Source organism: Bos indicus, chromosome X, assembly GCF_029378745.1.
Source record: "Bos indicus isolate NIAB-ARS_2022 breed Sahiwal x Tharparkar chromosome X, NIAB-ARS_B.indTharparkar_mat_pri_1.0, whole genome shotgun sequence".
Taxonomy (NCBI): Eukaryota; Metazoa; Chordata; class Mammalia; order Artiodactyla; family Bovidae; genus Bos; species Bos indicus.
The window spans coordinates 58,887,955-58,953,553 of NC_091789.1; the positions used below are offsets into that span (position 1 = coordinate 58,887,955).

Sequence of the window (65,599 nt, forward strand, 5' to 3'; positions counted from 1 at the left end):
GCTAGCGGCCTACCCTCAGAATTTCCAACTCAGTAGGTCTGGAGCAGGGTCTGAGAATGTGCATTGCAAACAAGTTTCCAGCTGATGCTGATGCTGCTGTTCCAGGGAAGCTAGGTCATCCATCAGTTCCTTTCAATAAAATATAGTAGAGGCTAGGGCACCATCCCACAAATTATTTACAATCTTATATTTTAATTTATTTGGGGCTGCAATAAAAGGATTTAAAACAGGCTTGACAAATAGCAGAAAGAAATCCCTTTCAGTGACAGTAAGGTGGGCCAAAATAAATTGAACAATGATAGATTTGAATCAGTGGTATTTATGTGAAAAAAAAAAAAAAAAACAACTACGGCTTATTACTTTCAAACAAGCTTTTATTTCCAATGTGAACAATACTATCAAAGTATCTGTAAAAGATAAGAGTAAAGTCAGATGTCAGTAGTTAGTATCACTTTGGGGCATTGAAACTTTGAAACAAAATTAGTATTTCAGGCTAATGTAAACAAGAATATCCATGAAGAACAGATTCATCTTTTCTTTTGCTGTCTGCTTTTTCTATGCCTTCCCACTGTAGGATGAAATAAGAGCCAGTTAACAATTGTACCTCAATAACATGCAGTGACTTTCTAAATATGAGTCAAAACTATGTACATCTATTTTCTTAATGTTTTCTTCTTGTAACCCAGACCCTTGGTGATCAGGGTGCACATCATTGCTCATGCAATACTTATCTCCCTCTTGCACACCACTATAAATGCTTGCTGATTCCTTGAAAGGCCACACTGTGATTTAAATAAGTCATTCCCCCTAAAAAACTAGTGTTCCCTTGCACAAATCATCAATCCCTTATATTTCCAGACCTTCAGTTTCCACATGTGTAAAACGAGGATGAGGCTTTATCAAACATCCACATGCATGAAAACTAAGAAAGAGTGAGAGAGTGAGTGAGAGAGACTAAAAGATGAATGAATAGAGGAAAGAGAAACAAAGATATAATTACCACTTCAGTGACAACCAAAAATAATACTGAGACTAGTTTTCTTTTCTCTTGAATAAAAAATGTAAATTGAACTAATATTTGTGAATTAATCCTGAAATGCACTTCTCTTGAAACCCTTAACATCTTACTACTTTGTAAGGAATCGCTTTCTCAAAGTCATTGTCAGTACAAGAGACTACAATTCTGTGGCCAGGTGATGATGACACAGCTAATGCATGGCCTAGTCACTTTAGCTGCTGCTTCTGGTGACTCTTCTCTAAACAAGCACTGGTCTCCATTTCCAGGTCTGATAAATTCCCCAACTATAGTAGACTTAAAGCTACAGGACAAAGGACTTGTGGCTATAAATGAAATACATTTCAGAACATACTGCCTCCTACATTATCTAGAAAACATTATTAACAATAAACTGTTTTTCCAAAATTAAATTTCAACAATTTTCTTATTTATTTTACAGAAGAAAAATTAAAAATATAAAGCTGTTAGTAACAGGTATGTGTCAGGAATGGTTATGTCGTACTAAAGCCTATACAACAATACCTGTATTATCCAGAGCTGCTCTTTGCTGAGACCACATCCATTTAGAGTCCTTCAGGTTTTTCATTTCCATCCTCTTCCTCTTCATCAGTGTTTTCATACTGATCCTCACCCTCATCATTAGGGCAGAATGATGCAGACATTGGGGTCAAAAGTTGGCAGGGAAAATATCCCAACTTAAAACCAGCAGCAGAGTCTAGGCCTGAGAGAAGAGAAATAGGTTTAATGAAAGAAACAACAAATAATACCTGGATACATTTCTAGCCCCCCATCATGTCTGCTGCTTGACAATGTTCACAAACGTTTTTCCCCTCTTTCCAGTAGATCGGTACACAGATCTCTCTGATTATTTCTGGCCCCTGTGGAGAAGGGATCCGAAGCATTTGATACTGATACCATTTTGTACGTGTGTGTCGGAATTTCAATGGAAAAAAATGTTTGTTTGACTTAAAGACAAATTCTATGGGGATGCTCAGATTCCTCAATCCCTGAAAAGTGCCCCTGTGCTATGTCATCATTTTCTCAGATCCTCCTACCAAAAATATTCACATTTGTTAAAGCCGTTGACCAACAGGGAGGGATGCCACTTGTTTGCCTCTAGGTTGGGAGAAGGCAGCATGCTGTTTCTCGAGACCATGAAGGTCTCCAGAACTGGGCTTCCACTTGTGTAAATTGTGCCCGGAGGTTTTTGAGAGTTCTGACCCACTGTGTGACTGCTAGAGACCTACCTGCCTTTGAGCTCAATGGCCCCACAAGGGCCTGAAGGCTCAGCCACCACTTGCCCGCCTCAGCCCCTCCGGGATCACAGGCCTCAGCCTCCCAGTCTCAGAGGCAGCAGTCAGGGCTTCCTCGCCCAGAACTCGGCCTCCACTGCTGGTTCCTTTGTCTTCTAGGATGCAACCCCCTCCGCAGGATCCCACAGCTCCCAGGGTGTATCGCCCTCCAGTGGGTACTCACCCTGCAAGACTCTGCCTCCCTCTCCCAGGTCTTCCTGCTCCTGAGGAGGCACCGGACCTTCTCCAGCGTCCGAGGGTGGCTGGGAGCAGCCCCTGGCCATCAGGCGGTCAGCGTGAGGCCAGAACAGGACATGTCTGTTGTTACGGAAATTGCGTAGAAAGGAGTCGAGGTGACCCTGGAACAGGGGCCCAAACGTATCCATGCAGAATCCAAGGCCTGCAACCACTGCCGCACCCTCCTGCTCATTCTCGTCCTCCTCTTCCTCGCCCTCTCCAGACAGGTGCTCCTCCTCTTCCACGTCCTCCAACTCGAAATCGATCTCACTCTCTTCCTTGTCCTCCTGCATCTCTACATCTTCCTCCATCTCCTCCTCCTCTAACGGCTCTCTACCACATTCCTCTTCCACTGCGGCCTGTGGCCAACCCTGCTCCCCGGGAAGGGCTCTGGAGACCTCCAAGGAAGCCAGAAGAGCCGTGGCCTCCTCGACTCCTTCCGTCCCCTCGCAAGCAGATGCTTGGACCCCAAGGAGACTGGGGTCGCGGCCCGCCCAACCACCAGCTCTCTCCTTGCCACCTGGGATCCAGTCGTGCTCCTCTGTGGCAGACATGGCAGGAGAGACGTGCCAGACAGTGATCGTCCTGCAGTGATGTCTGTGGGGAAGATGGCGGCCGCCGGGCTGAGCGTTGCGCTGAGGAGACGCTGTTGGCAGTGGAACCGCAGGGTGGGGGTGGGAAAGCAGAGACGTCGGCTGCACAGGGAACAGGAGTCTGCGAGTTGCTGGTGTAGGCCCCACAACAGGAATGGTGAGGGGGTGGCCCACAGACCGGCCCACCAAGACTGAAGCTGAGCTGACCGCAGTCAAGGCGGGAAAGACCCTGATGGGCTGGCGATGGTAGGTGGAGCTGGAAGGGTCAACCGCGACCACTTCCTCCAGCGCCAGCTCTAAGCTCATTTGCCAGGAGGCAAAGATTGGCATGACCGCCGTCCAATGAGTGATCAAGGCTTTCAGATTGCATGCAAGCCTTCCAGCACCAGGTCATACTTTGAGCCCACAGGAGTCCCTTCCTTTCCATTGCTGCTGCTGCTGCTGCTAAGTCGCTTCAGTCATGTCCGACTCTGTGCGACCCCATAGATGGCAGCCCACGAGGCTCCCCCATCCCTGGGATCCTCCAGGCAAGAGTACTGGAGTGGGTTGCCATTTCCTCCTTCAATGCATGAGAGTGAAAAGTGAGTGAAGTCGCTCAGTCGTGTCCCACTCCTAGCAACCCCATGGACTGCAGCCTACCAGGCTCCTCCGTCCATGGGATTTTCCAGGCAAGAGTAGTGGAGTGGGGTGCCATTGCCTTCTCTGTCCTTTACATTGTACCCTTGCAAAAGCAAAATGGCAATGTCCCTATAGGCAGCAGCACCCTGGGGTATGGGAAGCTGGGTGTGATCCCCAGTTGCCACCTTGTGTCAGCTCAGGTCATCAGAGATACACTTATTTTAAAAACTTCATAAAGGCTTGAGAAAGAACATCAAAGGTAAGAGATGGAGAAATTGGAAAACATAAACTGAAATAAACGGGAGCACTGAACATGAAATAGAAAACAATGAAACAAACTAGATAAAACTAAAAGATTATCATTATGGTCCAGTTGATTTTAAGCATGGCTGCTCATTAGCAACATATCTATAGCTTTGGAGAATAAAAGCAATACCTTGGCATTTTTCAAAAAATTCTAAGATAATTCTGATATGTGTCAGGTTTTTCTCTTAAATGGTAGCTTTGGTGATATAGAATTCTACTACTTTTGTGTTGACCACTCATGGTACAATGGTATTAAGTGAATAATAGTTACTCAGTAGTACATATAATATATATTTTAGAAAACGTATTAATGTTTGCCTAACTAAAAAATTTATGACATTTTGATTCCACTTGTTTGACTTAGTATGAATAGAATGCTAGATTTCTAATTTAAAAAAAAGATGAGCAACAACCAACAAAGTTTTACTATATAACACTGGGAACTGTAGTCCCTTTGTCAATCTCTTGAAATACCTATAATAGAAAATAAACTGAAAAATAATATATGTGTATATGTATAACTGAATCACCTTGCTGTGCACCTGGAACTTTGTAAGGCAACTATACATCAATAATATATATGCTATGCTAAGTCACTTCAGTCGTGTCTGACTCTGTGAAACCCCATAGACAGCAGCCTACCAGGCTCTCCGGTCCCTGGGATTCTCCAGGCAAGAACACTGGAGTGGGTTGCCATTTCCTTCTCCAATGCATGAAAGTGAAAAGTGAAAGTGAAGTCGCTCAGTCGTGTCTGACTCTTAGCGACCCCATGGATTGCCCCTAACAGGCACCTCCATCCATGGGATTTTCAAAGCAAGAGTACTGGAGTGGGGTGCCATTGCCTTCTCTGATAATGTGTGTATATATATATACACACACACACATATATATATATGTGTGTGTGTGTGTGTAATATATATATGTATATATTATATATATATATATTATATTTATTTTCTTTATATATATTTAAATATAAAGAAAAAAAGATTAAGTGTATAGATCACATATGAGCAACTGTTTCAACCTCCTGTGAGAGACAGAAGGAGAATTTGGAGGTTTTAATGTTGCTAAAATTACTTAGAGAAGAACATAGAAGTTGACATAGATGCCTCGAGAATGGAGACTGGAGAGTGGAAGGAGTAAAAATAGGAGCTGAAAAGGGATTCATCAGGGCTCCCCAATTCACTTCAAGGCTCCGAGAAATGAAGAGAGACTTCTTTTCAGGACTGTGCTAATCACCTGCTCTATGCTAAACAGTGACACCCCCTCCCAAATGCATATATTTAAATGTTTACCCACTCCATCCCCCAGGTGACGGTATTTGGGAGTTATGGCCTTTAGTAGGAGACACAGTGAAGATAATCAACCTTGCCCTATATAGAACTTATGCATTATAGATTTCACCCCTTATACCGGCCTTGTTTTGTTTTACCTAACTCATACTCAGTATTTTCAATGGGGATAGTCCATTGGGTCCCAAGCTGTCAAGCCCATTTCTAAGTGTCAAAGACTCAATTTAACTTTATGAGCCATATGTCCGAGTGCCTATGCCCACTAGGGGCTATTTTAGGAGAATGGCTGCTATGATCTGGAGCACTGAAACATCACAATCATAAAATTCTTGAGGCAAATACATCTATTGGGTCTCTTCAGTAGCTCCCTTAACACTATAGGGGCATCTTTTAAAAATTTAGGGATATCTTCAAGTATTCCTCTATTTCGTTCCCCGGTATTATGTTCAAAGAGTTTTCCTAAAGCATGCATTTCAGCATTTGCTGAAAAGTGAAAGTGAAAGTCACTCAGTCATGTCATGTCCGACTGTTTGCGACCCCATGGACTACACAGTCCATGGAATTCTCTGGGCTAGAGTACTGGAGTGGGTAGCCATTCCCTTCTCCAGTGGATCTTCCAAATCCAGGGGTCAGACCCAGGCCTCCCACATTGCAGGAGGATTCTTGACCAGCTGAGCCACAAAGGAAGCCCAGCATTTGTTGAAGTCAATTCCCAATCTATTTGCAGAAGTCTTAAGCCAATAAGCACTTTTTGTGTTTAAAAATATTATTGCACTATTGTGGTGAATGTCACAGGCATTTAGTACGTTCACAATGCTTCTCAGCCATTCTCTCTGTTGTGCCTAAATAAATCATCACTCCTAAAGGAAACCCCATGCCAGTAATCACTCCTTTTCCATTTCCCCCTCACTGCTCTGATAACTACTCTGATAACCAGGCTCTGGTAACTACTAATCTTCTGTTTCCCTCTATGAACTTACATTTTCTAGATAGCTGAGAGAAATAAAATCCTACAATATGTGACCTTTTGTGTCTGGCCTCTCTCATTCCTTTTTGCTGCTGAATGCTATGCCTGTGTACAGAGGGTCACTTTTGTTTATGAATGTGAAACAAGTTGAGGACAAGTTGGTGGATCCTTGGGATGTTTCCCATTTGGGTTCCCATTTCGGTTAGGGCTGCTATGAACGTGGGGATAGAACTTTTTGTTACCTTTTGTTTGAACAAATACTTCTAATTCTTTGGCTTATATAGATAATAGTGGAATTGATGAGACAACCATAAGGCTTTTACCTTTTTCAGGAACTTTCAGTCTCTTTTTTACAGCTACTTGCTGTTGTTCAGTTGTTCTGCCCCTCAGTTGTGTCTGACTTTTTGCAATCCCATGGACTGCAGCATGCCAGGCTTCCCTTTCCTTCACCATCTCTCAGAGTTTGCTCAAACTCATGTCCATGGAGCTGGTGATGCCATCCAACCGTGTCGTCCTCCGTTGTCCCCTTCTCCTCCTGCCTTCTATCTTTCCCAGCATCAAAGTCTATTCCAATGAGTTGGCTCTTCGCATCAGGTGGCCAAAGTATTGGAGCTTCAGTTTCAGCATCAGTCCTTCCAGTGAACATTCAGGGTTGATTTCCTTTAGCATTGACTGGTTTGTTTTCCTTGCAGTCCAGGGGACTCTCAAGAGTGTTCTCCAACACCGCAGTTTGAATGCATCAATTCTTCAGTGCTCAGCCTCCGTTATGGTCCAACTCTCACGTCCATACATGACTACAGGAAAAACTTTGTCTATATGGACTTTTGTCATCAAAGTAATGTCTCAGCTTTTTAATTCACTGTCTAGGTTTGTCATAGCTTTTCTTCCAAGTAGCAAGCGTCTTTTAATTTCATGGCTGTAGTCACCATCTGCAGTGATTTTGGAGCCCAAGAAAATAAATCTGTCACCGTTTCTATTGTTTCCCCATCTATTTGTCATTAAGTGATGGGACCAAATGCCATGATCTTAGTTTTTTGAGTGTTGAGTTCTAAGCCAACTTTTTCACTCTCCTCTTTCACTTTCATCAAGAGGCTCTTCAGTTCCACTTTGCATTCTGCCATAAGTGTGGTGTCTTCTGCATATCTCAGGTTATTGGTATTTCTCTTGGTAGTCTTGATTCCAGCTTGTCCTTCATCCAGTCCAGCATTTCCCATGATGTATTCTGCATATAAGTTAAATAAACACGGTGACATTATACAGCCTTTATGTACTCCTTTCCCAATTTAGAACCAGTCAGTTATTCCATGTCTGCTTCTAACTGTTGCTTCTTGACCTACATATAGGTTTTTCAGGAGGCAAGTAAGATGGTCTGATATTTCTGTCTCTTTAAGTTTTTCTATAGTTTCTTGTGATCCACATAAGGAAAGGCTTTAGCATAGTCAAAGAAACATAAGTAGACGTTTTTCTGGAATTCTTTCTATGATCCAATGGATGTTGGCAGCTTAATCTCCGATTCCTCTGCCTTTTGTAAATCCAGCTTGTAAATCTGGAAGTTTTTGGTTCACATACTGTTGAAACCTAGCTTGAAGGATTTTGACCATTACCTTGCTAGCATGTGAAATGAGTGTATTTGTGTGGTAGTTTGAACAGTCTTTGGCATTTCCCAACAGTAATGTACAGGGATCCCAATGCCTCTACATCTTCATAAATATGTTTTATTTTTCACTTAAAAAAAAAATCTACTTACGAATCTCTTTTTTGTGACATCATGTGGTGGCTTTTCCTTGTATTTCCTTAATGACTAATTATGTTAAGCTTATTTTGACGTCCTTATGGCACATTTGTATATCTTGTTTGGAAAAATTTGTATTCACATTCTATGCTCATTTCTCACTCAGATTCCTTGGCTACTTGTTGAGTTGTAAATGTTTTTCATGTGTTCTGGATACTAGACCTTTATTAGATATATGCATACCACAAGATTCTTATCCTATTTTCTAGGTTGTGCTTTCACTGTCTTATTAATGTTCTTTGATATAGAAATATTTTTGATTTTTATGAAATTCAATATATTGTAAAGTAATTAACCTCCAATTAAAATAAATAGATTAAAAAATACATAAATATATATGTGTATAAATAAATTTAAAAAAGAAAAAAAATTCAATGTATCTGTTTCTTCTTTTGTTACTTATGCTTTTATCATCATATTTACGAATCCATTGCCAAATGAAGGTTATGAAGATTTAGCCCTTCTGCTGCTGCTAACTCACTTCAGTCGTGTCCGACTCTGTGAGACCCCATAGACAGTAGCCCACCAGGCTCCCCGGTCCCTGGGATTCTCCAGGCAAGAACACTGGAGTGGGTTGCCATTTCCTTCTCCAGTGCATGCAAGTGAAAAGTGAAAGGGAAGTCACTCAGTCGTGTCCAACTCTTAGCGACCCCATGGACTGTAGCCCACCAGACTTCTCCATCCATGGGATTTTTGAAGCAAGAGTACTGGAGTGAGGTGCCATTGCCTTCCCCGGAACATGCTCATAGATGTATTCAAATACGTAGACATAACTAGTCACACTATAATAAATTCACTGTGTGCAAACTTGCACAAGAATTCACTCAATCACATGAATATTCCTACAAGTTCAGTCACACAGGTTCATGAATACATAAACTCAGGTGCTCCCAGACATTCACTTTCACATGCACACTAGCACTCTCATAGTCAGGAACATGCTCACATGGATGCTCTCCTACAAACATCCATGCTCACATGGATGCTCTCCTACAAACATCCATGCTCACATGGATGCTCTCCGGAACATGCTCATAGATGTATTCAAATACGTAGACATAACTAGTCACACCATAATAAATTCACTCTGTGCAAACTTGCACAAGAATTCACTCAATCACATGAATATTCCTACAAGTTCAGTCACACAGGTTCATGAATACATAAACTCAGGTGCTCCCAGATATTCACTTTCACATGCACATTAGCACTCTCATAATCAGGAACATGCTCACATGGATGCTCTCCACAAAGAAGAAATATTCCCTCATAAAGAAAATACACCCATATGTATTTACATTCAGATGATCACATTTCACTCATACAAGAATACTCCACATGTTACCTAGTTTGCAGCATGAAACATGATACACATTCACTGACTCACAGGAAAGTGCTAATAACATCCATACACATGGCTTCAAATTCAGGTATACACTTGGACACACACAAACATGCATTTCAACACTCAAACATTACTTTAACCTACTCTGACATGTACAAGTTCATAGTTCACTCTCTTGAATAGTATTACTCACACGTGCAGACACTGACACATTCACTCACATAAACATACTCAGATCTCACTCACATGAAAATTATCACACATTCACTCACTGCATACATGATCAAAAATTCACTCACACTCATGAGGTTAGTGTACCCACAATGACACACTCATTTACACATGCAGGCCAACATTGACATAAAGAAGAACATGCCCAGGTATTCATCTGCACACAAACAGTAAAGCTCACTAGGAAGCTCACAAATTCAGTCACATAAATACACTTACATTCACTGACACACATATATGTGCCTTTACACAAATACAACCATATATTAATAAGATTACACAAAAACACATAAACACGCTAACATGTGTGTTCATGCTCACAAATACCTTCGTACAATCGAGCACACACATGTTCACTAAAGCAAAAATTTACTCACAATGGACCGCTCTTACCTATGAACAGGCTCAAATACACACTGACACTGTCACATTTATGCTCACGTGCAAAAGTGCTCAAACAAAAAAATCCAAATAACAAATATGCTAAAAAAATGCTCAAAACATTTACTTACCAAAAACGCTCACTCATTGGCTCCCACCAATGTGATGAAAATCTCACTCACATGCCAGCACACATTCAGAGTGTTGATTTTTTTTTAATTTTATTTTATTTTTAAACTTTACAAATTGTATTAGTTTTGCCAAATATCAAAATGAATCCGCCACAGGTATACATGTGTTCCCCATCCTGAACCCTCCTCCCTCCTCCCTCCCCATACCATCCCTCTGGGTAGTCCCAGTGCACTAGCCCCAAGCATCCAGTATCGTGCATAGAACCTGGACTGGCATTGGAGTATTACTCAGCCATTAAAAAGAATACATTTGAATCAGTTCTAATGAGGTGGATGAAACTGCAGCCTATTATACAGAGTGAAGTAAGCCAGAAAGAAAAACACCAATACAGTATACTAACGCATATGTATGGAATTTAGAAAGATGCTAACAATAACCCTGTGTACAAGACAGCAAAAGAGACACTGATGTATAGAACAATCTTATGGACTCTGTTGCAGAGGGAGAGGGTGGGAAGATTTTGGAGAATGGCATTGAAACGTGTATAATATCATGTATGAAACGAGTTGCTAGTCCAGGTTCGATGCACGATACAGATTGTTGATTTGAAACCTCGTGAGTTCCCTGGATGAAATTTGAAACTCACTCCCATATATGAAGGGCAAGAAGATACCAGAGCAAGAGGCAGAGCACTCCAAGTGGGTGGGTGGCAATTTTTTTTTTTTTTAGCTCTAGAAGGGAAATTTCTTTATATATATATACATATATATATATATATATGTATATATATATATAATTTTTTAATTGGAGACTTTACAATATTGTAGTGGTTTTTGCCATACATTCACATGAATCAGCCATGGATGTACATGTGTTATTAGCAAGAGAACTTACATATAAGGCTTGTGTTGAGTGGCCACAAGAGGTTCAATATGAATCTTTCCTCTGTATTGATTTGATTATATAAGCCTTTAATGGAATATCATATTTGAAAACAATACATATAATCAGACATGATCAGATAGTTAAAGAAATTAAAGGTGATTTTATGAAGCCAATGCTTACCAAGTCCTCTTGGGCAAATGGGCCTCCTACCTGGATTACAGCTTTCTCAGTCTTAGAGCTGAGTAGGAGAGGTCACCACCTGGCAGGCCTAGCAAACTTAGGATACTGTGAGGACTTCAAGAAGAGATTAATTTACCTAAATCTGCATATGAATTCTGGTGGTGAGTTCTTGGCATGGCTTCCTAGCCTTGAGAGGCTTTTCAAAGTCCAATCTAAGACTCCTTATGAAAAGTTCCAGCAATGCAAACTAAAAAGGCCTCTGTGGTCAATTATCATTCTTGCTGAAATTGTCCAAATAAGCAAGCCAAATCTAGTGATATCAGACATTTTATAAATATAAGAATGATCTTATTCTTACTCCTAATGGCATTGCTTAAACAACTTTGAGACCACACCACTAGACCGAGTCAGGATTTCTTGAATTTCTGGAGAAGCTGATAAGTTCATGAGATGGCTAATCCCAGATCAAACAGAACAAGAATTACAAAGAATTACACATAATAATCTTACTTTGAGTATCTTTGGCCAAAAAGGAAGTGACTGTTGAAATTTTGTTTTTAAAAAGAAAACACAGCGTTGTAAGTTATGGGATTCTGGTCTTTGAGCTATTTTGCACGTCGTTGTAAACTACGTGGTTATGTGACCTACATCTAAATCGGACTGGCTTCTGCTATCTCATACATTTTGTCAGTCCTTACCAAATTCTCACCTCTTCCAGTTTGCTTCAATATCTGGCGGCAACTCCTCAAACTACTGTTTCCAAATTTTTGCCAACCCTCCTGATTTGACATCACTGAGAACACAATGCTGACTGCCCAGATTCTTATTGGAAGTCTATGCTTTGTCTTCATAGGATCAAAAGAAGTCCTATGAGCTGAAGCTAGACAACTTGATATAAATTTCAAAGGACTCATCATTGCAGCAGATTATGTATGATCTTCATGCCTGAAACTGCTGCCATGTGGGTCACTCAGGAAATTACACTTTATCTCCATGCTCTGCTCCAGGAAATAATCATGATTGTGGATGAGCTTACCAAAACCTATCTGATGTCTGTGCTTCATAGAAAACATTCACTGCAAACTAGGAAATCTATTAGATTACCACTGCCATGCCCTCACTCCACCATCTAAACATGCTTCACGCCCAACGGCTAGAAATGCTTTCAATTGGTTATCCTTCTGGACTCAGAAACTGTGTCTAAATATTAATAGTCCACTATAAATCTTAATCTTTCTTTTTTGCCTCCTTAGAAACCTCCCTCATTAAGTGATTGATTCCTTGCAGGATCCAGCAGATATCTTCTACTACCAAATATCAGCAGACGCTTCAGCTGTTGCTTAGTGAACAAAAAGTGACTGAGTGAGAAATGGAGTTATATTGTTCACAGGAAAAAGAATGCCTCTTCTTCCCTTGAAGAAGGGGAGGAACTGAAAATAACTCCCTCCTTAACCAAACCATAGGCCGTTCTGAGTCCTCTTCTTCACTCTACCTGAAGCTTGATCCTACCTGCCAAGCTGCCGAGCCCAGTTTTAGCAAAGATCCTCCCTAATCAGAATCAGTTTAATCAGAATCCCCCCATACTTCATACCTGAGTTTTTCATCCCTCCTCTTGATATCTAATCAAGTCCCACTCCCAGCCTCCCTTGATATTTGTGTTAGTCAGGGTTCTCTACAGTAGTAGAATCAACAAGAAACAGATAGATATACACATATCTTATATATCAAGTATCTATACCTATAGGTATAGATAACTAGATCAGATACCTAATATCTATACATTTATATATGTGTATATATATTTTTATATTATATATATATATATATTAGTTATATTTCTCTACTATATATCAATGTTGCTATAGATATAAGATAGATATAGATATGGCTTCCCAGGTGGCTCAGTGGTAAAGAATCTGCCTGCCAATGCAGGAGAAGCAGGAGACATGGGTTCAATCCCTCAGTTGGGAAGTTCCCCTGGAGGAGGTAATGGCAATGCACTCCAGTATTCTTGTCTGGGAAATCCCATGGACAGAGGATTCTGGACGGTTACAGGTCCACAGGGTTGCAGAGTCAGGCACGACTTAGCAACTGAGCATGAGCACGGGCATACATATACATGAAGAGATTTATTAGAGAAATTGGCTCATGCAACTGTGGAGGATGAGAAATCATGCAATCTGCTGTCTGCAAGCTGGAAAAAACAATAAAGTCGGTGGTATAATTCAGTCTAAGTCAGAAGGCCTGACAAATCCTGAACCCAGTTCAAGGCTAAAAGTCTGAGAATCAGAGGGCAGACGGTGCAAATCCTGGTCTAAGTGCAAAGGCCTAAGACAAGGAATGCCGATGTCTTAGAACAGAGTCATATGGATGTCTCAGTTCAGGCAAAGAGCAAACTCATCCTTCTTCTGCCTTTCTGTTCTATTCAGGCCCTCAAGGGATTGGGTGATACCCACTTGCATTGGTGAGGGCAATTTTCTTTACTCAGTCTACCAATTCATATGCTAATCTCTTCCAGAATCCTGCTTACAGACACACCAGGAAATGCTGTACAAGTAAGTTGACATCTGAAATTAGCCAACACAATACCTAAGTTCCTGTTAGTAATTTCCCAGTCACTACCTCCTTCAACCACCCTGTTGGCGATAAATTTTCATCTGTCTCTCGTGTAGATGGAGTTGAGTTTATTTTCCTTGTTGCAACAGTCTCTGTCCCCTTTTACAGTAGTCTTAAACAAAGCCTTCCTTGCCTTAAACTCCATGTGGCATAATTATCTATTGACAATATTAAAGTTATGTTCATGTGAATGAGAGAATGTGTGTCAGGTTCTCAGCTGTGAGCTAGTATGTGCATATTTATGTGAGATAAAATGAGAATGTGAGTACATGTGAGCAAATTTCTTCTGTGAGCTAATGTCTGAGCTTTATGGTGGATGGAAACATGTTTGTGTATACATGTATATAAGCATGTTCTGGATTTTAAGAATGTGTAAGTGAAAGTGTGAGTGGGAACATCTGGAAGCATCTGACTGTTTATATCTGAGTCCCTTTGTGAGTAAACTTGTGAGTAAGGTCCTGAAATTGAGTGACTATATCAGCATGTTTTGGCTTCCCTGGTAGCTCACCTGGTAAAGAATCTGCCTGCAATGCAGAAGATCCTGGTTCGATTCCTGGGTTGGGAAGATGCCCTGGAGAAGGGATAGGCTACCCACTCCAGGATTCTTGGGCTTCCCTGGTGGCTCAGACGGTAAAGAATCCACCTGCAATGTGGCAGATCTGGGTTCGATACCTGGGTCAGGAAGATCCCCTGGAGGGGGGCCTAGCAACCCACTCCAGCATTCTGGCCTGGCGAATCCCCACGGACAGAAGAACCTGGCAGCTACAGTTACAGTCCATGGGGTCACAAAGAGTTGGACACGACTGAGCGACTAACACAGACACACACACACAGACACACACACACACATCAGCATGTTTATGTGAAACAATGAATGTGTTGGTGCATGCACGTGAATGTATGTGTTTTTGAACTTGCATTTGAGGGCAAATCAGTGTGTGTTTAGTTAGTGTGCAAGAATGTGTATGTATGTCAACATATCTCTGTGTGACATTATATGTGTGAGCATGTTTATGGGTGAGAGTGTTTTCTTAGGTGTAAATGTGTATGCTTAAAGTGAATATTTAAGTGTCTTCACCTGTATAAATGAATTTGTAGGCATGTGAATGCATATTAGCATAATACTGAGTAGTTGGGGTAAATGTGTTTTTTGTGTGATCTTGTTTATGTGTGAATACATTTGAGTAAGGTTATTTGTGAGCATATATGTGGGAGTACACTCAATGGTTTTTTTATTTTTTAAATTAGTTACTTGGAGGATAATTATTTACAATATCGTGATGGATTTTGCCATACATCAACATGAATCAGCCATTCATATATGTGTCACCCCTCTTCCCAAATCTCCCTCCCACCTCCCTCCCCACTGCTGGAAAAACCATAGTTTTGACTAGAGGGACCTTTGTCGCTAAAGTAATGTCTCTTCTTTTTAATACACTGTCTAGATTTGCCATAGCTTTTCTTCCAAGGAGCAAGCATCTTTTAATCATGGCTGCAGTCACCATCTGCAGTGATTCTGGAGACCAAGAAAATAAAGTCTGTCACTGTTTCCATTGTTTCCCCATCAATTTGCCATGAAGTGATGGGGCAAGATGTCATGGTCTTCGTTTTTCAGTGTTGAGTTTTAAGCCAGCTTTTTCACTCTCCTGTTTCACTTTCATCAAGAGGCTTTTTCGTTCCTCTTTGCTTTCTGCCATAAGGGTACTGTCACCTGCATATCTGAGGCTAGTTACTGATATTTCTCCCGAGAATCTTGATTCCAGCTTGTGCTTCATCCAGCCTGGCATTTCACATGATGTAATCTGCATATAAATTAAATAAGTAAAGTGACTATATACAGCCTTGACATACCCCTTTCCCAATTTGGAACCAGTCTGTTGTTCCATGTCTGGTTCTAACTTGTGCTTCTTGACCTGCATACAGATTTGTTAGGAGGCAAGTAAGGTGGGCTGGTATTCCCATCTCACTAAGTGTGTTGCAGTGTTTGTTGTGATCCACACAGTCAAAGCCTTTAGCATAGTCGTCGAAGCAGGAGATGTTTTTCTGGAGCTCTCTTGCTTTTTCGATGATATAAAGGATGTGGACAATTGGATCTCTGATTCCTCTGCCTTTTCTAAATCCAGCTTGAACTTCTGGAAGTTCTCAGTTTACATACTGTTGAAGCCTAGCTTGGAGAATTTTGAGCATTCCTTTGCTAGTCTGTGAGATGAGTGCATTTGTGCAGTAGTTTGAACATTCTTTGGCATTGCCTTTCTTTGGGACTGGAATGAAAACTGACCTTTTCCAGTCCTGTGGCCACTGCTGAGTTTTCCAAATTTGCTGGCATATTAAGTGCAGCATTTTCACAGCATTATCTTTTAGGATTTGAAATAGCTCAGCTGGAATGCCATCCCCTCCACTAGCTTTATTAATAGTGATGCTTCCTGAGACCCACTGGACTTCACATTCCAAGATGTCTGGCTGTATGTGAGTGATCACATCATCGTAGTTATCTGGGTCATGAAGATCATTTTTTTAGGTCTTTTGTGTATTCTTGCCATCCCTTCTTAATATCTTCTGTTTCTGTTAGATCCATACCATTTCTTTCCTTTATTGAGCCCATCTTTGCATGAAATATTCCCTTGGTATCTCTAATTTTCTTGAGGAGATCGCTAGTCTTTCCCATTCTATTGTTTTCCTCTATTTCTTTGCCTTGAACACCGAGGAAGGCTTTCTTATCTCTCCGTGCTATTCTTTGGTACTCTGGATTCAGATGGATATATCTTTCCTTTTCTCCTTTGCCTTTCACTTCTCTTCTTTTCTCTGCTATTTGTAAGGCCTCCTCAGACAACCATTTTGCCTGCTTGCATGTCTTCTTCTTGGGGATGCTTTTGATCACCGTCTCTTGCACAATGTTAGGAACCTCCATCCACAGTTCTTCAGGCACTCTTTCTATAAGATTGAATCCCTTGAATCTATTGGTCACTTCCACTGTATAATCATAAGGGAGTTTATTTAGGTCACACCTGAATAGTCTAGTGGTTTTCCCTTCTTTCTTCAACTTAAGTCTGAATTTGGCAATAAGGAGTTCATGATCTGAGTCACAGTCAGCTCCTGGTCTTGGTTTTGCTGACTGTATAGAACTTCTCCATCTTCGGTTGCCAAGAATATAATCAATATGATTTCAGTGTTGACCATCTGGTGATGTCCATGTGTAGTCATCTAGTGTTGTTGGAAGAGGGTGTTTGCTATGAGTAGTGTGGTCTCTTGGCAAAACTCTGTTAGCCTTTGCCCTGCTTCATTTTGTACTCCAAGACCAAACTTGCTTGTTCCTTCAGGTATGTCTTGACTTCCTACTTTTGCTTTCTAGTCCCCTATGATGAAAAGGATATCTTCTTTTGGTGTTAGTTCTAGAAGGTCTTGCATGTCTTCATCAAACCAGTCAATTCAGCGTCTTTGACATTAGTGGTTGGGGCATAGACTTGGATTACTGTGATATTAAACGGTTTGCCTTGGAAACGAACAGAGATCTTTCTGTCTTTTTTGAGATTGCACCCAAGTACTGCATTTCAGACTCTTTTGTCGACTGTGAGGGCTAGTCCATTTCTTCTAAGGGATTTTTGTCCACAGCAGTAGATATAATGGCCAACTGAATTAAATTTGCCCATTCTGGTCCATTTTAGTTCACTGATTCCTAAAGTGTTGATGTGCACTCTTGCAGTCTCCTGTTTGACCACTTCCAATTTACCTTGATTCATGGACCTAGCATTCCAGGTTCCTATACAATATTGTTCTCTACAGCATCAGACTTTACTTCCATCACTAGTCACATCCACAGGTGAGCACTGTTTACGCTTTGCCTCAGCCTCTTCATTCTTCCTGGAGTTATTTCTCCACTCTTCTCCAGTAGCATATTGGGCATCTACTGACCTGAGGAGTTCATCTTTCAGTGTCATATATTTTTGCCTTTTCATACTCTTAATGGGATTCTTAAGGCAAGAATACTGAAGTGGTTTGCCATTCGCTCTCCAGTGAACCACGTTTTGTCAGAACTCTCCACCATGACCCATCTGTCTTGGGTGGCCCTACATGGAATGGCTCAACGTTTCATTGAGTTAGACAAGGCTGTGATCCAAGTGATCACTTTGGTTAGTTTTCTGTAACTGTGGTTTCCATTCTGTCTGTTCTTCCATGAATAAGCACACGAGGCTTGTGGAAGCTTCCTGATGGGAAGGACTGGCTGTGGGGGCATCTGGGTCTTGCTCTGATGGGCAGGGCCATGCTCAGTAAATCTTTAATCCAATTTTCTGTGGATTGGAGGGGCTGTGTTCCCTCCCTGTCGTCTGGCCTGAGGCTAAACTATGATAGGGGTAATGGAGGTCCTTCAAAAGAACTTATGCCAGGACTGTTAGATTCAGTGCCCCTGACTCCACAGTAAGCCACTGTCGACCCATGCCTCCACTGGAATCTCCTGGATACTCACAGGCAAGTCTGGCTCATTCTCTTGTGGGGTCACTGCTCCTTTCTCCTGGGTCCTGGTGCACACAAGGTTTTGTTGTGCCCTCCAAGAGTCTGTTTCCCTAGTCCTGTGTAAGTTCTGTAATCAAAGCCCACTGGCCTTCAAAATCAAATTCCCTGGGGGTTCTCAGTCTCTTTGCTGGATTCCCAGGTTGGGAAATCTGTTGTGGGCCCCAGAACTTTCACAACAGTGTGAGAACTTCTTTGGTATAATTGTTTGATTGTCCTCCAGTTTGTGAGTTGTCTACTTGGTGGCTCTATCGTGGGGCTTACACACCACACCTCCCAGGTCTGCTGCAGCCAGAGCCCCTGTTCCCATGGCAGGACACTGCTGACGTATGCAGCCATAGAGGAGACTCAAACACTGAAAGGCAGGTGTGGTTCAGTCTCTTGTGGGGTCCCTGGATCCTGGTGCACACAAGGTTTTGTTGGAGCCCTCTGAGCTTCTCTGTTGTGTATGAGGTTTGATTCTAAACACGATTTTGCCTCATTACTGTCTCGTTGGGGCTTCTCCTTTCCCCTCCAACAAGGGGTATCATTTTTCAGTGGGATTCAATATTCTCCTGTCAATGGTTGTTCAACAGTTGTTTACAATTTTGGAGTTGTCATGGGAGAAGATGAATGCACATCCTTTTACTCCACAGTCTTGTTGGACCTGTCTGTTCACTGAGTCTTGATGGTGGGGTAAAGTTTGCAGCTGAAGTGCTGTCCAGCAAGGAAAGGATGCAGCCCAAAGGTGCTGGTGCTCCAGTGCTGGTTCCACCTCTGGAGAAGTGCACTCCTCCCTCCATGCCTCATAATCCTATACATCATAAGAGTCTGTTAGTGTGATAATATTTGAGTATTAAAGTACATGTTTATGTTCAAGGGGTATGACTGAAACTCGTGAACACATGAGAGAACACCAGTATGTTCATGTGAGGCAGTGAATGTGTACTAGGTTCCCACAAGTTAAAGTGAGCTTAACTTGCAAGAATTGTATGAGTGTAACATAATCATGAATGGAAGTGTGAGTTTATTTACATATGAGTGAATGGTTTAGCTTCATGGTAGACGTGAGTTTGCTTGTGTGTGAGTGTGTATGTTAGCAGATTCCTTATTCTGAGGTTAATGTGCATGTGTAAATGAAGGGGTATATGGGAAGATCAGAGTGTACATAATGGACCCACCTAGATAGCATATTAAAAAGCAGAGATGTTACTTTGCCAACAAAGGTCCATCTAGTCAAGGCTATTGTTTTTCCAGTAGTCATGTATGGCTGTGAGAGTTGGATCATAAAGAAAGCTGAGCGCCGAAGAATTGGTGCTTTTGAACTGTGATGTTGACAAAGACTCTTGAGGTTCCTTGGACTGCAAGGAGATCCAACCAGTCCATTTTAAAGGAGATCTGTCCTGGGTGTTCTTTGGAAGGACTGATGCTAAAGCTGAAACTCCAATACTTTGGCCACCTCATGCAAAGAGTTGACGCATTGGCAAAGACTCTGATGCTGGGAGGGATTGGGGGCAGGAGGAGAAGGGGACAACAGAGGATGAGATGGCTGGATGGCATCACCGACTTGATGCACATGAGTTTGGGTGAACTCTGGGAGTTGGTGATGGACGTGAATTGCATGCTGCAGTTCATGGGGCCACAAAGAGTCAGACATGACTGAGCGACTGAACTAAACTGAACTGAACTGAGTGAATTTATGAGCATTTGTGTGAAGGAGTCAATGTGTCAGGGTCCAGGTGAGTGTATCTGTGTTAGAGCTTACTGAGAGGATGCAACCACTGGTTGACAGGTGAGCTGGACTCAGGCAATGAGAGGCTCCTCGCTACCTCCCCTGTCCTTGGAATGTAGATGTGGCCCACAATTCCCATACTAGGAGCCATGTCAAAAATGCAGCCTTGAGAGAGTAGTGTTGCTTATATGATCTAGATTGGATACATTATTGAACTTCATTAGGCTTCTATACGAAAGAAAAACAGGCTTTAATATCTATAGTGTACTTATGTAAATCTAAAACTTAATTTTACCTCATCAGTTACAAGGGGCAGTTTTTTTGTTTGTTTGTTTGTTTGTTTTCTTTTTTTACTGTTTGTCTTTTTCCATAAATTTCATGGGACTGAGTGAAATAATGAGGATGATTATAATTTTGATTTTCTGTTTGAAACATTGTTAGTTCTTTTGTGTTTTGGTTTTCCAGATTTAAGAAAACTTTTTCTCTTTTCTCTTAAGCTATGAGCAATTTGCTAACATATACATTTGTGAGTAAAGATGAAACATTTACTTTTTTCTCCCTATCTGATCCCTCCAGGTTTTGGAGTGTTCCGTGAGTATTCTGATTTTTATGGTCATATATTTATTTGTATAAATACAATAATAATCTGTTCTCCTTGTAACAGGACACAATTGGAAACATTGGTTATATTACCAAGGCTCTGACTGGAATATCTGAGAATGCACACAAATTAGATATGACCAGACAGTTTTAAGAAACAGCATTTTATAGTAAGAATTTGCCTTCCTATCAAGGGGAGATTGAGAACATGTTCTATTGACCCACATCTGCCATAGCTTAACCCCCCACTTTGACTAAATGGTTGCCTATTTGCAGCAGAGGCGCATCCCGTATGCCAGCCCACTGTCTCTAAAAATGCAGGTGCTACTAGGCCTTATGAGGTGAAGTGAAGTGAAGTGAAGTGAAGTGAAGTGAAGTCGCGCAGTCATGTCCGACTCTTTGCAACCCCATAGACTGAAGCCCACCAGGCTCCTCCATCCATGGGATTTCCCAGGCATGAATACTGGAGTGGGTTGCCATTTCCTTCCCCACTAGGCCTTATAGAATGTGTCAGTGCTCCAAATTCCCCCACTCGTATTCCTCTGTCAGCCCATGAGGACATCAGGTACAGATCGGTTTAATCCAGGTGTCTGGGAATTTGGTCTTGGTCTTAGGAACACTGACATCACCTGGATAGAAACAGGAATGAACTGCGGCAGCCATGAGGATGAACGCAGAAGATTTCACTGGTAATCACTCATAGTTCCTGACTGTTAACACTTTGCACTGACAATTCTGCTGTTCTAAAGGGATTAACCCTATGGCTTGGACAGTGGGAAGCATATGGGTGGATAATTATAAATAAGCCCTTTGGGGGTAGAATATATAGAAAGACATTTGGGTTTGCTTGCCAGAACCTGAGTCAGTTGTCACTGATTTCCATATACCAGATCATGAGGCACTGATACCCTCTGGCAGCATGAAGCTGACACCCTAGCCCGGGTACAAGCCTTAGCAATCTGCCCTTCAGTAGATACAGCATACAAAGAGTGGCCACCATAGTGTTTGAAGGGGATGGCATATGGCCAAGATTGCTAGAATGCCCTTGAAACAAAATGACTTGGTTAATGCAGTTGCTGTGTGTTCTAAACAAGGCCCAAGGCAACTGCCAAAGGAGCGTGAGTCCATTCACTGGAGCTCCCCACTGGTGAGTCAATGAGAGTAAAATGATTATATCGGCCCCCTTCCTCCGAGTGAGGGTTCTAAATGTCTTTGTTTGGGTGGACACTGCGTCTGGCCTAATTTAGACTTTCTCCAGTCACCACACACAAAAAGGAGGTCATCATTAGGGAATTACCAGAGTAGAGTACTATGTATAGATACACTAGTCAAATGGACAGTGACCAAGGATGACATTTCAAATATCGTGATAGACAAGCTTGCACAAAAGAACATGATAGTAAATGGAGGTTCTGTCTCCCCTAAGGAGCATGGGTGATGGAAAAGAAAAGGAGAATATTGAAGCAGCAGATTAAATTACTAACAGGTAAAACCACTTTAGCCAGGTAGACTAAAGTACTATCTCAAGCTTTAATACATTTGAATGATGCTGACTGCCCCATAATCCAGACTGAGGCCCTCTATCAAGACACCCAGTATCATGAAGGTACAGAAGTCATGGAATATGACTTAGATTGCACTCTTTTCACTGTGGACTGTAGGAAAATACAGTCTTTTCTACCAAAAGGGAAGACATGAGAAATAGAGAAATGATCCATATTCATTTTAAGCACACATTATTTAGATATATATATCTATACACACAGCTTGCGAATAATGTTTCTAAAAATGGCAGCTTGTTGCCAGTCCTTTGTTCTCTCCCCTTTCTCATAAAAACAGTTTGGTAGGGTAATTTCACCGGTTTTTACCCAGCATATGTTCAGAGAACTAAAGGGGTGGGTAAAACAGTCCTCCACTCAAGAGCTTGCAAGTATTACTCATGACCCCATTGACCAATAAAAATCTTAGGTGACATCCTGGGAAGATTGTGACTCTGGTCCTCAGCCTATGAGGAGCCAGGGGCGGGAACCTGGGTCTTAGGGATAAAACCTGGTCAGACCTCCCACTCAGTGTGCTTGCTCCCAGACCTTTTGTCTGCAAAGCGCCCTTCTGCAGAAGTAAAGAATACCTTGCTGAGCCATTTTTGATTGTCTGTTCTATTCCCGTGACACCATTTTGAGAGCATTTCCAACAGGATCAACATACTATGATGCTGGGAACACCAAGCCACATCACACCTGGGAAAGGCATTATCTACTGGAATTTGCAATAAGACATTGTACCAGGATGGATGAGTTACTCTGCAACCCTGGGTGAGGAGGAACTGCTCACATCTCCACTGGGAGCCAGACCTGAGGAAATGCACTATGCTTGGAATCGAATACACACCACTGAAAGAGGGGAGAAGGTGGGAGTCCTGGCCTAGCATATCCCACCCACAGTTCATCTCCATATGCCTGACAGTGCTGCCTTCCCCAGCCAATATATATGGTATAAACAACCAGGTCAAGCTCCTAATGCAACAGCCACATTAACCATTAACATCTAAGGATTAGGCCAGAAGTGTAATTTTTATGTGAGGGGAAGACTTTCCATACAAGTCCCTACTAAATATCTGTCTTTTCATCTTTAGACTACTACTGCTCCAGTGTCTGGTCACACAATGAACTCTGATGGAAATACCTTCCTTCAGTAGGTCTGCTCAAGGGCCTGCCGAAGGAATCAACACAACCGTTGGGTAACAGAATGTTATACGTTCATACCTGATGAGTCTACTAATGTATCATCCTTATTCAGTCACACAAGTGAACACCTTGAGTGATCCAACTCCCTGCCTAGGGGACTTATTTTCAGTGGTTCAGATCATGGAGCTCTTGGTGGGGAGAACAAAAAAGATTATTCATCAGGAATCATAATCTGTCTTTTCTCTTGCATATGCTTATATTATTATTGGGGTATCTGCCTCCAATGCAGCTAGACAGCCACCAAATGAACTATTTCCATGCTAATAAAATGCCTTGTTAATGGCTCAGGGCACATGGCAGAAGAGGGGGATGTATAAGAGTGTAAGAATCAGTCATGAGGGATGGAATGTTGGAGAAGATCAAGAAGATATGACAGGGACTTCTCTGGTGGTCCAGCGGCTAAGATGCCACATTCCCAATGCAGGGGGCCCAGGCTCAATCTCTGGTCAAGGAACTAGATCCCACATGCCGCAACTAAGGGATTACATGCCACAGCTAAAGGTCCCTCATGCTGTAACTAAAAAGATCCTGCATGCCGCGATGAAGATTGAAGATCCCGTGTGTCAAAACAAAGACCTGGCATAGCCAAATAGAAATACTTAAAAATTTTTAAAAAGAAGACATGACTACTGGTTGACCCAAGAGCTGAATCTTGGCAATCAGAGTTTCCTCACGCCCTCCTCATCCTTGGACTGTATGTTCTGCCCACAGTTCCCATACTAGGTCCTGTTTTAAAGACACAGCCTTGAAAGAGGAATATTGCTGTTGAGATAATATGGACAAGACATTTGGCTGAGCCCCATTAAATTCGCCATATAAACTTAAGATTCTGACAGGCAGGTATGGAGAACTACTTGTCGTGTGGCCACTCAACACAAGCCTTGTATGTAAGTTCTCTTGCTAATAACACATGTACATCCATGGCTGATTCAATTGAATGTATGGCAAAAACCACCACAATATTGTAAAGTCTCCAATTAGAAGCCTCCAATTAAAAAAATATATATATATATACATATATATACATAAATATATATATGTGAGTGTGTGTGTGTGTGTATATATATAAAGAAATTTCCCTTCTAGAGCTAAGAAAAAAAAAAAATTGCCACCCACCCACTTGGAGTGCTCTGCCTCTTGCTCTGGTATCTCCTTGCCCTTCATACATGGGAGTGAGTTTCAAATTTCATCCAGGGAACTCATGAGGTTTCAAATCAACAATCTGAATGTGTGCTGGCATGTGAGTGAGATTTTCATCACATTGGTGGGAGCTAATGAGTGAGCGTTTTTGGTAAGTAAATGTTTTGAGTATTTTTTTAGTGTATTTGTTATTTGGATATTTTTGTTTGAGCATTTTTGCACGTGAGCATAAATGTGACAGTGTCAGTGTGTATTTGAGCCTGTTCATAGGTAAGAGCAGTCCATTGTGAGTAAATTTTTGCTTTAGTGAACATGTGTGTGCTCGATTGTACAAAGGTATTTGTGAGCATGAACACACATGTTAGCGTGTTTATGTGTTTTTGTGTAATCTTATTAATATATGGTTGTATTTGTGTAAAGGCACATATATGTGTGTCAGTGAATGTAAGTGTATTTATGTGACTGAATTTGTGAGCTTCCTAGTGAGCTTTACTGTTTGTGTGCAGATGAATACCTGGGCATGTTCTTCTTTATGTCAGTGTTGGCCTGCATGTGTAAATGAGTGTGTCATTGTGGGTACACTAACCTCATGAGTGTGAGTGAATTTTTGATCATGTATGCAGTGAGTGAATGTGTGATAATTTTCATGTGAGTGAGATCTGAGTATGTTTATGTGAGTGAATGTGTCAGTGTCTGCACGTGTGAGTAATACTATTCAAGAGAGTGAACTATGAACTTGTACATGTCAGAGTAGGTTAAAGTAATGTTTGAGTGTTGAAATGCATGTTTGTGTGTGTCCAAGTGTATACCTGAATTTGAAGCCATGTGTATGGATGTTATTAGCACTTTCCTGTGAGTCAGTGAATGTGTATCATGTTTCATGCTGCAAACTAGGTAACATGTGGAGTATTCTTGTATGAGTGAAATGTGATCATCTGAATGTAAATACATATGGGTGTATTTTCTTTATGAGGGAATATTTCTTCTTTGTGGAGAGCATCCATGTGAGCATGTTCCTGATTATGAGAGTGCTAATGTGCATGTGAAAGTGAATATCTGGGAGCACCTGAGTTTATGTATTCATGAACGTGTGTGACTGAACTTGTAGGAATATTCATGTGATTGAGTGAATTCTTGTGCAAGTTTGCACAGAGTGAATTTATTATGGTGTGACTAGTTATGTCTACGTATTTGAATACATCTATGAGCATGTTCCGGAGAGCATCCATGTGAGCATGGATGTTTGTAGGAGAGCATCCATGTGAGCATGGATGTTTGTAGGAGAGCATCCATGTGAGCATGTTCCTGACTGTGAGAGTGCTAGTGTGCATGTGAAAGTCAATGTCTGGGAGCACCTGAGTTTATGTATTCATGAACCTGTGTGACTGAACTTGTAGGAATATTCATGTGATTGAGTGAATTCTTGTGCAAGTTTGCACACAGTGAATTTATTATAGTGTGACTAGTTATGTCTACGTATTTGAATACATCTATGAGCATGTTCCGGAGAAGGCAATGGCACCTCACTCCAGTACTCTTGCTTCAAAAATCCCATGGATGGAGAAGTCTGGTGGGCTACAGTCCATGGGGTCGCTAAGAGTCGGACACGACTGAGTGACTTCCCTTTCACTTTTCACTTTCATGCACTGGAGAAGGAAATGGCAACCCACTCCAGTGTTCTTGCCTGGAGAATCCCAGGGACCGGGGAGCCTGGTGGGCTACTGTCTATGGGGTCTCACAGAGTCGGACACGACTGAAGTGAGTTAGCAGCAGCAGCAGCAGCATGAGCATGTTCACGTGAGGCAATGATGGTGTGAGCACATCTGTATTAATGAGTGAATGTGTGACCATGTGGATGTGAATGTACATGAGTGTGTCTGCATGTGAATAATTTGTCAGCATGTTCATTTGAGTGAGTAAACAGTAAACATTTTAATGTAAGTGACTGAAGGTGGGAGCATGCACATACACGTGAACATGTGTTTTTGTACACACTACCTACCTCCTGTGAAACCTGTATGCAGGTCAAGAAGCAATAGTTAGAACCGGACATGGAACAAAGGACTGGTTGAAAATTGGGAAAGGAGTATGTCAAGGCTGGAAATTGTCACCCTGCTTATTTAACTTATATGCAGAGTACATCATGAGAAGTGCTGGGCTGGATGAAGCACAAGCTGGAATCAAGAGTGCCAGGAGAAACATCAATAACCTCAGATATGTAGGTGACACCACCTGTATGGCAGAAAGTGAAGAGGCTCTTCATCTTGATGAAGGTGCAAGAGGAGAGTGAAAAAGCTGGCTTAAAACTCAACATTCAAAAAACTAAAATCATGACACCTGGTCCCAACGCTTCATGGCAAATAGATGGGGAAACAATGGAAACCGTGACAGGCTTTATTTTCTTGGGCTCCAAAATCACTGCACATGGTGGCTGCAGCCATGAAATTAAAAAAGACCCTTGCTCCTTGGAAGAAAAGCTATGACCAACGTAGACAGTGTATTAAAAAGCAGAGACATTACTTTAGCGACAAAGGTCCATCAAGTCAAAGCTATGGTATTTCCAGTAGTCATATATGGATGTGAGAGTTGGACCATAAAGAAGGCTGAGCACTGAAGAACTGATGCTTTTTGAACTGTGCTGTTGGAGAAGACTCTCGAGAGTCCTTTGGACTGCAAGGAGATCAAACCAGTCAGTCCTAAAAGAAATCAGTCTTGAATATTCATTAGAAGGACTGATGCTGAAACAGAAGATGAGCTGACTTATAGAAAAGACCCTGATGCTGGGAAAGATTGAAGGCAGGAGAAGGGGATGACAGAAGACAAGATGGTTGGATGGCATCACCGACTCAATGGACATGAGTTTGAGCAAATTCTGGGAGGTGGAAAAGGACAGGGAAGCCTGGCGTGCTGTGGTCCATGGGGCCTCAAAGAGTCGGACATGACTGAGTGACTGAACAACAAAAACATTTGTGAGAGTGAATTTGTGAACTTTTTCATGTCTTACAGTATGTTATGTAACAATATTTGAGTGTTGAATTAAATGGGTGTGTTCAAGCCTATGGAATTTGTGAGTGTCTGTATATGTGTTTACATGCTTGTGTCAGTGAGGGAATATCTATATTTGTTTTCATAAGCCTGTTAATGTGAGCGTGTGAAAGTGAAGTTGCTTAGTTGTGTCCGACTCTTTGCGACTGCATGGACTGTAGCCTACCAGGCTCCTCTGTCCATGGGATTTTCCACGCAATAGTACTGGAGTGGATTGCCATTTCCTTCTCCAGGGGATCTTCCCTACCCAGGGATCGAACCCGGGTCTCTCACATTGTAGACAGACGCTTAACCGTCTGAGCCACCAGGGAAGTGTGCTCTATGCTAAATTTGTGTGAGTTAATCTTTGTGTGTGTGAGTGAATGTTTGAGTTGATGGTGAGTGTGAGTATGCTTGTGTCAGAGAGGCTATGTAATCAGATTTCTGTTTGAGTGTGTCAACGTGCCTGTGAGCAGGCTGCGTGTAAGCACATCATCTATATGACTGGGTTTCTGTGAGTGTGAGTCTGTGAGAATGCACGTTAAGTCAATGAATGTGAGTATGTCCCTGTTTTTGAGTGCCCTTGGTTGTTGTTCAGTCACTCAGTCATGTCTGACTCTTTGCAACCCCATGGACTGCAGCATGCCAGGCTTCCCTGTCCTTCACTATTTCCTGGAGTTTGCTCAAACTCTTGTCCTTTGAGTCAGTGGTGCCATCCAACCATCTCATCCTCTGTTGCCCCTTTCTCCTCCTGCCCTCAATCTTTCCCAGCATCAGGGTCTTTTCCCAATGAGTCCAATCTTTCCACCAGTTGGCCAAAGGACTGGAACCTCAGCTTCAGCATCAGTCCTTCCAATGAATGTTCAGGACTGATTCCCTTTAGAATTGACAAGTTTGATCTCCTTGCTGTCCAATGGGCTCTCAAGAGTCTTCTCCAGCATGACAATTTGTGCCTATCGATTCTTTGGTGCTCAGCCTTCTTTGTGGTCCAACTCTCACATCCGTACATGGCTACTGGAAAAATCATAGTTTTGACCATGCAGACCTTTCTCAGCAAAGTGATGTCTCTGCCTTTTAAAAACACTGTCTATGTTTGTCAAGCCAGCATCTTTTAATTTCAGCTGCAGTAACCATCTGCAGTGATTTTGAAGCCCAAGAAAATAAAGTCTGTCATTGTTTCCATTGTTTCCCCACCTATTTGCCATGGAGTGATGAGACCGAATGCCATGATCTTTGTTTTCTAAATGTTGAGTTTTAAGTCGGCTTTTTCACTCTCCTCTTTCACCTTCAAGTGTGCGCTAATATGTGTAAATGAGGAAATGTGTTCATGTGAGATATGAGTGTGTCTTTTATGTGAATTGTGTGAATGAGTGAATGTGTGCATTGGTGGTCTCAAAATATGTGTGTTTACATGTGTGTGAGAATTGAGGATGCTTGTGTCAGTGAATGTGTGAGTATATGCTTATGAGCACAAATTTCTTTTAGTGAATTTGTAAGCATATTCAGGGGTGACAGCAGGTACGTGTGTGTGAGAGAACGCAGAGATGTTTGTGCATGTGTATATGAATATGGGCATAAGACTGGACATGTGATTTGTACAAACCATCATATGTAAGAGTATACATGTGTACAATTTCATTAATATGTGTGCATGGTTGAATGTGTTAACATTTGACTGTGTGATCATGTTGAGATGGGGATGCCCATATGTGTGACTGAATGTATGAGTATGTTCCTGTTTGTAAAATGAGCATGTATGAATGTGTTCTGTGTGTGTGTTTTTCCTGTATTTGACATCTAATCTTACTGCATTGTGATCAGATAAGATGCTTGAAATGATTTCAATTCTTTTTCAATTTACCAAGGCTAGATTTATGGCCCAGGATGTTATCTATCCTGGAGAAGGTTCCGTGTGCACTTGAGAAGAAGGTGAAATTCATTGTTTTGCGGTGAAATGTCCTATAGACATCAGTTAGGTCTTACTGGTCCATTGTATCATTTAAAGTTTGAGTTTCCTTGCTAATTTTCTGTTTAGTTGACCTATCCATAGGTGTGAATGCAGTATTAAAGTCTCCCACTATTATTGTGTTACTGTTAATTTCCCCTTTCATACTTGGTAGCATTTGCCTTCCATATTGCAGTGCTCCTATGTTAAGTGCATATATTGGAAGTGTTTTTAAAAGATGTTAAGCTTTCCTTAAATATAGAGTACATTTGTGAAAACATCTGATACTGGGTTTTTCCATGTGAGAAGTATTTTGATTAATAAGTCAATCTCTTGTGAAAAGTCTATTCAGGTTTTCTATTGATTTTTGAGTCAGTTTTATTGCTTTGTATCTTTCTGTAATTTTTGCATTTCATATAGTTATCTAACTTGTTGGCATACAGTTTTTCATAGTACTCCCTTATAATCCTTTTAATGTTGTAGCATTGGTAGTGTTACAAAACAAAATTCAGCTGAGTAAATTGTAAAGATCTTATTAGCTTTATTCAATGATTCATGAACCAGGCAGCATCCAATCTAGTAGACAGAAAGGAGTTCCAAGGAGCTTTACAAAGTGAAAGACTTTTATAGGCAAAAGGGAACAAGAATTAAGAGGTTATGCTAGCAAAAAGCAGAAAGGTTGTGGCAAGGTCACTTTCCTATAGAGGATGGCCTAGGTCTATGAAGACTGTTTAACTAGTGCTGATTAGTTGATTTATGACTGACTTGTTTAAGATTACACTTTTGGGAGAGTTGAAACTGTAATGAGGTTAAGTCTGTGTTTGATGACCAGAAGCTTAGCGTAAACGACTCCATTTTGGACCTATTGTCTTGTTTTTAACAATTGTTATGTCACCTCTTTCATTCCTGATATTTTAAAATAAAATCTCCTCGGTTTTTCCCTTGGCCAATCTAAATAAATGTAGCACTTTTTTTTTTTTTTTGGAAAGAATAAAACATTGGTCATCAATTCACTCTATTATTTTTATTTATTTTTTTTTATTGGAGCATAGTTGTATTCTGCAACTTTGCTGAATTCATTTATTAGTTCTAACACTTTTTTGGTGGGAATTCCGTTGGGCTGTTCCCTTTAAGTGTGTATTTACTTTTCCCTCTTCCTGCACTGGAACCCCTGTCCCAAGGGAAATTAGTGCTCAAGCAAGCAGGGCCTCTGCCCGAGGAAGGTCCAATGCATTGCCTGTGCAGGTTCCCATGACTCTACTCAGAGGCAGCCTTGAGTGCATGTTCCCACCCTTATTTATTCCTTCATAGCCAACTACCACTCCCAGCCTCTGCCCCAACTCATGCCCCCACCTTGTGGTGGAACCACTGGTCAGAGCAGGCAGTGCCTGAATGAAATCTTAGCATGTATCAGGGGCAAGTTGTGGTAAAGCGGCTGCTATCCAAGATCTGGGCTGCTTCTGAGGCACTCTTTGAGTAAGTGCTAACAACAGCCCCTACGGTGCAGCTCAGGCTCCACCCAGGGACTCCATAGCCTCTGCATTCCATGATCCAGTCTTGTGCCCAGTCATGTCTGCCCCAGATCCAGCGCCAAACTGTGATGTGGAGTGAGCAGAGCATTTGCAAGGCTGGGGCTTGTGGCTAGGTAGTCACCCGACAGCTGGCACCAGCTAGGGCAGAACACTTTGCACCCTGCCTGGGGGCAAGTCAGTACACGTGCACTCTTCACCAGCAGAGTCCAGGCTTCCACAGTCCTTCTAACTGTTGCAGCAGTCCTCGAACCAGTAAGAGGTTTTTCTCCTCCATGTAGAACTCCAGGACAGAGGCACCCAGTCTCTGGCTCAAATCACTCACTCCCCAGGGCAGGTGTCTGCCCATGTAATCATCCTTTTCCTCTGAGTCTCTTCCCAGAGGCATATGTCCGGACCCAATCACTTCTCTTCCTTTCCTACCTGATGATGTGTGTATCATTCTTATAGCCTGGCTTATACAGGAGTGTTTCTGCCAGTTTCCAATTAGTTTTCAGTGAGAATTGTCCCACACGTAGATGTATTTGGTATGTTCATGGGGAGAGGTGACCTCCACAACTTCTTTCTCCACCACTTTGATGAATGTTTCTCATCTTATTACTATGGATTCCTACTTTCATACTCTGCTATGGGCAAGAATTCCCAAATCCCTATTACTATAAGAAATTAATAAAGGATATTTTTGACTAAAACACATGGATCATTTCATCCTTTGCCAAAGTTAAGATCTCCATTATGACTTCCAAGTGAGTAAAGTAGGTATGTAATTGTCTCATCTCTTATTGAGAGTCCTCACTGGTGCTCAATACACACAGTGTCCCTTTATCATAAGGAGATGTTTATAAGGTTACTTACTTATTTATTTATTTATTTTAATTAAAGGCTAATTACTTTACAATATTGTGGTGGGTTTTGCCATACATTGATATGAATCAGCCACAAGTGTACACGTGTCCCACCATCCCAAATCTCCCTCCCACCTCCCTCCCCATCCCATCCCTCTGGATCATCCCAGTGCACCAGCTTTGAGTGCCCTGTTTCATGCATAGAACTTGGACTGGTCATCTATTTCACATATGGTAATAAACATGTTTCAGTGCTATTCTCTCAAATCATCCCACTCTCGCCTTCTCCCACAGAGCCCAAAAGTCTGTTCTTTATATCTGTGTCTTTTTTTGCTTTTTTCACATTGGGTTGTCATTATCATCTTTCTAAATTCCATATATATGCATTAATACACTATATTGGTGTTTTTCTTTCTCACTTACTTCACTCTGTGTAATAAGCTCAAGTTTCATCCACCTCATTAAAACTGACTCAAATATGTTCTTTTTAATAGCTGTGTATTATGTATAACACATATTATGTATATAAACCACAACGTTCTTATCCATTCATCTGCCGATGGGCATCTAGGTTGCTTCCATTCCTAGCTATTGTAAACAGTGCTGCAATGAACATTGGGGTACACGTGTCTCTTTCAACTCTGGTTTCCTCAGTGTATATGCCCAGCAGTGGGATTGCTGGGTCATATGGCAGTTCTATTTCCAGTTTTTTAAGGAATCTCCACACTCTTCTCCATAGTGGCTGTACTAGTTTGCATTCCCACCAACAATGCAAGAGTATCCCCTTTTCTCCACACCCTCTCCAGCATTTATTGTTTGTAGACCTTTTGATGGCAGCCATTCTGACTGGCATGAGATGGCACCTCATTGTGGTTTTGATTTGCATTTTTCTGATAATGAGTGATGTTGAGCATCTTTTCATGTGTTTGTTAGCCATCTGTATGTCTTCTTTGGAGAGATGTCTGTTTAGTTCTTTGGCCCATTTTTTGATGGAGTTTCCACAATGTTTTTTAAATTTATTATTATCTATTTTTATTTTTGGCTATGCTGAGTCTTCATTGCTTCTCACAGGCTTTCTCTAGCTGTGGCAAGTGCGGGACACTCTCTAGCTGCAGCTCATGAGCTTCTCATTGCAATGGATTCGTTTTGTTGCATAACACATGCTCTAGGGTGTTCAGGCTTCAGTATCTATGTCACATGGGCTCAGTAGTTGCAGCTTGGTGGGCTCTGGCAGTTGCTGCACGTGGCTTCAGTTGCCCTGCAGGGTGTGTAGTCTTCGTTGACCAGGGATCAAATCCATGTACTTTGCATTGGCAGGTGTACCACTGGACCGCCAGAAAAGTTCCACAATGTATTATTTTAAATATCTAACTTTAAAAAATGACAGTCAAAACAATAGAACTATATAAAAGATGAAAAGAACCAACTAAGAATGACTCATGAAAACAGGAAAAAAAAAACAAAAAAAAACAGTCATATAAACCATCCTTGATGAAGCCTAGACATTGAACTTACCAAATAAAGACTTTAAATCAACTGTTATAAATATATTCAAATAAGTATAGGAAAGTATGCCTACATAATAAAAGTTAAATTTGAGAAATGTATCTCACCAAATATAGAATATCAACAAGAATATATTTTTTTAAAAAAGAATAAGAAGAAAATAGAAATTCTGAAATTGAAAGTACAACAATTGAAATGAAAAACTTCCCATTGGAGGTCAATAGCAGATTTAGGGTAGGTCTACTAACATTATACAAATTGAGGAACAGAAAAGGTAAAACAAGTGAAGAAAACAGAACAGAGTCAGATCTATGGGACAAGAATCAAGCATATCAACATATACATAATGGTAGCCTCAGAAATAAAGGAGATAGAGGAATGGGCAGAAAGAGTGTATGAAGAAATTATCACTAAATTTACTAAAATAGTTGAAAATATTAATATATACACTCAAGAAATTCAGTAGCATCCAAGTAGGATACACTCTGAGAAAGACACAGCTGGACATGGTATAATCAAACTTTCAAAGCCCAAGACCAAGAGAAGATCTTGAAAGCAACAAGAAAAAGGCAACTCATCACCTATAAGAGATACTTCCTTCTCAGCAAGATCCAGGAAGACTCAGAGGTAGTGTAATGATGTATTGAAAGAAAAAGATTGTGAATTAAGGAATCTATATCTAGAAAAACTATCCTTCAAAACTGAAGAAGAAGTAGGACTTTCAGAGATAAACAAATACTTAGAGATTCATTAGTAGACCTGTCCCACAAGAAATATGAAAGGGAATCTTTCAAGACGAAACGAAAGGATCCTAGAAAATAACCCGAATTTGCATGAAGAGATAAGAAGCACCAAGAAATGTAACTGGATAAGTAATTTAAAGACAGAGGATATGGAGATTTTTGTTTTCTCATATGATTCAGTGATTCTCATATGATTCGTTTTCTCATATGATTTCCTATAGGAAAAAGTGATCATGAAACTGCATTGATGAGTTTCTAATATGTACAGATATAATTTATAAGACAATAGTACCCTTAAGAAAAGAGAAAATGCTAGGAGTTAAAAGCTTTTGTTTGCCATCGAAATTATGTTGGTATTACTCCATCTTAGAATGCTTTAGCTAAAATATTAATTATGATACCTAAGGCAACCATTAAGAAAATAACAGAAGGATAAGAGGGAAGGGATAAATTGGGAGATTGGATTGACATGTACACAGTTCAGTTCAGTCGCTCAGTCGTGTCCGACTCTTTGCGACCCCATGAATCGCAGCACGCCAGGCCTCCCTGTCCATCACCAACTCCCAGAGTTCACCCAGACTCACGTTCATCGAGTCAGTGATGCCATTCAGCCATCCCATCCTCTGTCGTCCCCTTCTCCTCCTGCCCTCAATCCCTCCCACCATCAGAGTCTTTTCCAATGAGTCAGTTCTTCGCATGAGGTGGCCAAAGTACTGGAGTTTCAGCTTTAGCATCATTCCTTCCAAAGAAACCCCAGGGCTGATCTCCTTCAGAATGGACTGGTTGGATCTCCTTGCAGTCCAAGGGACTCTCAAGAGTCTTGTCCAACACCACAGTTCAAAAGTGTCAATTATTCAGCGCTCAGCTTTCTTTATGGTCCAACTCTCACATCCATACATGACCACTGGAAAAACCATAGCCTTGACTAGACGGACCTTTGTTGGCAAAGTAATGTCTCTGCTTTTCAGTATGCTATCTAGGTTGGTCATAACTTTTCTTCCAAGGAGTAAGTGTCTTTTAATGTCATGGCTGCAGTCACCATCTACAGTGATTTTGGAGCCCAAAAAGATAAAGTCTGACACTGTTTCCACTGTTTTCCCATCTATTTCCCATGAACTGATGGGACCAGATGCCATGTACACAGTACCGTACCTAAAATAGATAACTAATAAGGACCTCCTATATAGCACAGTGAACTCTATTTAATACTCTAAATGGCCTATATGGGAAAAGAATCTAAAAAAATGTGTATATATGTATAACTGATTCACTTTGCTATACACCTGAAACTAACATTGTAAATCAACTATACACCAATAAACTATTTTTAAAATACTCCACAACATTTTTTATTTTTTTTTCTTTCTTTTTAAAAAATTTTATTTTAAAAATGTTTTCATAGTGACATTTATTGGCTTTCTTTCTGATTTTACAAGCCATACATGTTCATTGTGGACAACTAGAAAATTATAAAAGAAATCAACATAAAGTAAACATCAACAATCATCCATAACTCACCCCCCCCCCCAGAGATGGCCATCATTAGCATTTTAATGCCCTGTTTCAGTATACACATATTTTTTAATTGAAGTATAATTGACTCACAATATTGTGTTAGTTCCAGGTACACAACACAGTAATTCAATATTTCTATATGTTACAAATGATCCATCATGATATGTCCAGTTACCATCTGTCACCACACAAAGATATTACAGTATAATTGACTATATTTCCTGTACTGTGCCTTTTATCCCTGTGACTCAATTTTTTGTAACTGGAAGTTTTGTACCTCTTAATCTCTCTTACTTAATTTACTTATTCCACCACTCTTCTCCCTCAAGCAACCACCAATTTGTTCTTTTTATCTATGACTCTATTTTGCTTTATTGTGTTTGTTCATTTGTTTTGTTTTTGATATTTAACATATAAGCGATACACAGTCCTCATCTTTCTCTGTCTGACTTACGTCACTTATCATAATGTCCTCTAGGTCCATTTGTGTTGTTGCGCATAGAAAGGTTTCACTCTTTTTATGCCTGAGTTATATTCCATTGTGTATATATAACACATCTTCTTTATTCAGTCATCAGTTGATGGACACTTAGGTTGCTTCCATATCTTAGCTATTGTAAATTGGGCTTCAATGAACATAGTAAAAATATCTTTTTAATTAGTTGTCTAAATTTTATTCAAATAAATATCCAGGAATGAAGTTATTGGATTGTTGTTGTCATTGTTCTTGTTGTTCAGTCACTAAGTCCTGTCTGAATCTTTGCTGTTTCCATGGACTGCAGCACACCATGCTTCCCTGTCCTGCCTATCTCCCAGAGATTGCTCAGATTCATGTGCATTGAGTCAGTGATGCCATCTAACCATCTCATCCTCTGCCACCCATTTCTCCTTTTGCCTTCAATCTTTCCCAGCCCCAGAATTTTTACCAAAGAGTTGACTCTTTGGAACAGGTAACCAAAGTATTGGAGCTTCAGCTTTAGCATCAGTCCATCCAATGAATATTCAGGGTTGATTTCCTTTAGGATGGATTGGTTTGATCTCCTTACAGTCCGAGGAACTCTCAAGAATCTTCTCCAGCACCACAATTCAAAAGCATCAGTTCTTTGGCTCTCAGCCTTCTTTATGTTCCAACTCTCAAATCTATACTTGACTACTGGAAAAGCCATAGCTTTAACTATACAAACCTTTGTCGGCAAAGCGACGTCTGCTTTTTAACATGCTGTCTAGGCTTGCCACAGCCTTCCCTCCAAGAAGCAAGCACCTTCCACCCACATGGCTGCAGTCACCATCTGCAGTGACCCTGGAGCCCAAGAAAAGAAAATCGGTCACCGCTTCCCCACCTTCTCCTTCTATTTGCCATGAAGTGATGGGACCAAACGCCACGATCTCAGCTGTTTGAATTCCGAGTTTCAAACCAGCCTCTTCACTCTCCTCTTTCACCCTCATCAAGAAGCTCCCCAGTTCCTCCTCACCTTCCGCCACCAGAATGGTATCGTCTGCTTATCTGAGGCTATTGATATTTCGTAATCTTGATTCTAGCCTGTGATTCATCGAGCTCAGCATCTTGCATGATGCACTCTGTATAGAAGCCAACTTCTGTATAGAAGTTAAATAAGCAGGGTGACAATAATTAGCCTTGCCCCACTCATTTCCCAATCCTGAACCAGTCATTTGTTCCATCTACAGTTCTAACTATTGCTTCTTGACCAGCATACAGGCCTCTCAGAAAGCAGGCAAGGTGATCTGGCATTCCCATCCCTTTAAGAATTTTCTACAGTTTATTGTGATCCACATAGTCAAGGCTTTAGTATAATCAGTGAAGAAGAAGTAGATGTTTTCCTGGAATTCTTTTTCTTTTCTTTTAATATAAATTTATTTATTTCAATTGGAGGCTAACTACTTTACAATATTGTATTGGTTTTGCCATACATCAACATGAATCTGCCACGGGTGTACATGTGTTCCCCATCCCGAACCTCCCTCCCTCCTCCCTCCCCGTTTCATCCCTCTGGGTCATCCCAGTGCACCAGCCCCAAGCAACTAGTATCATGCATCGAACTTGGACTGGCAATTTGTTTCATATACAATATTATACATGTTTCAATGCCATTCTCCCAAATCATCCCACCCTCTCCATGATCCAGTGGACATTAGCAACCCAATCTCCGGTCCCTCCGCCTCTTCAAAACCCAGCCTATCCATCCGGAAGCCCTCAGCCCACACACCGCTGAAGGCCAGCCTGAATGACCCCAAGCACAAACCCACCAGCAAGCGAAATGAGTACAGCTGTACAGAACATCCCTTGGCATTGACCTTCTTTGGGATTGGAATGAAAACTGACCTTTCCAAGACCTGTGGCCACTGCTGAGTTTTCCAAATTTGCTGACATATTGACTGCAACACTTTAACAGCATCATCTTTGAGGATTTTAAATAGCTCTGCTGGAATTCCATCACCTCCACTAGCTTTGTTTATAGTAACGTTTCTAAAGCCCACATGACTTCACACTCCAGGATGCCTGGCTCTAGGTGAGTGACCACACCGTTGTCCACAACATTTTTTAAAAAGCTAATTAAAAGTGTAGTAAAATTGACAATAAGGCAATTAAGTTGTATAATAAAAATATCTGCTTACTAAAAAAAGAAATAAATGGATAAAGAACAAAACACATAAAATATAAGGAAAAAATTGGTGCGGCCACTATGGAGAACAATATAGAGTTTCCTCAAAAAAACTAAAATAGAACTGCCATAGGACCCAGCAATCTCACTCTTGGGCATCTACCCAGAGAAAACCATAATTCAAAAAGATACATGCACCTCAATGTTCATTGCAGCACTGTTTACAATAGCCGGGACATGGAAGCAACCTAAATGTCCATCAACAGAGGAATGGATAAAGAAGAAGTGGTGCATATATATAATGGAATATTACTCAGCCATAAAAAGGAATTAAATAGTGCCATTTGCAGACACATGGATAGAATTAGAGACTGTCATACAGAGTGAAGTAAGTTAGAAAGACAAAAACACATATTGTATTAAATCACTTATATGTGGAATGCAAAATAAATGATACTGATGAACTTATTTGCAAAGCAGAAATAGAGACAAATTTATGGATACCAAGGCAGAAGGAGGGTAGAATGAATTGGGAGATTGGGACTGACATATATCCACTATTATGTATAAAATAGATAACTAATGTATAACACAGTAACATATACTGTATAGCAAAGGGAACTCTACTCAGTGCTCTGTGGTGACATAAATGGGAAGGAAACCTAAAAAAGAGGGGACGCATGTATACGTATAACTGATTCACTTTGCTGAAAAGCAGAAACTAATGCAACATTGTAAAGCAACTATACTCCAATAAAAAATAGTTTACAAAAAGAACAAAATGGTAAACATAAATCCTACCCTATCATTAATTATATTTAATATAAATGTACTAAATCTTCCAATGAAAAGTTAGGTATTTGTAGAATAGAATTAAAAAGCAATAATCCAATGACATGCTGTCTACAAGTGACACCCCTTAGATTCAAAATAGGTTAAAAGTTAAAGGATAGAAAAATAGATAAACATTAATAATGATTAAAGGGCCAATTCATAGAAAAGACAAACCAATTATGAATATAAATGCACCTAACAAGAGAGTGCCAAAATCCATGAAAGAAAAACTGACACAATTTAAAGGCAAAGTACATAATTCAACAATAATAATTGGAATCTTCAACAACCCACTTTCACAAATGAATAGAACAGCTGGGCAGAAGAGCAACCAGAGAGTAGAAGACTTGAACAACGCTATTAATTAGTTAGATCTAACAGACATCTATAAAGGACTTTACTCAGCAGCAGAATACACATTCTTCTCAAATGAACATGGAACATTCTCCAGGACAGACCTTATATTAGATCAGAAAATTAGCCTTAATAAACTTTAAAGTTTTTCATTCATACAAAATATGTTTTCTAAACAACAGAATGATAACACAGATGTTAAGAAGATGAGGTTGAAGGGAAGAATGTAAGTATTCATTCACATCCCTTTGGAGAAAGAAGTATGAGATGATATCAAGTTGTATAATGATGACAAGTTATAGAATGGCTTGCATTGAACAATCCCATTTTGAGGGAAAAAACCCACAGTGAAACTGATTTTTAAAAAAAGACTACATTTGGTTTTTTTCTTAATATATGTATTTTATTGAACTTTAGCTGACTTACAACGTTTCAGGTACACAGCAAGGTGATTCAGTTATACATATACACATATATTATTTTTCAGATTATTTTCTATTATAGGTTATTACAAGTTATTGATTATAGTTCCCTGTGAAAGTGTTAGTCGCTAAGTCCTGTCCGACTCTTTGCGACCCCGTAGACTGTAGCCCGCCAGGCTCCTCTGTCCATGGGATTCTCCAGGCAAGAATACTGGAGTGGGTTGCCATTCCCTTCTGCAGGGAATCTTTCCAACCCAGGGATCGAACCTGGGTCTCCTACATTGCAGGCAGATTCTTTACCATCTGAGCCACCTAAACCTTTGTTGCTTGTTGCATATCTTTTTTTAAAACTAGAGATGTAGCATTCTATTCATTCTAAGTCAAACAAGTGGAATCAAAATGTCAAAAATTTTAGTTAGGCAAAAATTCTTAAGTTTTCTTTAAAAAAAAAAATATATATATATATATTATACATACTATTTACACATATGCATGCAAAAGCTTTTCTACTACACTTGAAAAAGGCTTGAGAAAGACCATCAAACAAAAGAAGAAAGGGAGAAATTGGAAAGCATAAACTAACTGAAATGGGAACACTGAATATGAAATAGAAAAAGTGAAACAAACTAGATAAAAGTAAAAGATCATAACATAGAAAAAATGACATTTGTGTATGTCCTCTTTATTTGTCTCTACTAAGTTTGGTGGAACTCTCTGAATACTCAGAAAAGCTGCATACATATGTTGTGGCTGAATTTGACTGATGTTGTTTTCAATGCCACACTGAAATGCATGCTGAAGGTTTTGCTTTGATACTGATCTCTAATGTGTGTGTGTGTGTGTTGTGCATTTGCATCTATATTAATATATACATCTTTGTGTGTATATATATATATATATATATGTATAACTCTTTGTATATGTGTGTATATTCACATTTGTGTTTACATGTACTTAGATGCATACATGTGTATTTGTATACATGCATGCCTACATTTGTGTGTTTGTTCATGTGTGTGTATAGAGGTTGAGAGATCAGACAATGGTATTTATTTACTTATCTATTTATTTTCAGCTGTGTTCGATCTTTGTTGCTAGGGGGGCTTTCTCTAGTTAGGGCAAGTAGGAGGGGCTACTCTCTAGTTGCAGTGGCGTGGGCTTCTCATTGCAGTGGCTTCTCTTGTTGCCAAGCACAGGCTCTAGGGCACATGGGATTCAGTAGTTGTGGTTCCTGGACTCAAGAGCACAGGCTAAATAGTTGTGGCCCATCGTCTATTTGCTCTGAGGCATATGGGATCTTCCCAGATCAGAGATTTAGCCCGTGTTTCCTCCATTACCAGGCGGATTCTTTACTGAGCCACCAGGGAAGTCCCTAAGAAGTCCCTAAGAAGTCCCTAAGAATTTAATTTTTGGTTTAGTTTGTAAGCAACAGTCATTACTTCAGGTGGTATGGTTATAATAGCTGCTTTAATATATTTTTCTGGTGATTCCAATACTTGCATCATCCTGAAGTTGTCTCTCTTGTTTGAACTTTAGCTTGTAACTTTTAAACTTTTTCCTGCTTCTTCATACACCAATTAATTTTAAGTATATCCTAGACATTTTAGTATTATATTGTTAGACATGGTATCTGACTTAATACTAAGGAGTGTGTTTATTTTTTATTTGTTTGTTTAGTTTACTTTGTTTTAGGTTCAGACCACAAATTTTTATCCTAATTTTGTTGTTGCAGTCTCCGTTAAAATTTCAAAGTCTTTGCAGTGCTATTCATATCTGGCCCAAATATGGGCCACCCGCTGAGGACAGTGGGATCTAGACAGTAGTCTACTTGTTTGATCAGTTCTAAAATTATTTGATATTGTTCTTAGCTTGAGATCCAAGTGTATGCAGTCTTTTCTTGAGCCAAGAGCTTTATACACAATTTTACATGGTTAGGTTGGGCTCTAAGCATGAGGGCAAACATTATTAAGAAGAACGGAGTGCCCTGGCACATTTAAAAATGATTCCGTTTCCCCTCTTTCCCTCTCCTGCTGGAAGCATGAGAAGTTTTCACAGTGACATATTTATTGTACTGTGAGAACCTGGCTAAGTTCCTAGAGGTAAAACAAAAGTGTGGAGAACTCCTATAACTGGGTCATCCTGGGGTTGTTAACTCACAGACTTGTCCACACCGCTGGTTCCTGCAGAGGTTTCTGACCTTGAATTTTTGCTTTGCTAAGTTAGGATTCTCTGTATTCACTTGTCTCTCCAATGTTCAGGGAGCAGTTTGGCCTATGCTCTCTCTTCTCTATGAATCTAAGATGAGTTGCTGACTTTTCAGTGTGTTCAACTTTTAACTTGCATTTAGGGTGGAGTGGCAACGTCCAATCTCCTCGTATGTGGAACAGGAGTTGAAGCCTGCCATTGACTGGTTTCTTAAAAACATGAAACCAATCTTGTAGTCTTGGGATAATCTCTGCTTTGTCATAATGTACTATCATTTTATGTATCGCCATGTTGATTTTTGTGACTATATTCAAGAATGACATTTGAGTGTAATTTTGAGGTTTTAAAAACTGCCCTTTTCAGATGTCAATAAACTTCATTAACAACTTGGGTAGTAATCACCTCCCATGCCAGCTTCATTTTCTGAAAATTTCTAAAGAATGGATGCTATTTTTTTCTTGAGCATGTGATAGAATTCACCTATGTGAATATATGGCAATAGAGGGATATTTGGAAGTTTGTGAAGAGTTATTCAAATTTTTAACAAAAAGAAGCTTTTTATTTCAGCTTTTATCAATTCTAGGGTTAAGGTTGCATTTTTCTTAGGTTTAGAATTTTTTGATCTACCTAAATTGTCAAATCTATTGCTATTAAATGGATGATTATACTGTATCAATAACATTTTATAACAATTTATTGAGAAATAATTAGTCTATCATAATGTATACCATTTAAAGTGTACAAATCAATGGTTTTTTATGCTATTTATAGAATTATACAATCAACACTACTATCTAATTCCAGAACATTTCATTTCCTCCAGTACTCCCTTTATCCATTAGCAGACACACTCAATTTTCCACCCTCTGAGCCATAGGAAAGCACTAGTTGCTTTTTTTATATATTTGTCTCTTCTGGACTTTTACTAGAAATGGAATCACACAATTCATGGTGTATGATCATTGGAAGCAATAGATACAACTCTTCATTGTACAAGTAATCCTCAGTAAGATTTGTGCCAATTTCTCTGCAGAAACCATAGAGGACAGGTGACATTGGAATGATATATTAAAAAACAGACAATGAACAAATGAAAACTTCTTTCAACCAAGAATTCTATATGTGTGGGAAATGGAAGGTAGATAAATTCATTCCAAGAGAAACAAAAACTGAGGGATTACACAGCTAGTAAGCCTGCTGGACAGAAAATAATAAAGTAGTCCTTCAGGGTGAAGTGACACAACAGTGGGCACCTATTTGGAGGAATGTGAAGAAATAAACCACAAAGGTCAAGGGAACTGCACAGATTATGCACAGCATTACTGCAAACGCCAGAATTACTGCATTTGGGGTTTCTTTCTGACTCTTCTTTTTTTAAAAAAATCATTTATTTATTAATGGCCTCACTGGGTCTTCGTTGCAGCAGGATCTTTGTTGCATCATGAGTGCTTCTCTCTAGTTGTGACACATGGGCTCCAGATCATGCAGATCAGGAGGCGTGGCCCACAGGCTTAGTTGCTCCACCACATGTGGCATTTTAGTTCCTGGACCAGGGATTGAACCCTCATCTCCTGCATTGGAAGGTGGATTCTAAACACTGGATCACCAGGGAAATCCATGTAACTTCTCTTTTTGCTCTCCTCTTTGTATGTTGATTTAAAATAGAGATGTATAAAGCAGTAACCATAAAACCGTTAGTGCAAACCATGTACAAACATGATATTTGTCACAATAACTAAATAAGGGAATATAGCGCAGCTGGGAAGAAGCAGAGTTTAGAATACTATGAAAACTAGCTCACTAAAATACACACTTGATTATTCTAAAATTAAGATACTAAGTATAATTCACAGCATAGCCACCCAGCCTCCCAAAAATAAACACAAAAAAATTTAAAGGCTCCGAACTTAAAAAAAAAAAAAAAGTAAGTAAAGACAAAGAGTGATAGTCACTTTGTACACTAGAAAAATCCAATTAATCACAGAAAAAAGACAGTAATTGAGGAATGAAGGAACCAAAAAGGTATGGCATGTGGAAAGTAAGAAAATGTCAGGAAAAATATTTCCTTGGAAGTAATCACCACAATACCAATGTATAAAACTTTTCTTTGAAAAGACAGATTGGCAAAGGGGATTAATAACAAATGTTACCCACTATATGTTATCTACAAGAGCCTTGCCTTGTATCCAAAGACAGATAGTTTGAAAACAAAAGGATGGACAATGGTATTCCATGCAAATCATCCTAAAGTGATAGATGCAGTGGCTATACTGATATCAGATGAAATAGATTTTAACAAGAGTGTTTTTTTTTTTTTTTTAAACAGAATGCCAAAAACGGATTTCTGTGTTAATAAAAGGATCAGTAAGGGGAGATGTAACAGTTATTCATCCATATAGTCCTAACAGACTCCCAGAATACATAAAACAATAAACCTGGAGACTTCAATACTCTATTTTCAATGAGGGATAGGCAGACAGACAGAAGACCAATAATGAAATTAAGGAAGGAACCGCTAGAACTAATTAACATCTGTAGAGCACACCGCCGAGAAAATCACATGTGTTAGGGAAGTTACAGCAAAGGAGAAGGAAAGTTTGCTACCCTTGCTTGACACAGACACACGTGAGAAGCAACCAGGAAGCATTATTCACAATTCTTCCATTGTGGGTGGCCTGGAGCTATGCTTTTCCACAACTCTTTAGAAAGCCAACCTGAACCTGCCCTGTGGGCTCCTTTCTGGATGACTGCCCCATGATCTACCTGCTACTGCATTCCATGATCCGTCTGCAGTGACCAGCCTACACACACTACACTGGGATTCTTATCTCCAGAGGCTCTAGGGTGCCCCCCAGAAAGTGGGAATTGACCATGGAGCAGTTAAGAAACTATGTCATCAGCACTCCCTGTCACTATTGGCTGAACACTCCCTTGGCTTCCACTCTATGGATTAATCGATGATCCCTAGTCTCAGAATGCATGCTGGGAGGGGCCAAGCACCAGGGGCAACCCAGTACCACTCAGGCCAGGATACAGTCAATTACCCATAGTTCCCTCCTCAGGTGCTAGAACAATAAGTTAGGGTGGGAAGAGATGGCTGAGGTTGAGAGAGACAACAGAATAGGCACAAGCCAAAGCACAATCCAGGCACCTTTGGCAGTTTCAACCCAGGTTGCCTTCACCTTAAACTAAAAAAAAAAAAACAAACAAAAAAAAACACAAACATTTAGTTAGCAAAGGAGAAGTGAGTTAAAGCTGTCCAGCATCATGGTTGGGATCTCCCTCATCCACTGCACTAATAAAGGAGGGATCCCCTACCCTAAGTAGTGTGAGATGACCAAGCATGCAACGCTGGACAGATGGACAGCGAGCTGTTTGTGAGTCTCATGGACTAACAGCTGGCCAGGGGTGGGCGGGGGGGGGGGGTGGCAACAGGAAACGCCAAGCAGGACAATGAGGGTGTGGGACTTAAGAGGAGAGTTCACCTGCAGGGACCATGGGAAATAAATGTTGTAGTAACAAGAGGATGGGACACACCCACGTTCCCACACGAGGAGATGACTGTCCTATTGGAATATTGCACTGGCTGGCAGGGAAGTACAACTTGGTGGTTGGGGGAATGGGTGCAGTACAGCTAGTCTGCTTGACAGGGGAGAATCAGCTGAGTGGGGTAGTCTTCCCACAAGGAAGGGGACATTGCAGGTGAGAGCAGGAGAAAGCAGAGTTGGGCCAGTGGAGTAATACGAGTCTCAAAGGCATTAAGGCAGCATTGAAAATTTGAGGTCTTAACATACAGATGGGAATCTTATATAATGAGGTCTACAGATGAAACGGAAAAGGCAATGGCACCCCACTCCAGTACTTTTGCCTGGAAAATCCCATGGATGGAGGAGCCTGGTGGGCTGCAGTCCATGGGGTTGCTAAGAGTCGGACGCGACTGAGCGACTTCACTTTCACTTTTCACTTTCATGCATTGGAGAAGGAAATGGCAACCCACTGCAGTGTTCTTGCCTGGACAATCCCAGGGACGGGGAAGCCTGGTAGGCTGCCGTCTACGGGATCGCACAGAGTCAGACACGACTGAAGTGACTTAGCAGCAGCAGCAGCAGCACAGATGAAAAGCAATCACTTTCAAAATGACAGTGACCTTTTTTGGCAGAAAAAAAAAAGCTGGTCCTAAAATTCATGTGCAATTACAAGAGACCAGAAATAGCTAAGACGATCTTGAAAAAGAAAATTCGAAGATTCCACTACCCTGTGTCAGTTTCAACCCAACCCATGTACCATGGCAACAGTAATCAAGACGGTGTGGTACTGAGATAATGAAAGACATGCAGATCAACAGAATAGAACAGGGAGTCTGGAAATAAACCCAGATATCTACCCTCAATTGATTTTCCCCTGGGATATCAGATCATTAAGTGGTGAGAAGTGGGAATCTTTTCCCCAAAATGGTATGAGGACAGCTGGATATACATATGCAATAGAATAAAGTTGGACTCTTACATTATGCCAAATACGGACGTTAAATGGATAAAGAATTAGCTGTAAGAGCTAAAAACATAAAACTTTTAGAACAAATACAAGGGTATATTAGATTGCTGGGCTTGCTATCACAAAATACCACAGACCGATCGCTTAAACAGCACAAGTTTATTTGCTGACACCTTTGGAAACTAGAAGTCCAAGAACAAGGTGTGAGCAGGTTTGGTTTCTTGTGAGGGCTTGCAGATGGCGAGCTTCTCCCTGCATCCTTACATGATCGTTCCTCCAGTGTATACCCATCTCTGGCGTGTCTTCCTGTCACCAAGTATACTTTTGTCTAGGATACCAGTCAGACTCATTAGGGTCTAACCATATGACCTCTGCTGACCTTAAGGTCCTGTCACCAAAAACAACCACATTTTGAAGTAATGGGGCTTAGACATTAAACATGTGGAAATAAGGGGGGTCCATAATTCAGTCCTCAGAAGGGCTAAATCTTCATAACCTTCATTTGGCAATGGATTCGTAAATATGATGATAAAAGCATAAGTAACAAAAGAAGAAACAGATACATTGAATTTTTTTTTCTTTTTTTAATTTATTTTTACACATATATATTTATGTATTTTTTAATCTATTTATTTTAATTGGAGGTTAATTACTTTACAATATATTGAATTTCATAAAAATCAAAAATATTTCTATATCAAAGAACATTAATAAGACAGTGAAAGCACAACCTAGAAAATAGGATAAGAATCTTGTGGTATGCATATATCTAATAAAGGTCTAGTATCCAGAACACATGAAAAACATTTACAACTCAACAAGTAGCCAAGGAATCTGAGTGAGAAATGAGCATAGAATGTGAATACAAATTTTTCCAAACTAGATATACAAATGTGCCATAAGGACGTCAAAATAAGCTTAACATAATTAGTCATTAAGGAAATACAAGGAAAAGCCACCACATGATGTCACAAAAAAGAGATTCGTAAGTAGATTTTTTTTTTAAGTGAAAAATAAAACATATTTATGAAGATGTAGAGGCATTGGGATCCCTGTACATTACTGTTGGGAAATGCCAAAGACTGTTCAAACTACCACACAAATACACTCATTTCACATGCTAGCAAGGTAATGGTCAAAATCCTTCAAGCTAGGTTTCAACAGTATGTGAACCAAAAACTTCCAGATTTACAAGCTGGATTTACAAAAGGCAGAGGAATCGGAGATTAAGCTGCCAACATCCATTGGATCATAGAAAGAATTCCAGAAAAACGTCTACTTATGTTTCTTTGACTATGCTAAAGCCTTTCCTTATGTGGATCACAAGAAACTATAGAAAAACTTAAAGAGACAGAAATATCAGACCATCTTACTTGCCTCCTGAAAAACCTATATGTAGGTCAAGAAGCAACAGTTAGAAGCAGACATGGAATAACTGACTGGTTCTAAATTGGGAAAGGAGTACATAAAGGCTGTATAATGTCACCGTGTTTATTTAACTTATATGCAGAATACATCATGGGAAATGCTGGACTGGATGAAGGACAAGCTGGAATCAAGACTACCAAGAGAAATACCAATAACCTGAGATATGCAGAAGACACCACACTTATGGCAGAATGCAAAGTGGAACTGAAGAGCCTCTTGATGAAAGTGAAAGAGGAGAGTGAAAAAGTTGGCTTAGAACTCAACACTCAAAAAACTAAGATCATGGCATTTGGTCCCATCACTTAATGACAAATAGATGGGGAAACAATAGAAACGGTGACAGATTTATTTTCTTGGGCTCCAAAATCACTGCAGATGGTGACTACAGCCATGAAATTAAAAGACGCTTGCTACTTGGAAGAAAAGCTATGACAAACCTAGACAGTGAATTAAAAAGCTGAGACATTACTTTGATGACAAAAGTCCATATAGACAAAGTTTTTCCTGTAGTCATGTATGGACGTGAGAGTTGGACCATAACGGAGGCTGAGCACTGAAGAATTGATGCATTCAAACTGCGGTGTTGGAGAACACTCTTGAGAGTCCCCTGGACTGCAAGGAAAACAAACCAGTCAATGCTAAAGGAAATCAACCCTGAATGTTCACTGGAAGGACTGATGCTGAAACTGAAGCTCCAATACTTTGGCCACCTGATGCGAAGAGCCAACTCATTGGAATAGACTTTGATGCTGGGAAAGATAGAAGGCAGGAGGAGAAGGGGACAACGGAGGACGACACGGTTGGATGGCATCACCAGCTCCATGGACATGAGTTTGAGCAAACTCTGAGAGATGGTGAAGGAAAGGGAAGCCTGGCATGCTGCAGTCCATGGGATTGCAAAAAGTCAGACACAACTGAGGGGCAGAACAACTGAACAACAGCAAGTAGCTGTAAAAAAGAGACTGAAAGTTCCTGAAAAAGGTAAAAGCCTTATGGTTGTCTCATCAATTCCACTATTATCTATATAAGCCAAAGAATTAGAAGTATTTGTTCAAACAAAAGGTAACAAAAAGTTCTATCCCCACGTTCATAGCAGCCCTAACCGAAATGGGAACCCAAATGGGAAACATCCCAAGGATCCACCAACTTGTCCTCAACTTGTTTCACATTCATAAACAAAAGTGACCCTCTGTACACAGGCATAGCATTCAGCAGCAAAAAGGAATGAGAGAGGCCAGACACAAAAGGTCACATATTGTAGGATTTTATTTCTCTCAGCTATCTAGAAAATGTAAGTTCATAGAGGGAAACAGAAGATTAGTAGTTACCAGAGCCTGGTTATCAGAGTAGTTATCAGAGCAGTGAGGGGGAAATGGAAAAGGAGTGATTACTGGCATGGGGTTTCCTTTAGGAGTGATGATTTATTTAGGCACAACAGAGAGAATGGCTGAGAAGCATTGTGAACGTACTAAATGCCTGTGACATTCACCACAATAGTGCAATAATATTTTTAAACATAAAAAGTGCTTATTGGCTTAAGACTTCTGCAAATAGATTGGGAATTGACTTCAACAAATGCTGGGCTTCCTTTGTGGCTCAGCTGGTCAAGAATCCTCCTGCAATGTGGGAGGCCTGGGTCTGACCCCTGGATTTGGAAGATCCACTGGAGAAGGGAATGGCTACCCACTCCAGTACTCTAGCCCAGAGAATTCCATGGACTGTGTAGTCCATGGGGTCGCAAACAGTCGGACATGACATGACTGAGTGACTTTCACTTTCACTTTTCAGCAAATGCTGAAATGCATGCTTTAGGAAAACTCTTTGAACATAATACCGGGGAACGAAATAGAGGAATACTTGAAGATATCCCTAAATTTTTAAAAGATGCCCCTATAGTGTTAAGGGAGCTACTGAAGAGACCCAATAGATGTATTTGCCTCAAGAATTTTATGATTGTGATGTTTCAGTGCTCCAGATCATAGCAGCCATTCTCCTAAAATAGCCCCTAGTGGGCATAGGCACTCGGACATATGGCTCATAAAGTTAAATTGAGTCTTTGACACTTAGAAATGGGCTTGACAGCTTGGGACCCAATGGACTATCCCCATTGAAAATACTGAGTATGAGTTAGGTAAAACAAAACAAGGCCGGTATAAGGGGTGAAATCTATAATGCATAAGTTCTATATAGGGCAAGGTTGATTATCTTCACTGTGTCTCCTACTAAAGGCCATAACTCCCAAATACCGTCACCTGGGGGATGGAGTGGGTAAACATTTAAATATATGCATTTGGGAGGGGGTGTCACTGTTTAGCATAGAGCAGGTGATTAGCACAGTCCTGAAAAGAAGTCTCTCTTCATTTCTCGGAGCCTTGAAGTGAATTGGGGAGCCCTGATGAATCCCTTTTCAGCTCCTATTTTTACTCCTTCCACTCTCCAGTCTCCATTCTCGAGGCATCTATGTCAACTTCTATGTTCTTCTCTAAGTAATTTTAGCAACATTAAAACCTCCAAATTCTCCTTCTGTCTCTCACAGGAGGTTGAAACAGTTGCTCATATGTGATCTATACACTTAATCTTTTTTTCTTTATATTTAAATATATATAAAGAAAATAAATATAATATATATATATATATAATATATACATATATATATTACACACACACACACACACATATATATATGTGTGTGTGTGTATATATATATACACACATTATCAGAGAAGGCAATGGCACCCCACTCCAGTACTCTTGCTTTGAAAATCCTATGGATGGAGGTGCCTGTTAGGGGCAATCCATGGGGTCGCTAAGAGTCAGACACGACTGAGCGACTTCACTTTCACTTTTCACTTTCATGCATTGGAGAAGGAAATGGCAACCCACTCCAGTGTTCTTGCCTGGAGAATCCCAGGGACCGGAGAGCCTGGTAGGCTGCTGTCTATGGGGTTTCACAGAGTCAGACACGACTGAAGTGACTTAGCATAGCATATATATTATTGATGTATAGTTGCCTTACAAAGTTCCAGGTGCACAGCAAGGTGATTCAGTTATACATATACACATATATTATTTTTCAGTTTATTTTCTATTATAGGTATTTCAAGAGATTGACAAAGGGACTACAGTTCCCAGTGTTATATAGTAAAACTTTGTTGGTTGTTGCTCATCTTCTTTTTAAATTAGAAATCTAGCATTCTATTCATACTAAGTCAAACAAGTGGAATCAAAATGTCATAATTTTTTTAGTTAGGCAAACATTAAAACGTTTTCTAAAATATATATTATATGTACTACTGAGTAACTATTATTCATTTAATACCATTGTACCATGAGTGGTCAACACAAAAGTAGTAGAATTCTATATCACCAAAGCTACCATTCAAGAGGAAAACCTGACACATATCAGAATTATCTTAGAATTTTTTGAAAAATGCCAAGGTATTGCTTTTATTCTCCAAAGCTATAGATATGTTGCTAATGAGCAGCCATGCTTAAAATCAACTGGACCATAATGATAATCTTTTAGTTTTATCTAGTTTGTTTCATTTTTTTCTATTTCATGTTCAGTGCTCCCGTTTAATTCAGTTTATGTTTTCCAATTTCTCCATCTCTTACCTTTGATGTTCTTTCTCAAGCCTTTATGAAGTTTTTAAAATAAGTGTATCTCTGATGACCTGAGCTGACACAAGGTGGCAACTGGGGATCACACCCAGCTTCCCATACCCCAGGGTGCTGCTGCCTATAGGGACATTGCCATTTTGCTTTTGCAAGGGTACAATGTAAAGGACAGAGAAGGCAATGGCACCCCACTCCACTACTCTTGCCTGGAAAATCCCATGGACGGAGGAGCCTGGTAGGCTGCAGTCCATGGGGTTGCTAGGAGTGGGACACGACTGAGCGACTTCACTCACTTTTCACTCTCATGCATTGAAGGAGGAAATGGCAACCCACTCCAGTACTCTTGCCTGGAGGATCCCAGGGATGGGGGAGCCTCGTGGGCTGCCATCTATGGGGTCGCACAGAGTCGGACACGACTGAAGCGACTTAGCAGCAGAAGCAGCAGCAATGGAAAGGAAGGGACTCCTGTGGGCTCAAAGTATGACCTGGTGCTGGAAGGCTTGCATGCAATTTGAAAGCCTTGATCACTCATTGGACGGCGGTCATGCCAATCTTTGCCTCCTGGCAAATGAGCTTAGAGCTGGCGCTGGAGGAAGTGGTCGCCGGTTGACCCTTCCAGCTCCACCTACCGTCGCCAGCCCATCAGGGTCTTTCCCGCCTTGACTGCGGTCAGCTCAGCTTCAGTCTTGGTGGGCCGGTCTGTGGGCCACCCCCTCACCATTCCTGTTGTGGGGCCTACACCAGCAACTCGCAGACTCCTGTTCCCTGTGCAGCCGACGTCTCTGCTTTCCCACCCCCACCCTGCGGTTCCACTGCCAACAGCGTCTCCTCAGCGCAACGCTCAGCCCGGCGGCCGCCATCTTCCCCACAGACATCACTGCAGGACGATCGCTGTCTGGCACGTCTCTCCTGCCATGTCTGCCACAGAGGAGCACGACTGGATCCCAGGTGGCAAGGAGAGAGCTGGTGGTGGGGCGGGCCGCGACCCCAGTCTCCTTGGGGTCCAAGCATCTGCTTGCGAGGGGACGGAAGGAGTCGAGGAGGCCACGGCTCTTCTGGCTTCCTTGGAGGTCTCCAGAGCCCTTCCCGGGGAGCAGGGTTGGCCACAGGCCGCAGTGGAAGAGGAATGTGGTAGAGAGCCGTTAGAGGAGTCGGAGATGGAGGAAGATGTAGAGATGCAGGAGGACAAGGAAGAGAGTGAGATCGATTTCGAGTTGGGGGACGTGGAGGAGGAGGAGCACCTGTCTGGAGAGGGCGAGGAAGAGGAGGACGAGAATGAGCAGGAGGGTGCGGCAGTGGTTGCAGGCCTTGGATTCTGCATGGATACGTTTGGGCCCCTGTTCCAGGGTCACCTCGACTCCTTTCTACGCAATTTCCGTAACAACAGACATGTCCTGTTCTGGCCTCACGCTGACCGCCTGATGGCCAGGGGCTGCTCCCAGCCACCCTCGGACGCTGGAGAAGGTCCGGTGCCTCCTCAGGAGCAGGAAGACCTGGGAGAGGGAGGCAGAGTCTTGCAGGGTGAGTACCCACTGGAGGGCGATACACCCTGGGAGCTGTGGGATCCTGCGGAGGGGGTTGCATCCTAGAAGACAAGGGAACCAGCAGTGGAGGCCGAGTTCTGGGCGAGGAAGCCCTGACTGCTGCCTCTGAGACTGGGAGGCTGAGGCCTGTGATCCCGGAGGGGCTGAGGCGGGCAAGTGGTGGCTGAGCCTTCAGGCCCTTGTGGGGCCATTGAGCTCAAAGGCAGGTAGGTCTCTAGCAGTCACACAGTGGGTCAGAACTCTCAAAAACCTCCGGGCACAATTTACACAAGTGGAAGCCCAGTTCTGGAGACCTTCATGGTCTCGAGAAACAGCATGCTGCCTTCTCCCAACCTAGAGGCAAACAAGTGGCATCCCTCCCTGTTGGTCAACGGCTTTAACAAATGTGAATATTTTTGGTAGGAGGATCTGAGAAAATGATGACATAGCACAGGGGCACTTTTCAGGGATTGAGGAATCTGAGCATCCCCATAGAATTTGTCTTTAAGTCAAACAAACATTTTTTTCCATTGAAATTCCGACACACACGTACAAAATGGTATCAGTATCAAATGCTTCGGATCCCTTCTCCACAGGGGCCAGAAATAATCAGAGAGATCTGTGTACCGATCTACTGGAAAGAGGGGAAAAACGTTTGTGAACATTGTCAAGCAGCAGACATGATGGGGGGCTAGAAATGTATCCAGGTATTATTTGTTGTTTCTTTCATTAAACCTATTTCTCTTCTCTCAGGCCTAGACTCTGCTGCTGGTTTTAAGTTGGGATATTTTCCCTGCCAACTTTTGACCCCAATGTCTGCATCATTCTGCCCTAATGATGAGGGTGAGGATCAGTATGAAAACACTGATGAAGAGGAAGAGGATGGAAATGAAAAACCTGAAGGACTCTAAATGGATGTGGTCTCAGCAAAGAGCAGCTCTGGATAATACAGGTATTGTTGTATAGGCTTTAGTACGACATAACCATTCCTGACACATACCTGTTACTAACAGCTTTATATTTTTAATTTTTCTTCTGTAAAATAAATAAGAAAATTGTTGAAATTTAATTTTGGAAAAACAGTTTATTGTTAATAATGTTTTCTAGATAATGTAGGAGGCAGTATGTTCTGAAATGTATTTCATTTATAGCCACAAGTCCTTTGTCCTGTAGATTTAAGTCTACTATAGTTGGTGAATTTATCAGACCTGGAAATGGAGACCAGTGCTTGTTTAGAGAAGAGTCACCAGAAGCAGCAGCTAAAGTGACTAGGCCATGCATTAGCTGTGTCATCATCACCTGGCCACAGAATTGTAGTCTCTTGTACTGACAATGACTTTGAGAAAGCGATTCCTTACAAAGTAGTAAGATGTTAAGGGTTTCAAGAGAAGTGCATTTCAGGATTAATTCACAAATATTAGTTCAATTTAGATTTTTTATTCAAAAGAAAAGAAAACTAGTCTCAGTATTATTTTTGGTTGTCACTGAAATGGTAATTACATCTTTGTTTCTCTTTCCTCTATTCATTCATCTTTTAGTCTCTCTCACTCACTCTCTCACTCTTTCTTAGTTTTCATGCATGTGGATGTTTGGTAAAGCCTCATCCTCGTTTTACACATGTGGAAACTGAAGGTCTGGAAATATAAGGGATTGATGATTTGTGCAAGGGAACACTAGTTTTTTAGGGGGAATGACTTATTTAAATCACAGTGTGGCCTTTCAAGGAATCAGCAAGCATTTATAGTGGTGTGCAAGAGGGAGATAAGTATTGCATTAGCAATGATGTGCACCCTGATCACCAAGGGTCTGGGTTACAAGAAGAAAACATTAAGAAAATAGATGTACATAGTGTTGACTCATATTTAGAAAGTCACTGCATGTTATTGAGGTACAATTGTTAACTGGCTCTTTTTTCATCCTACAGTGGGAAGGCATAGAAAAAGCAGACAGCCAAAGAAAAGATGAATCTGTTCTTCATGGATATTCTTATTTACATTAGCCTGAAATACTAATTTTGTTTCAAAGTTTCAATGCCCCAAAGTGATACTAACTACTGACATCTGACTTTACTCTTATCTTTTACAGATACTTTGATAGTATTGTTCACATTGGAAATAAAAGCTTGTTTGAAAGTAATAAGCCGTAGTTGTTTTTTTTTTTTTTTTCACATAAATACCACTGATTCAAATCTATCATTGTTCAATTTATTTTGGCCCACCTTACTGTCACTGAAAGGGATTTCTTTCTGCTATTTGTCAAGCCTGTTTTAAATCCTTTTATTGCAGCCCCAAATAAATTAAAATATAAGATTGTAAATAATTTGTGGGATGGTGCCCTAGCCTCTACTATATTTTATTGAAAGGAACTGATGGATGACCTAGCTTCCCTGGAACAGCAGCATCAGCATCAGCTGGAAACTTGTTTGCAATGCACATTCTCAGACCCTGCTCCAGACCTACTGAGTTGGAAATTCTGAGGGTAGGCCGCTAGCCATCAGGGTTTTACAGTCCTCCAGCTGCTACTGAAGCACATTGAAGTTTCAGAACCACTGCTTTAGAGCAGTGGGGGAAAGGTTTGCTACACCCACTGCAGGATCATCCTTAACTCACTGACTTGGTACTGCTGCAGGTAAACTAAACAGGGTGGTAAGATCTGGACTTAGGAAGACACTAGAATTCTCAGGGGCTTGAGACACAAAGAGGGGTGTGTTAGTGTCCTAAGGTTACCGTAACAAATTGCCACAAACCAGATGGCTTAAAACAACAGAAATACATTCTCAGTTCTGGAGGCCAGAAGTCTGAGGTCAAGGTATCAGCAAGGGTGGTCCCTTCCAGAGGCTCTGAGGGAGAATCTGTTTCATGCCTCTCTCCTGGTTTCTGGTGGTTGCTGTCAGTCGTTGGCATCTCCATCGTCACATAGCGTTTTCCCCTGTCTGTTTCTTTGTCCTTTCTCTTCTCATAAGGATATCAGTCATACTGAATTAAAGACCCACCCTAATCCAGTATGACCTCATCTTAACTGTTACACCTGCAAATATCCTAGTTCCAAAGAATGTCACATTTACAGGTTCAAGGGGTAAAACTTCAACATATCTTTTTAGGGGGACAAAATACAGCTTATAGCATGGGGCAAAGATTCAGGGGTGGAAGCGACAGATAGATAAAGGGTAAAGGGTACCCTTCTGAAAGGGTAAAGGCATTATGATACCATACATATGTGAAGTTTAAAAAGATGCAACAGTTCTTATATTGATTATAGGTTCATATATTTGTAGTAAAAGGTATACATAGGAGTGATGCATACATATGTAGCATGCAGAAAGGTGTGTATGAAAACAATAACCTTATTTAGGACAGTGGTTAAATCTTATTCAATAGAGGGAGAATTCAACTGGGGAGAGGTATAATGGGTTTAAATTTTATTTGTAATCTTTTGTTTTTAAGATGAGCGATGTTTGCATGGGTGTAGTAATCTCTGTACCTTTGTCTAGGTCTGAAATATCGCCTCTAAAGAAAATTGAAAGGCAAAATGGGCCTAATATCTGGAACTTACTGAAGGAAAACTGTAAAGTGCTATTTGAGCAGAGTAGAGAGGATCAGAGGAGAGTACCAGGGGTTTGGGGTAGAAGGCCTTATTTCTGTATTTAGTTCAGGCCACTTGAATGCTCGCTAGTTAGCAGCAATACCTTTTCCTATTTTCTGTGCTAGTTCATCTCATATCCTTGAGTATATGAACATTATTTATTAATGTTTCTCCCCGACTCCCTAAAGTGTGAGCTTCTGAACTTATAGGCTTCTATTCGTCTCTTCTAAAGCATTGTAGTTTCTTCTTCATAGGTGCTTGATAAGGTTTGTTAAAGTGAAGTTAGTATAAGGTATCCACAGCCCTTTTCCATGACTCTGGTTTTGTCAATTAAAAATGTATTATCACAGAGTATTACTTACGGCTAGAACAAAGAAAAAAGGCACAAGACCTTTTTTCATTGTTGTTTAATGAAGTAACAGTCCAAGTAGAAATTTATCCATGTAGTGTCACTTGAAAGGCTTCAGATTGGTTGTTTGGCTCTTGCCTTTCTAGGAGTGTGTGTGTGTGTGTGTGTGTGTGTGTGTGTGTGTGTGTGTGAGTGTGTATTTCTGTGCTAATATAGTTAATGTAATGTAATTCAATCATGTCCAACTCTTTGCAACCTTGTGGACTGTAGGCCTCCAGGCCCCTCTGTCCATAGGAGTGTCTCACTGGCCCATTCAGAATACTGAAATGAGTTGTCATTTCCTCTTGAAGGGGATCTTCCCGAGCCAGGGATTGAACCTGCATCTCATGGGTCTCCTGCATTGCAGGCAATTGCTTAACACTGAGCCACCCATGTATAGCCGTAGTTAATATGAAAGGCCCTTATTTGGGCTTCAGAATTTTTGGAGGTTCACTATAAACAAAAAACACCTCTTTTTGAGATAAGCCTTTTTTGGTGCATACTCTTGAGTCCTTGTCCCTGCCTCTCATTATGGTCCAGGTACCTAGGGCCCTGAATTTACTCCCCAAGTGGCCCCATGTCCCCAGCCCCAAGAGGCCTGTGTGTTCCTCTTCACTGAGTCTGTGCTTCTAAGGGTTGAGTGGCACAGTCAGTGCTATATTCTCAGGACTGAGAGGAATCTAAGAGGTGGTGGCTTTGTATACAGGCAACAGGACAAGTGGGCCACATTATCCACATAGATGTACGTGACGCCTCTCATGGTGAGGGAGGAACCTCAGCCTTGCTTCACTGAAGGTTGCTGAAGCGCTAACATATCGGGCTTCTCTGGGTCTCTGAGAGATGGTCCCTAAATCAGGTCAGGGACAAACCCTTTCCTGTTACTCTGGGTGTTTGTGGGTTTCCCTATTTTCACATGTATTGAATATATTCTCACTGAGTCCTTCAACCTTGAAAATTTGGGGCTTCTTTAGGATAAGACCTGTCTTGTACCTATCTGTCTCAGCCAGGAAAGGTTAGGCTGTTTTGATATTTTCCTTGGTTATGGCTCCATGTTCTCAAAGGATGTGATCCAAAACTCTCCTTTATTCCACTGCCTGGGAGATTACCATTGGGAGAAAAAGAAAGGGGTATGGTGGGTGCCAGAGATGGAATCGATTTTCTGTTACCACTTAGGGATATTTTAATGATACTACAGTTAGTGATGAAGAATCACTGTCCTCTAAGCCCCCTATTTTCAGATGCTTGTAACTCCAAGGAATACAAAGGAGTACACATTCAAAACTCTAACATGGCAGGACTCTTGGAAAATGATGTTTTGTGAAATGTGGTATTCTTAAGTCCTCTGTGATATGAATCACATAGTATTATAGCATAGGTTTTGAGGCGTGAAATTTACATTTCGTAGAAGTCTAAGCAATGGTTTATGTGTGCTTAGATGAGGAATTGATCTCATCACCAAACCCATGAAGAAAATCAGTTTAAAACTATTCTAAGAGGCACCTAAAACTTAGCTCTTTTTCTCTCCCTCTCATTCAATTTGTTATTTACTCCAGTGCCTTTATTTCCATTTCCCACCATATTTTAGTCCCCATCAGTTCCTTATAAATTATGAACTATGTCATATATACAGAAGATAATACAGCATATATGTAAGGTGTATCATAATAATATAAAAACCTGTTTACCCATCAAAAAGCTTGAAAATTAGAACATAGCCAATGCTTTTGAATCTTACCTGTGCCCTCCATGATTCACTTTCTCATTCCTTCCCAGAGGTAACAACTATCCTGAACTTTATTAATAATTCACTTATTTATACATTCACTGCATGGAAATGTTCCTTCAAATTACATTATTTCTTGTCCATTTTGGAGTGTATGCAAATATACTAGATGTATTACTTGTGTTTCTCCCCTCCCCCATCACCCTGTGTTTGTGAGATTTATGTATATTGATGTGAACAACTTATAAGTCAGTTTTCATTGCTGTACAGTTATCCATCATATGAAAATCCCAGAATGTGTCTATTTCCTGTTTGTGGACATATGGGTTGTTTTCATTTTTATCTTTTTGCAAATCATTGTGCAGTGAACTTTCTCGTTCATATCCCCTGATGCCCATCCACGAGAGTTTCTCTAGATTCTCAGTTGAGGGCAATTTTATACACAATGGCCCCCAACCAAGGAACATTTGATAATGTCTGGAAACATCTTTGGTTGTCATAAGCGAGGATGTGCTCCTGGCATCTAGTGGGTAGAGGCCAGAGACACTGCTAAGCACCCTACAATGGACAGGACAGTCCACAACGCAGCATTGTCTCTTCCAAAATGTCAACAGTTGAGAAGCCCTGATCTCCAGTACATTCATAGACATGAAAGTCCTGGATCATAGTGTGTGCCCACGTTCTGTTGCAGGGAAAAGCCAGTTCTGACCCCATGTTGGAACTGTTACTTTGACTTGTTTTTCATTGCTTTTGTTATAGTCATACACAAGGGCTGCCTCAGAGAATCCTGCCCCTCTGCCTAACTGTTAAACTAAACTGCTTTTGTTCAAGACCCTATCACATGCGGATGACTGAAAGGAAGAAGTTAAACATCTCCTTCCCGAGGCCTGCCATTCTAAGAGATATTTACAACATTTATGGGCTTTTCACTTTGTTTCCTCACCTCCTTCCACCTGATCTATAAAGGAATCTTGTATCCAGACCCTGATAAGATGGTTATTTTGAGACATTAGTCGGCCATCTGATAGGTCAGATGGCTTTCCAGATAAAATGGTATTCCTTGCCTCAACACCTTATCTCTGATTCGTTAGCCCATCGTGCAGGGAGCAGAGCAAGCTTGGGCTCAGGAACAGTTCAACTGTACCTGTTGTTGATTAGTCGTTAAGTCATGTCCGAGTCTTTTGTGACCCCCATATAGTGTAGCCTGCAAGGCTCCCCTGATCATGGAATTTCCCAGGCAAGAATACTGGAGTGGGTTGCCATTTCCTTCTCCAGGGGCTCTTCCTGGCCCAGGGATCAACTTGCATGTCCTGCATTGGCAGGTGGATTCTTTATTGCTGAGCCAGCAGGGAAGCCCCTCAACTTTACTAGGTAATCTCAAAAATCTTTCAAAATGGTTGTACCGGTTTATATTCCCAATAGCAGGAAATGAGAATTCTACTTGCTCCACATTCTTGCCTACTTAGAGCATAATTACTGTCATTATCTTTTTTAAGTCATAAGTTTTTTGTTTTGTTTTTAATATTTATTTGACTGCATTGGGTCTTCGTTGTGGCACGTGGGATCTTTGTTTCAGTGCACGTTGTGGCACGTGGGCTCAGTAGTTGCAGCTCTCTAGTTGTGAGACGTGGGCTTAGCTGCTCAGCAGCATGTGGGATCTTAATCCCCTGTGTGCATGTATGATTAGTCATTAAGTTGTGTCTGACTCTTTGAGACCCATTGGACTGTAGTCCTCCAGGCTCCTAAATCCCCAAATATTGGGATTCTCCAGGCAATAATACTGGAGTGGGTTGCCATGCCCTCCTCCAGGAGATCTTCCTGACCCAGGACTCGAAGCTGCATCTCCTGTGTCTCCTGCACTGAAGGAAGATTCTTTTTACCCACTCACTAGCTGTTGGGAAAGCCCCTTAGTTCCCTGACCAGTGACCAAACCTGCTTTTCCTGCATTGCCAGGCAGGTTCTTAACCATCAACAACCAGGGAAGTCCCAACAATATATACTATATGAGGCCATTGTTAAGGGCCGCCCTGGTGGCTTAGATGGTAAAGAATCTGCTTGCAGTGCAGGAGACCTGGGTTCAATCTCTGTGTCAGTCTGTCCTCTGGAGAAGGGAATGGCTAACCACTCCAGCATTCTTGGGGCTTCCTTGGTGGCTCAGATGGTAAAGAATCTGCCTGCAATGCAGGAGATCTGGGTTTGATCCCTGGGTCAGGGAGAACCACTGGAGAAGGGAATAGGAACTTCACTCCAGGATTCTTGCCTGGAGAATTTACAAAATTAAAAACTGGCATGCATAAATAGATGATAAGAGTATACAAAACAACTGGGGTTATGAAGAAAAAGAATGAGAGACTTTTGGGAGGTGGTCACTTTTATTTAACTCAGGTATTTACAATTTAAAGAACTATTTTCCTGAATAATACCACATAACTGGCATAATCAGGAGGGTGGAAAGCGAGGAAGCCACTGGACTACTCTGTTTCTGCTGAGACCATCACAGATTTTGGCTGCGAGACCACACTGACTCCTTCTCCATCTATACAGTCAAAGTAGATGTCTCATGCCTTGCCTTTTGATACCCACAAAGCTAGGAACTGTACCCTGGGACCTCTATTGTCACTGATGCAAAAGAATGAAATTTTATGAGCCCACGCTCACTAACAGAAAACAGAAACCACAGGAGAAGCGCGGACTACACCTCACTTCTCCTTCCAAGTCTCATGGATGTTTCTTATCTACTTGGAAGAAGCTTCTATTCGTGGAATCCAGGCCATCCAGGCAAGACTTCAGGAAAGGTAGACTTGGTTTCCAACTTCTATCAAGACTTACCTGCTGTAATTGGGATTGGGATGGAGTCAGGTGAGCTAATCTATGACATTTGCCGCAGGATGTAAAACTGAAGGTGGAGATGCCAGTTTGGAGGCTATTGTAGTAGTCCACCTGAGAGATGATGGCGTCTTGGATCAGGGTGACAAAAGCAAAGGTAGTTAGGAAGTGGTTGGATTTACGTTTTACTCAGAAAACAGGACTCGCCTGTACATTATGGCAGGGTTCAGGGAAAGATAATAAAGTCTGAGGATTAATAATTCCTTTCACTCCTGTCCTAGACATTGTTTTCTTTGCAAACCCTCAAGCCTGGTCTAGGAGCCCGTCTGATGTATATAACCATATCATGTGTTTAGGAATTCCTTGTTTCATCATCTGTATTTCTACTACACAGTCATTTCCCCAGGGGTCGATGTATGTGTGGCTGTGCGTGGCACAGTGGCTGGCATGGTGCTCTCTCAATAAATACTGTTATAATGATGAATGAAGGAATGCTGGATCACTATGAGTTCATCAGCTCAGTGATGGTGAGTTTCTCTGTATTAAGGGGCCCTGTGACTCCTTGCTTATTTCCAGTGTTGCCAGATGGGGCTACATCTTCTAGTGTGCGTTGTGAGCACATTTTAGTAGTCAAAAACTGAGATCCAAACCCAAGTAACGGGCGTGCAAGTGAGGCTTATTCCCGCAATTCACATTATGTTCAGCTAAATTTCCCTTTTGCTCTCCATGAGAGTGATTGCCCTAAGCCCACTTATGCCTCATTATAGTAAATCAGAACCCCAGAGAAAATTCTTTTTCTTTTGTCCTGTGCTCCATTGTGAAGAAGAGCATGTCCACATGAATATCTAGACAAAGCTGCTGACAGAAAGGTATAACTGCTGAAGTTGCTGCTATAGGAAATATTTGAGAGTCTCATTGAAAAGGAAAGCAGAAACATTAACTTGATATGGACTAAGAGCTTTGAATAATGTTATATGTGTAAGCATTTAAATTCTGTGATGACAATAAAACACTAAGTCTAGTCATTCCAAATTTTAAAGTAAGGCAATAAGCTGGTTCCATGTAACTTAAGGGTTTACCACCCCTACTGGGTACGCCAGAAACTACACTTCAGGTCTCCCAAAGAAAAGCCATCATGAACGATCAGTTGCTGTGTACATTGCCACTTCTAAATTAACGGGATAGCAGCACGTTTAAAATGAATTTATTGTGATTCAGTGAGGGTAGTAGTTTGTATATATATTAAGCCCTGCATATGAATGTGTTCCATTCTGAGAGTGCTTTCAGAAGTCCAATGTATTTGTTAAGTTCAACAAAGTTAACCTAGATACACAATTAACACTACCGGCTATATAGTACTATTGTAATCGATTTATAATACTTTACACATGCTGCAGCTGCTGCTGCTATGTCGCTTCAGTCGTGTCTGACGCTGTGCAACCCCACAGACGGCAGCCCACCAGGCTCCCCCGTCCCTGGGGTTCTCCAGGCAAGAACACTGGAGTGGGTTGCCATTTCCTTCTCCATTACACATGACTAATACATAAACAAACAAACAGAAAATAATGAAAACATTTTTAGTCTTAGAATACACTGCCTTGAAAAGTGTACTAGTACAGTATAACAGGGGCTGGCATCGAATGAACAGGCAAGAAGAGTTACTGACTGGAGGAGGGAAAGGAAGTGGGAGATGGTATGGCTGGAAGATTGCCAGCCATAGGAGATGGAGGGAAAGCCGCAATTTTTGCATCTTTGAAAGCTCACAAGTTGAAGATTCGCACATGGGTACTCACTGTATTGCTTGGGGCTCTAAAGCCTTCCTGGAGCCTGTGTCAGAAAGAGCCTTTTCTGATCTCCTGGATTCCAGGAGCTTCTGACTGAGGCAGACACATTTGGAACATATCCTAGGCTCTAACTCCCCCTGGACTGCATTTTCCAACCCTTCTGTACACCGCAACCTCCCCTCAGTCAGAGTTACAAAACTCATCTCAGGAACTATGGATAAGGTCAGGTGGCTCCCATGACCTATGTTTTGTCTTCTAATTGGCTTCAGTGATCCATGTTTTTCCTTCTCATATGTCCTATCAACTGGCCAGAAGAAAAAGCCCACTTAACTCCAGAGTATCTTCCATTTTTTGAGCACTGATTATATATCTGGCAAGAATAATTTCAGTGCTTTCCATGAATCAACTCATCGTATCCTACATGGAAGTCTTATTACTATCTTACTCTGGAGATGAGGAAACTGAGGCAAAGCAAAGCTGTGTAAGTTGCCTAAGATTCCACAGCTAGTGAGTGGCACAGGTGAAATTCAAACCCAGCCAGTCTCGCTTCAGAGTCTAAGCTCTGACTTCTACTACATCATCTCCCCTCTTGGATGGAAAATGTGAGGAATAATACCTATCTTAGAGAGCTGAAGTGAGAATTAAATGATTACTATTAATTCTGTGCAGGAGGGTGGCCACTTACTGATCAGTGGGCTGGGACAGAGAGTATACTTTGTAATGAAGATCCACACATAATCCTCAGACCAAAATAACCATTTTTGTTTATTTTTAATGAATTTAAAGTGAAGTTTTACATGAGAAAGGTATCATATTAGTTCATTTCATTGGAAAGAAGCTCTCTGATCTTCGAATATGTTTGCATGAAGAAGAACACAAGTAACGTAATTCTACTTCAATAACTACACTAGTCTTTGACTGTGTGGATCACAACAAACTGTGGAAAACTCTTAAAGAGATGGGAATATCAGACCACTTTACCTGCCTCCTGAGAAATGTGTATGGAGGTCAAGAAGCAACAGTTAGAACTGGACATGGAACAGTGGACTGGTTCCAAATTGGGAAAGGAGTATGTCAAGGCTGTAAGTTGTCGCATTGCTTATTTAACTTATGTGCAGAGTATATCATGTGAAATTCCGGGCTGGATGAAGATCAAGTTGGAATCAAAATTGCCGGGAGAAATATCCATAACCTGAGATATGCAGATGACACCACACTTACGGCAGAATGCAAAGTGGAACTGAAGAGCCTCTTGATGAAAGTGAAAGAGGAGAGTGAAAAAGTTGGCTTAGAATTCAACACTCAAAAAACTAAGACCTTGGCATTTGGTCCCATCACTTAATGGCAAATAGATGGGGAACCAATGGAAACGGTGACAGATTTATTTTCTTGGGCTCCAAAATCACTGCAGATGGTGAGTACAGCCATGAAATTAAAAGATGCTTGCTCCTTGGAAGAAAAGCTATGACAAACCTAGACAGTGAATTAAACAGCTGAGACATTACTTTGATGACAAAAGTCCATATAGTCAAAGTTTTTCCAGTTTTTGGACCATAAAGGAGGCTGAGAGCCAAAGAATCCATGCATTCTAACTGCGTTGTTGGAGAACACTCTTGAGTGTCCCCTGGACTACAAGGAAAACAAACCAGTCAATGCTAAAGGAAATCAACCCTGAATGTTCACTGGAAGGACTGATCCTGAAACTGAAGCTCCGATATTTTGGCCACCTCATGTGAAAAGCCAACCCACTGGAATAGACTGTGATGCTGGGAAAGATAGAAGGCAGGAGGAGAAGGGGACAACAGAGGATGACATGGTTGGATGGCATCACCAACTCTATGGACATGAGTTTGAGCAACTCTGAGAGATCGTGAAGGAAAGGGAAGCCTGGGGTGCTGCAGTCCATGGGATTGCAAAAAGTCAGACACAACTGAGGGGCAGAACAACTGAACAACAGCAAATAGCTATAAAAAAGTGTCTGAAAGTTCCTGAAAAAGGTAAAAGCCTTATGGTTGTCTCATCAATTCCACTATTAGCTATATAAGCCAAAGAATTAGAAGTATTTGTTCAAATAAAAGGTAACAAAAAGTTCTATCCCCAT

General features: G+C 41.0%; 1 protein-coding gene across 1 annotated transcript; it reads left to right on the forward strand.

Annotated features, from left to right (window-relative positions):
* Positions 1–3,155: 3,155 nt before the first annotated feature.
* LOC139181519 (uncharacterized) lies at positions 3,156–55,294 on the forward strand. The gene is made up of 5 exons (XM_070785041.1): positions 3,156–3,215; positions 21,255–21,394; positions 52,292–53,193; positions 53,949–54,147; positions 55,120–55,294. The coding sequence occupies exons 1-4, from the start codon at positions 3,156–3,158 to the stop codon at positions 54,104–54,106; spliced, it is 1,260 nt and encodes a 419-aa protein (XP_070641142.1). The 3' UTR covers positions 54,107–54,147; positions 55,120–55,294.
* Positions 55,295–65,599: the final 10,305 nt, after the last annotated feature.

Bases quoted from the DNA above. Each gene is read 5' to 3' on its own strand.
- LOC139181519 (XM_070785041.1), top strand. From the start codon at position 3,156: ATGGCGGCCGCCGGGCTGAGCGTTGCGCTGAGGAGACGCTGTTGGCAG. The intron at 21,395-52,291 runs GTAATCACTCAT...TGACCCTTCCAG, and splicing joins GAACGCAGAAGATTTCACTG to CTCCACCTACCGTCGCCAGC. The intron at 53,194-53,948 runs GTGAGTACCCAC...CTCTTCTCTCAG, and splicing joins GGGAGGCAGAGTCTTGCAGG to GCCTAGACTCTGCTGCTGGT.